The 72,089-nt window shown below is 43.1% G+C and overlaps 2 long non-coding RNA genes across 2 annotated transcripts; both read left to right on the top strand.

Annotated features, from left to right (window-relative positions):
• The first annotated feature begins 19,269 nt into the window (after positions 1-19,269).
• On the top strand, positions 19,270-21,601 carry LOC309339669. The gene is made up of 3 exons (XR_014155520.1): positions 19,270-19,987; positions 20,435-20,541; positions 21,555-21,601. It is a non-coding gene; the product is annotated as an uncharacterized lncRNA (long non-coding RNA).
• Positions 21,602-23,134: 1,533 nt separating this feature from the next.
• On the top strand, positions 23,135-65,816 carry LOC309339659. Its single transcript, XR_014155511.1, has 4 exons — positions 23,135-23,201; positions 35,932-36,030; positions 57,207-57,402; positions 65,647-65,816. It is a non-coding gene; the product is annotated as an uncharacterized lncRNA (long non-coding RNA).
• Positions 65,817-72,089: the final 6,273 nt, after the last annotated feature.

The following is a 72,089-nucleotide window of genomic DNA, read 5'->3' as shown; positions in this document are numbered from 1 at the left end:
TGATTTCTGTTTCTGCAGCTCAGTCGCAGCTCTTGTAGGCAGACTCTTGTTGGCTTGGGTCAACCATTTCCTGCAATCCCAGAGGTTAAGATGTAGGAGGGCAAATTGGCCCTATTCTTGGAAGTTCTCTGGGGCAGTTTTCTGCTATGGCCAGAGGCAATATCTTGGCAGCCTCATCATGGGAGGTTCATCATATGGGCCTCTATCACAGTAATTAAAGATACATTAACCTGTCTTTATTTCCTTCTTTGAGTCCTTGAAGAAACACATTGCAAGAGAAACTCAAAGTCAAATCAATTGTAAAGAATGAATAGTTGCAATGAATTTCAAAGACTCTGAGAAAGATCAGGTAACCTTTTATAATCAACAGATTATTTTATGAGTTTAATTCACAAAACAAATTACAACTTGTTTATTTAGTAGCAGTTGTAGCATCTAATTAAAAAAGTAAATCTAGGTGTTTCACAGTGAAACAGCTCCATCTAAACAACGTAAAATAAGAATCAACATTTTAAAATACAGTCTGAAGGGTTAGCCCTTAGGTAGGAGATGTTGCCAGAGAACCTGTCCACACAGTGCATCCACAGTTGGGTAACAAGGAATTTTATATTGTATTTAGTCCTCCAATATGGATTTTTCCAGAATTTAAAAAATCCAAGTTTACTGTTGAGAAACTGCAGGCTGCCTGCTGAATGGGGAGAGAATCATGTGAACAAAGTACAAATATTTAAGGCACTTATGGCTTCAAATTCATGTTAAACTCCCATGCGGATGAGCCCTAAACTATGATGGTATAACTCGAGTTTCTCTGATTATTATCAACAGGTTTAAATTATAACAGTAAAGTGTTGTATAGTCTAAACTGGCTGCCTTATAAGTAAATATCTCTTCCATACATTCTCACCTAGGACTCAGGTAAAGGTAAAGGTAAAGGTACCCCTGCCCGTACGGGCCAGTCGTGTCCGACTCTGGGGTTGCGTGCTCATCTCGCTTAAGAGGCCAGGAGCCAGCGCTGTCCGAAGACACTTCCGGGTCACGTGGCCAGCATGACGAAGCTGCTCTGGTGAGCCAGCACCAGCGCAGCACACAGAAACGCCGTTACCTTCCCTCTATAAAGTGGTACCTATTTATCTACTTGCACTTGGGGGTGCTTTCGAACTGCTAGGTGGGCAGGAGCTGGGACCGAACGACGGGAGCTCACCTGCCGCAGGGATTCGAACCGCTGACCATGCGATCAGCAAGTCCTAGGCACTGAGGTTTTACCCACAGTGCCACCCGCGTATACAGCTGCAAATAAAACGTTTTAAAGTGCGTTATACAAATGTGACACTAGATGGGGATGATGAGCTATGGCATATTCAATATATTTTTCAAAACATTTTTTTAAAAAGCATTTTCACGACTTTTTAAAAATATGTGTCTAGATTCCACCTCAATAATAACAATCACAGATGGGATAAAAACCATGAAAAAGTCAAAATGCACTTTTTGGTGTAATATGAATGTACTCTTAGTTACAGCGGTCCTTGCTAAACTGAGAAAGTAATGTGCATTCTTCTGCCATGCTATGGATACACTGATATCAAATAAAAGGGAAAGATCATAGAGTTAGGGGCTCACAGAAGGGCCCTATGTAAGCAAAATGTATTTCCGCCAAAATAGAAGCCCTATTTACCCATGGTATTAATGGAATTCGGAGCAGGAATTAATGGGAAATTGTGGGTTAGCACTTTGGTTTCTGACCCAGATAAGACACAAATTGGGAGAGGTTAAAGAGGTACACTTTGGATACCTGTGGCTGTTCTCTTTGGCCTCTGGTAGACACTGCTATCCTCACTAACATGCTTATTATCTCATACAGTACTTGAGATGACAGGGGGAAGGGTAGTCAGAATTTCCCTGGCAGGGAGCTACCAGCCAGATGAAAGGAGGAGCAGTAGAAGTGAGGAGGGTGTTGGTTTGACTAGCCTTGCCCTGGAATTCCCTCCCTGCATAAACAGGGTTTACAGTGGTACCTCGGTTTTCAAACAGCTTAGTTCATGAACAACTTGGAACCCAAACGCTGCAAAATCAGAAGTAGGTGTTCCGGTTTTTTAATTTTTTTTCCGGAAGCCAAACGTGCTCCATTTTGAGTCCCCCTGTGTTTCCTGTTGCACTGCTAATTTGCATCCCCCCCATTGTAATTCAAGCCTTCCGTTTCCGATTACAGTGTTCTGAGGTGATATTTGGAGCTTGTATTTGGTGCTTTTGTTTTTGCTATTTATTTTGCATTTTTTGTTTTGAGTTAATTCAGTTAATTTGATTGATTGATTGATTGATTGATTGTGTGACTGCGGAAAGGGATAAAAGCCTCCCATCCAAACAATGACTATCATCAGTGCAGGTAATAAATTTCTTTAATTTTTATCATCTACAATACGTTTTTACTTGTTTTATAGTACAGTACATTGATTATTGCTTTAGTTTTATGGATCAATGGTCTCATTAGATAGCAAAATTCATGTTAAATTGGTGTTTTAGGGGTTGTTTTTAAAAGTCTGGGATGCATTAATCCATTTTGCATTACTTTCTATGGTAAAGCGTGCCTTGGTTTTGGAACACTTTGGTTTTGGAACAGACTTCTGGAATGGATTAAGTTTCAGAACCAAGGTACCACTGTATTCAGGAAAAATAATCTTAAATCATGTGTAATTTGCCTGTTGATCAAAAGTTTCCTGAATTTAAGCCTGAGGGGAAGAAAATGGAAAAGAAATGGAGGTTCGGTTCACTACAGTTAGAAACATTGGACCGGATTCAACTAATGATTCTCACTAGCAGAAGCTCATGCAAGGACATTTCCCTTCCCCCATCTCCACCCACATGTGCCCCCATGCTCCCAAATTGGCTTGAGAGGGTCAGGAGAACCCCCAGAATGGGGGGGGAGGGGAGAAAAGGGGATCATTCCATCTTGCAAGCTGAAATGCTAACCTTTGGACATAGTGCCAAGCTGAATTCCTCCCATTGGGTTGGATCCAGATTTCCCTTCCACCAACTGGAGCATCCCATAACTGAGTTCCACTCAAAGGATGATGCATCCATCCATGGAGGAAGAGATGATGGTTCCTCCCTTTGTATCCATTCTCTCTCTCTGGCAATGGGATCCTTCTTTCTCATCCATGGAAGGTGAAGCCTGGGTCCTACCCATTTTTAGAAGTTTACCAATAAGTTTCAGCTCATGTCATATCGTTCTTTGTAACCATCAACAAAGACAAGATAAAGAAGGAAAGAAGGATTGCTTTAGTGCACTTCATACTTGGGTGTTTCCTGACTAGAGATCTGGTTATCCACTGCAGTTATTTGATTAACATTTTTAAGCAGTTTATCCACCGTAATATTTACCTGTTTCAGTGAGTTGTGGGGAAACGGAATTTCAATAAGAAACTGAAATTGGGTTTGCTAGTTTGCTCAAGGCTTCCTGCAGTTTTCTGTTTGTACAGAACTTTTTTCCCCCAATAGGATGGCTAGCATCTGCACACCTGTCACAAAGCAGTACAACTATTTCCAAATACGCTTGATAGAAAATAGCTAAAATGATCTCTTAAGCAAATCAATTTAGTGTAAGATTATGCAAGCCTTTGACTTACATAGAACTCCGCCTTTGACAAAATGGATAATAATTTTCAGCCAAGATTGAGAACCAGCAAATACAATGGATGTATGTGCTTGAGAAATGTACACATTGTCCCCAATAGCTAGGGGATATTTGAGTAATTTGTGACTGTAGCACATTCAGAGTTCATCAGTTTCCAAAACTGGGAACAGAGCTTCACCACTCCTATATAATACTGCCTGGAAGCACAACACACTTTAACAGCTATTGTTCTCATGATATGGCTTATAGTTTCATTCTTCAAATAAAGTAAAGCTGCAGTCCTATGCATGCTTACTTAGGAATAAGCTCCATTGAGCACAGTGGGAGACATTTTGCTGCCTGAGGCAAAGGACAAGGTGGCACCCACAACAGACCAAACTGACCAGACTAGTAGCTGAATCCGAATTCAACAGTGGCAACAGGATTGCATCCTCCAGCACCCCTAAAGGGCAGCAAGCTAGGTGAGCCATAGTTCATCATCTCCAACAGAGGGATCAGGAAGAATAGCCAGACGGCTGCTGCCGCCCCTGGAACCTGCTACCTGAAGTAATGGCCTCCCTCTGCCCTACAGTAGGGCTGGCCCTGGTTGGGATTGCTTTTAAGTAAACATGCTTAGTCCTATTGAATTTGAAGGTGTTTGTTGGCTCCTGATACACAGCTTACCTGCACAGGTGGTTGAGTGCAAATGGGGCTACCAAAGATAAAGTATTGATTTCTACACACTTGGTATGCAGCTAAAACTGAGAGAGGATCTTGTTCATTGAACCAGATAAGACCTACCTATCTGTCAAAGTGCCTTCTCCCATATAAACAGTCCCAGGTACTACAATTGGCAGTGTCTCTTTCTGTTGTGTCCCAAGTGGGTTTAGCCCACTGAGTGGCAGTATGGTAGGGGGTCTTCCTCTGTTGTGGCTCACCGGTCTTGGAATTCCCTTCCCCTAGAGGGACTATAAGGGGTTTCCTACTGCTATTTAAAACAAACAAAAAAACTGTTTCCCCATCTAACTCAATATTCTCTGTACTGTACTGATTAGCAGTTGCTCTTTAGTATTTCAGAGAGGAGCCTTTCCTGGCCCTTGCTGGAGAAGTTAGTATCCAATTTGCTGTACCTGCCAAAGGCTGCTTCATAACCAACACCTGAGTTTGCTGAAAACACAAACAAAGCTGGATGTTATCAGCATGGCAATGCCTTACTCCAAAACCACGAATACTCTCACCTATAGGTTTTATGTAGACTTCAGATTGTGCTGAAGTAATGAAACTATCCGCTATCCCATTGCATCAGTGTACGCAAAAATATAAGGATGGACAATGTAATGGAAGCACAATGGAAGGAGGCAGAGCTCCTCCCTCCTGTCTCACTGCCATTTACATTTTCTTTCAAAGTATAATGGGGGGTGTGGTTGGGTGAACCCTTGTGGTTAGGATGGCTAACAACAACAACAACAACAACAACAACAACAACAGATCAATGAAAGCCTGCGAAAGTAAAAGGGTCCTTGCAGGTTACCAGAAAGACAGGAGAGTGGGCACAAGGTGAATTTCTTTAGGTAGCTTGTTCCAAGGCTGGGGCATTTCTACAGAAAAAGTCCTGTGCCCTGTAACTTCCCAGTGCACCCCAGATAGCCAAGGGGTTTGGATAGGAATGAGTTAGCAATTTGATTTTGTTCATATTTAAAGGCAAACTTACCTCATTCACATTTTCCCAGAAAAGATCCAAGCTGAAGCACAGCCATCCTTCAAAATTCAAATTTCTCTGAATTTTGCAATGCAGTTCTCTAGCCAAGTAATGTGTGCAGAAATGCATATGCTAGTGTAAAGTGTCCCTATGAATGAAAACAACACACAAAAGGCATTATATTGGGAAAAGGTTGCTTTGCAAACATTTTATATTAATGTGTATATTAGGAGAAATTTGCACTAAAATTAAGGTGAATTTTCATGAAGACTTCTTTTAAAAAATACAAACTGTTGTGGAAATGTGGAGACCTGAATTTAAGATTAGAAAAATGAGAAACTGAGAGAAACCAGAATCGATGTCTGAAGTGCCTCTGATGACGGGATTTACAGTGTGGCATGGACAAGCAGAAGCAGGTCCTGAACCTTACCCTTCCCGCTTTGCTCTCCCCAAAACACTAGTTTTCTCCCACTAAGGGTTATTTCCAGGCACAAGAGTTTCATGGGCAAAAGAAACAGTAAAGGAGACATGTTTTGAAACGGTGGGGGCAGGAATGAAGAAAGGGAAAGGGTTCCACACATAATTTCTACCACCCACTCACTCATGCCTCACTTTTAAATCACCCTAGCTTTGCCTTGCTTTATATAGCAGTGATGGCAACCCAGTTCTAACACATGCTGTTGCCATGTTTAATTTGCCTGGTAGAGACCAAGGTACATCTGAGAACAGGTGAGGGGCCATGGTGAGCGGCCGAGTGCCTTGCTTTGCATGTGAATGCTCCCATCGTCAGTCCTTGGTCTCTTCGGATAAAAAGGGTGACATAGGGTGATGGGAAATGCTTCTGCCAGACACCGTGGAGAATCTTTCCCAGCCTTGGTAGGCTTATTGGGCTGGGGAGCACAAATGTAGTCTGATATTAGGCAGCTTCCTATGTTCGTAATAGGAAATGGAAGTGCAATGCAAATCAGTGAAAAAATAGGGAAAGGCAACTTATTTCCAGCTTCAACATTCATACAAAAATATCATGCCTTTCAGTCTTCCACACACTGACATTAGTTGCATGGCACCCTGCATCTGCAAAACTCTCAAGTATACAGAGAAGCTTCCTGTACATTCTTTCTGGGTAATTTGTTAGTGGATATGCAAAGCAAGATTTCTTTCTGCGTACATTGTACTTGATTTGTTGCTGGCAACATTTGACAGCTCACCTGATCAGCTTTTGGCCTCATAATTATTTCAAACTGTCTTTGTTCTTTCTGTGCCTTCTGCAATATATTTGATTTTTTTTTATCCTTATTAACTTTTTACAGCATTTTTTTCAGCTGTGGCTAAAATCACAGTGTTAATGAACCAACCACGGTAATCACTTTTAGTTATCTAGGAGCTTTAATGAAGCATAATTAAAACTAACATGACATGTATGGAAAGAGCTGTTCCAAACTCTTTTATTATTATTATTATTATTTATATCCTGTTTTTTTTCTTGAACAGAAATTATTCCTTATTCCAGTTTTCGGTGCAATAATTGCTGCATTCAGTGAGAGCTTTTTCTTATCAGAAAACCAGAACCTGAGGGGGAAAACACCATAGTTTCCTTGGGAGGGACATTTAGCTAATCCTTAAGTCAAACACACTCAAGAAACATACTCAAGAAAATGGAAGTACATGTCACAGTGAGGAATTGCTTCAACAACTGGCATATGATTCTTTCCCCTCTTGCATGAGAATATATTGAATGAAGAATTATGGCAGATTATATATTCCATTTAGGAGATAATTGTGAACATATATGTGAATGTTTGCATGTTGAAATTCTTTAACGCTCCAGATGAAACATGCTTTTTTATTATGCAAATCTCCTCTTTTCATACTTTTTGAGGAATAGATCTAGAGAGTATAGCACCTGCACTTTAAAGCAAAGTTTTTATGTCAGCATGCAAAAAAAGGTTAATAAAGCAAATTTGCTCTCCATCCTTAACTGATGTTGTTTTAATAAGCTGCTTCAATTCGATAGACTTAGCTTTTCTTCTATTCTGCTATATTTGAACTAGCTGTTTTAAGTCACAAGTGTTCTATTAAGACATATGTAATGACAAATCTTACCTCTCCTTAAAGTAAATCCAAACTCCAGCAGCAAAAATTGGTTAATGTCATTTTAATGTCACCAGTAGATTTTAAGTACAGGATAAATCAATTATTGTAATCGCAGCCCTTGTGTAAATCACTAAAGGCAAACCAACCTCAGGATTATAAAATGAATCTTTGACAAGTATTCAAGGTTTTAGCATATTCCCAATAATGAGGATTAAGCACTTGCTATCTTGTGAAAGAAAAGTTTTATTCAGTTACTAAGGAATATGTGCGTAATCATTAAGAGAGGTCAGATTAACAAAGGTATTTTGCAAAAAAAAGGGCATCCGGTACAACATCTGGTGGAAGATCAATGATAATTTTGTCAATTCTTTTTGTAAAAGGGGAAAGATTAAGAAAGTGATAAGATAATGGAGTAGCTTGATGCTATATTTTGAAAGAATGGACAGAAATTATAATGGTATCATAAAATATAATTATATAACTTTTTGACATTTTTATGTCAAGAAAAAGACTATTCTTCCTTGAACCAAGAGCAAACAATGATTTCTGAAATCCACGGGCAATTCAGTCAATCCCAAATAAGTCCTGATTCTACATGAAGGGATTATGTAAAAAAGGCTCCAGACTAGTCTATCTGGTTCATTACAATTCCTCACACTTCACTTTTTTTGTAGCTGTATATGTGGAAAAGAAATTTGAATGTAATGTTCTGACTCGTGATGAAATCCTGTGATTTTTTTTTTAAAAAAAGACCAATCATATGTTTAATTGGATAATTTGCTCCAAAATACAGTTCACTCTGAAGGAGACTTTATGCTGAGTATAAATGATGAATAATCTTACCATGTATTGCTTTTCGAAAAGCCAGCCTTTTACTTTTCTGTTTAGTGGAATGTTGAAAACAGAACAAGTCGTCAGCAGGAATGTGTCTTATAAGGGCAAAATGGCTTTATTGTATTATCATTAATAATTTAATTATTAATGAGAAACTGTGCATTAAGTGTCAGAATATTTATTTATTAATGTCTGATATCAGTGTTTACAGGTGCTCCCCCCCCTCTGCAACGTTGCAGTATATACATTTCAGCACATATATCTTTTTAATCCAAGTACACTTGGGTTTTATCTAGAAAGATTTGTTTTGTACAAGCATTTTAAATTAATGAATATGACTTGGCTCTGGGGATCCCTTTCTGTTAATTGGAAGAGGGTTTTAAAAATACCTTCTCCAGCTTCCCATTCTGTCCTTTTGGCACATGGAATTACAAGTTTATTTTTAAACAGCAGGATACAAAATTCCGTGTCTGTTGCAACGGGGAAAAGAATTTACATTGCTATTTGAGCTGCAATTTTTTTCTTTTCCAAAACAACACGTCTCTGTTCATAGATACGTCTTTCTGCATGCTTACAGTCTTGGTGTCATATGAATTGTGGCATAATAGCATTTAGTTATGGAAGTGTTGGGGAAATGTGCATATTATTCATAAATTGCACTCCACAATGTAAATGAATATCTGCCATTTGAAAACAAAACCAAAAACATTTTAACCACTTCAATTTCAAGAACCAAAATATTTTTTAAAAAGATATTTATTCTTCAAATAAAACATAAATGCCATGGCTACTAAATTGGAAAGAAAATTGTTATATGAAAGTCATATGTGGTTTAAACGTACTGCATTTTAGATCTTGGTGTAAGAATAAATATTCTTACAACAGGCTTCCTCTGTATAGGAGTAATGTTTATAGATTTGTCTGGCTGCTAAATTGTTGAATCTATTTAATTTAGTTTTTCATGTGAAAGATTTTAATTTTCTTTTATTGCTACACATTAGATGCCATTGTTCCTCATGCAACTGAGGACTGAATTTTATTATCTGGCGTGGGTTCTAGAGGGGTAAAGCGAAATGATCGAAGAGGAAAATCACAGTCCTTTAAAAAGAAGGATTCCTTGACAAAATTGTAATCACCTTTAGAAACAGTTTGCGGATAATCAAGGATTGTTACAGTAAATGAATAGCATCAAGAACACGCTGCTTAAAAGACAGGGAATTTCTGCTGAAGGGATATATTAATGCATAGAAAGATCATCTGAGTCTGTCCTGTATATGTGATAGAACAGAAATTTGCAGTAGACGTCTGGCATCTGGTGGCTTGGAAATGAAATGACAGCCTTTCCTGAAAGGCAGCAAGAATGTTTAAAGACTGCTTCGAATCTTGGCTTTATTGCAAATGGGAAATCACAGTTTCATTTCCTAACAAACTGTCAAAGCCTCTCAATTTTTTTCTGTGGAGAATTTGGAGTTCTTGCAACATCTCTGTGTGGTCATAATACTAATGATAATAGAATCATAGAGTTGGAATCTGAAACCTTGGCGTTATCAGCACCACGCTGTAACCAACTGAGCTATTGAGGGTGATTGTTATTGGTTTAATGTCTATGTGCCAAAACATATGGCCATTTCTCTGAATTTACCCCTCTGATCTCAAGGTACCTTTCTTTGTGGGAGAAAGCAAGACAAGTGAGGGGTTTTTATGCCACATCAAGCAGAGAGGAAGGAAGGAAGGAAGGAAGGGTCTCTAGAATGCCGAATTTAATCACTTTCCCACAAGTTCTGCAACTAGAATAAATTATGTAAATAAACTTGACATCAGCTGGGGTTGTCCCGCCCACCCTGTATCTCCAATGCTGTGGCTAGCTCTGTTTTGCCATGCAGATTTCTACAGCCTCTAGTTATAAGCAACTGCCTTCAACTTCTGTGGCAAAAACTATACAGCGCCGTGACTTTCCCTTTCTTCTTGGATGGTTATTTTGGGATATTGGTTAGAAATAAAAATCCTTGCATTCTTCCATTGCTGTGATAGGATAACTGATACTTTCATATACTTGATGCTATGCAAACAATACACCTAAAATAATCTACAAAGTGACCCATCCATGGGTTATAAAGTGGTTATTCTCAGTGTGTGCCATTCTACATCAACATGATAACCTTTGAAATAGTTCTCCAGGGAGGAACAGAATAGAAAGATTGAATAAAAGAGGATAAATAGATATTTTTTTAATTCTATGGTGTGTATTATTCATACTTTTCTGAGACATTCAGATATGGAGCTCTGGCATCCTTTCCTCTATTAGCAAACTTAGGTGGCCTCATGCCACACGACCATCAGTTTGGAAGAAAAAGGGGCCAGCAAGACATAACAGGTAGGTTTCTGTATAACCAAGGAGCAACCCAGGAATCCTAAAGTATTCTGTTCATACAGTAATAGGAAATAAAAGTTTTGAAAATCCAAAAGACAGGTCTTTCTATGCTCAGTGACTTCCAGGACCTATGAAATGTTGATGACTTCAGTTTGCAGATTAAAGGAATGTGGAGAGTGTTATGTACTGAGCTTGGATCCTAGAACAATAGGCAAGTAGGATCCTAGAAGGCAGCAACCTGATTGGTCTACAGGAGCCGCCCAATCCGGCTCCAGGAGGAAGTGAATCAGCATCCTGATTGGCCTGCAGGAACAGTCCACTCAGGCTCCAGGAGGGCAGTTGAATCAGCCAATCACATGGGACCCATTGTGTAAATAATGTACAGTGGTACCTCGGGTTAAGTACTTAATTCGTTCCGGAGGTCCGTACTTAACCTGAAACTGTTCTTAACCTGAAACACCACTTTAGCTAATGGGGCCTCCTGCTGCTGCTGTGCCACCGGAGCACGATTTCTGTTCTCATCCTGAAGCAAAGTTCTTAACCTGAAGCACTATTTCTGGGTTAGTGGAGTCTGTAACCTGAAGCGTATGTAACCTGAAGCGTATGTAACCCGAGGTACCACTGTATATATAACCAGAGGTTTTTTGGGGAAAGCACTCACTGTTTACCATGCGCTGAAATAAAGAGCATGAAATCAGCACTGAACTCCAAGTATATTTCAGAGAGGGATGGAAGGACTTGCTTTGTTTGATCCCTTAACTGCTTGTGGTATCCTAGAAGGGAGCTTAGGGTTAAGAGGATCTGTGAATCTTCTCCATGCTATATGCGAAAGCTTTGGGACAGGGAAGGGGGGGAAAGCACATTTCCACTTCTCCACTCTCCACATACCAAATGATACAGCAATAAAACACTGAGCCCTTGAGCACTTAATAGCACCGTGCAGGGTAGTTTCAGTAAGGTAGAAATGAAAAAGGGGTGTCCTTTTTCCTTTCCCGCCTCCACATCTGTGCACATCTGCACTTCTAGATTCCTGTTCCAGGCTGGTTGGAGCTCCTTACAGGGTTTGTTTCTAGGGGCTGAGGAAACACTGTAACATTTAGTTGTGAGTCTGCTTATTGTGGGCAAATAACAAAGAGATAAGAACATTTCCTTTGTGGGAATTTCACTTGGACAGATTTTGTTATTCATTTGTTCAATTTTTAAAGTTCTCTTCATCTGTTAAGCCTAGGCTCCTTTTGGAGCTATCCAGGGTTCCACCCACCTTCCATTTTTTGCCTTTTGATCTTGAACCTCTGCTTTGCCCTGCCCTTCTTTATCTGGACTTGTTCTCTGCTTTGTTTGAGCTTGCCTTGCTGAAATATGAGTTAGGCTGGGATTTGAAACTGGTGTTGGAGGTACATGATCTGGTGTCCCTGACCTCTGTGCTCAGCATAAGCCCCTACCGGGCTAGAACCACATTATCCCTGAGCTGGGACCACTGCCTTGGACAGAACAAGAGGCTCTAACAGTTCCTCAAGAATTATTGGGGATCAGGCATCCAAACACTTAAATAATAAGGTGCCTATGCTTATATAGAAACATCCAGGAAAAGGCCAATGATGGGAGATGGTGGAACATAAAAAGTTGTCTTTTTGAGGCAGGTGATGGATCTGTTTATCACAGTATTATGGGCACTGGCTGCCAGTGACCCTTCAAAAATACTTGGGACAGAACCTGGGATCGCAAATAGGAAGGGAAGCCAAGGTGAAAAGGATTGAAATAATTGAGGCTAGGAAACATCCATCGAAGACTTGGCCATAATTTTTAAAGCAGAGAACTCTTATAGGCTCAGTAACTTGAGTGTGCAAAGAGTGATGCTGAAGTCTGTTGATGTGAATACTGATGGCAGCAGTTTCTCAGGCATGGGGCTTCCATTGTCTGGCCTCTAAGTCAGTCAAATGAACCATGGGTGGCTTGGTTAGGTTACAGATTATAAAGAAAGAGAAGGCATTTGCATTTTCCCTCCAGGCTCATTGCTGTCTTAATGGGTTGACCTGGGGTTGTGGGTCCCTGGCGTGGGTCCCTAGCCATGATGGCTATGTTCTGTCACCACAGTGAGAGGCAGTATGCCTCTGAATACCAGTTGCTACATGAGCAGAATGCTGTTGCGCTTGTGTCTTCCTTGCAGGCTTTCCATAGGCATCTGGCTGGCCACTGTGAAAATAGGATGCTGGACCAGATTTAGGAGACTCTTATGTTCTTATGTGGTCAGTTCTTTGGGGACGGGACTGGATTTAGACTCCAGCATTTCTGATGCAGGAGTCCCTGAGTCAGAGGCTTCCAATCCAATGGGCTCAGGCCTCATAAAGTCAGGGCCCATGTAGTTTTCCAGCATTTCTGCCTGTGTTGCTGCTTGTCAGATGGACCTGACTGGCTCCTCTTCATCTGAGTTGCTCTCCAAGAACCAGACTATTGCTCAGAGTTGGGCCCTGACACTGTCTTAGCAAGCCTTCAGGACTGAAAGACAGCCTAGAAATCAAATCAGTCAGTCAGCCAATGAAAAATTTCCATGACTTCCTACTGCCACATTTACTTCTTGCCAGAAAAGTCCGTGCAATTGCCACAGAAACAATTTAGATTTTTTAAGTCTAAATTCAAATGTGATTTGGCATTTTCTCTTTCTCCCCTTTCATCTCTACCATTCATATCTGGCATCACATAACATGGCTGTGGAATTCAATCTGTGAAATGTGACTTCAAAATTTATATTAAATCCACTGAAAAGTGCTGATTCAACTTTCAACAGCCCAGTCAGCATCATGCTTGTCTGCATTGTATCAGCTGTTGTCAGAAATTTGGAGGGCATCACTGGTACATAAAAGTGAAATGTGAAAAAATGGCAGATTTTGGATTTCAGGGTGGTGGAGAATGGTTTCCTCCAAAAAAAGAGTTTCTGCTTTGAGTTTATATGTACTAATTAGCCGACACTTATCTTGGTATATAATGTGGCATGATTGCAGCCTTAATATTGCATCTTTATATGTGAATCCTATGATATATTTAAAAAGTGAATCTTTGTTAATGAACTCTCTCCTTCCACTTAGCATTTGAAGCATTCAGTCCAGCCACTCTACAATATTAACAGATGCAGAGTCAGACAGAAAACCTATTGATCAAAAGTGATATATCCAGAAGCAACATACTGTTTACAGTAAGTTATCATTCAACTGAATAATGATTTAGCCATCTACTAGGAAAATCTTCCAAATTGAAGTCTAATACACAGATACTAGGTCTTCCTGATGGCACCACATTGCCAAGATTAAGTCCCATAAAGTATCTCACACAAATTTTATTGAAACTACTGCACAGTTCTTTATGTGTGGGATACAGAAGCACATAAAGTATCTTGCAGTAAATTTTGTAATGAATGGCCACAAACTGCTTGTTAAAGGTCCCTGTGTGAATGTTCAGCCCCTCAGAAGCTATTGCCACTCTGATGTATTTTTCTAATAGTTTGCAGCCTACCAAAACATGTCAAGAAGATATAAGTATGGGCAAATGACTTAATGGTAAACATAAGTACTATAGCATGGAAGATGAGATTATCACAGCATCTATCTATCAAAAGGTGTGTCACGGAGTGTTTGACTGACCATGAATCCTTTGCAAGTTGGTAGCATGGACTCACTTGGATTTATTGGAAGGGAAAGTGGTATACTGTATTGAGCAGGAAATTTGTGGCAAATACTTCTCTTTTTTTGCTTCTTGAGAAGTCTTTAGTAAAATGGAGACGTCCAGCAAAATGCTAACCATGTTTGCTTTAACTCTGGTAAAGATCCAAATAGCACAATGAAATCATAGTGCATCTTGCTAAATTATCCCTAGAGAATATGTATAGGGACACACCAGTGAGATCTGCTGCTTACAGTCTTTTAAAATACAACATTAGAAAAACGGGGGTTGCGTTAACCATGGTTAAATATTATTGGGGTGTATGGGGTGTTAGAGGAAGGGTAATGTGCCTCCTTTTGGCAACTCCTGCAGCCAGGCTGGTGCCAAACATACTGCTCTGCTTTCCTTTGGACTGCATAAGCGAGGTTGAGAGGGGAGTCTTGTTGTCTGGGCAGCCCAGGACCTCCACGCATACTGCCCAAGCTTGTGCTCTAGGGAGGTCACTTAGGTGCCAACACAATGGTTTGACTTCACCCCCGGAGGTGCGTTCCACTGTCTCTCAAGACAGATGGATGCCAGCAGGTTAAGTATTATGTCAATATAGGCATAATAATTATATCCTTCAAGCTGTGGTTTTGCATCCTGAACTGTAAAGGTAAAGGGGCCCCTGACCATTAGGTCCAGTCATGGCTGACTCTGGGGTTGCGGTGCTCATCTTGCTTTATTGGCCGAGGGAGCCGGCGTACAGCTTCCGGGTCATGTGGCCAGCATGACTGAACAGCATGACAGCATCCTGAACTGTAGCCAGACTTAAACGGGTTTAAGGACTGTTGAGCCACTTTTTGTCAAGGCAGATAAACCATGCACAACCATGGTTTATGTGGCCGATCATTACAAAATTTCAAACTGAAAGCTGGGGATCTAGAGATTGCGGAAATTAACATCCACCCTTCCAACGTTCAAAATCTCCACTTTGACTTTGCAAATGCAAAATGTTATACACCCTGATTGATACAGAGTAAAGACCAAAATGTTTGCCACTTATGTCTGGCATGAAATGAAGAGGATATTTCGCCAAGCCGTGTAAGAGACTTGTCAAGCATTTCTGCTCACCCTGTTTGGCAGGAATTGCATCATAAGCCTTTTGACTGATGCCAGGTTGACAAAAAAAGAGGGGCTTTGTTGTGGCATTAATGTTTTGAAAGTGATGTTTTTGTCCCGTGCCTCAAGTGACATAACGGATCATCCCTCTTAAACCCTTTGCTGATACAGCCACTGTGATCAGGGTGATTGATGAAAAATCCAATTGGCTCTGAATGTTTTTATTGTTAAATTGTATGGAAGAACAAGACAATCACTCTACTGATATCTTCACTTCTATAGGCAATGGCTGGACATATGCATGCAGTTCAGTATATGAATGCTTGCACACATCTCAACATATGCACCAACAGAACGAGCACACCTACAAAACAAGTAATTAAAGTTGTTTTAAAAACTAAGGGGCTCCACACTAAATGCTCATTTTCTGACCTTGCAGTTCTCCTAATGAATGGGATACAGTAAGCACAACAGCAAAGATGTCAGATTTGAAAGTCAGAAATCTGAGTTCAAGACCTTTCTTTGCTATGAATCTTTCTGGGTAATCTCAGGCAAGTGAGCACTTAGAAAAGGATGCTGTAATTTCTAAGGCTCAGCATGGGTTTCTCAAAAACAATTCATGCCAGACAAATTTCATTTCTTTTTTAGAAAATAGAGTTACAAGCTTGGTGGATCAGGGGAATGCTTTGGACATAGTATATTTTGATTTCAGTAAGGTTTTTTAACAAACTCCCCCATGATATTCTTGTGGAAAAGCTGGTAAGATGTGGGCTGGAGAAGGTTGCTGTTAGATAGATTTGTAGCTGGTTGACTGACTGAACACAAAGAGTGCTCACTAATGGTTCCTCAGCATCCTGGAAAAAAGTGACAAGTGGGGTGCCACAGGGTTCCATCCTGGATGACTTGGATGAAGGAATTGAGGGGATGCTCATCCAATTTGCAGAATTGGGACTTTAACAGATTAGAGAACTGGGCCCAAACTAGCAAAATGAATTTCAATGGGAACAAATGTAAGGTTCTACACTTAGGCAGGAATAACAAGCTGCATAAATATAAGATCGAGGATACCTGGTTTACTAGTAGTACATGTGAAAAAGATCTAGGGGTCTTAGTAGAACACAACCCCAACATGAGTCAACAGCGTGATGCAGCAGCCAAAAAAGCTAATGCTATTCCAGGCTACATCAACAGAAGTATAGCGTCCTGATAAGGGAAGTAATAGTACTGCTGTATTCTGCCTTGGTCTGGAGTCCTGTGTCTAGTTCTGAACACCGCAATTTAAGAAGCATATGGACAAGCTGGAATGTATGCAGAGGCGTGCAACCAGTGGTCTGGAAATCAAGCCTTATGAGGAACAGTTGAGGAAGCCCGAGAAGAGATAGAATAGCTATCTTCAAATATCTAAAGAGCTGTCACATGGAAGATGGAGCAAGCTTGTTTTCTCCTGTTCTTGAGAGAGATTCCGACTAAACTTTAGAAATAACTTTCTGACAGTAAAAGCTGTTCAACAGTGGAACGGACTCCTTTGGAACGTGGTAGTTTTTAAGCAGAGGTTGGGTGACCATTTGTCATGGATGCTTTAGCTGTGATTCCTGCATCATAGGAGGTGGGTCTAGATGGCCCTCAGAGTCCCTTCCAATTCTTTAGTTCTTTGATTCTGAGTCTCTAGCTTTCTATTCAGTCTACTTCTCAGGGTTGTTGTGAGACTAAAAAACTCTACTTGCCTGTTTCTTGCTTGCATGCCTGAATCCTTTTGTTGTCTATTTTCAAACTTATTTCCCCCCCCCTCACCTTTTTTTTTTTTTAAATGGAATCTATCTCACACTTTTGTATAGGTGACAAGCTTTTTCAATACTGAGGCACCAAGATTCATGCAAAAGCCATATGTAATTCTTGATACTTTACATACTGGAGCACCATAATGCAGGACAGGTTTCCTCAACCTCGGCCCTCCAGATGTTTTTGCCTACAACTCCCACAATCCCTAGCTAGTAGGACCAGTGGTCAGGGATGATGGGAATTGTAGTCTCCAAACATCTGGAGGGCTGAGGTTGAGGAAGCCTGGTGCAGGATAACCTCGGCCTTTCAGGCTGATTGAAAACAACAGCATACAGAACAAAACTGTGTGCAAAGCTTTATCTTTTGTGACTCTTCCAACATGGAAAAATAAGAATGAACTCTAGTGGGGAAATATGGATCCTGGTAAATGTTTTACTTTTAAATTTACACCGTCGGAAAACATCAGAATTAAATCATGTCTTATAAATTATTATTTACTTCTTAAAATTTAGATACCACTTGAAAAACCTCAAAGTGGTTTACAAAAATCATGGGCACACACACATGTGAAAGTAAAATGGAGACAGATTCATACACGGCTATGTGGATTTAATCACCATCATCATCACAGCGACCTCATTTCCAAACTTTAAAATTTTGTTATACAGTATAACAACTGTGCCAATATTTTTGTGCCAAATTTACTAGCAGGCTGTAAGAAATGGGTTTGCCTTATTGGATGTTTTAGTTATGGGTGCTGATATATTAATGCTTCTATAGCTGGTTTTTATATTTGTAAACCACTTAGAATGCAATTTTTGGCATTAGTGGTATATCAAGTAAATTATATTATATCATTAATAAATCATGATAGTAATAATACCGAGAACCTTTTTGCAGGCACACCTCTGCAAGCGAGGGGGGGGGGGATAGCAGCTTGGGGGATTTTTAGCAAACAAATGGAGAGGAGGAAGGATTAATCCTATCTTGCAGCCCTTATTTGTGGGGTTTGGTGGCAGAATGCCTGCTTTGATTAGTGTGCACACTAATAAAACACACTAGTAACACAACATGTAGTTTGGCTCTAAATCTGCCATTTTATGCCCATTTGCTTGGGAGTGGGCCTTACTAAACTGAACGAGACCTCCTTTTAAGTAAACATGCATAGGATTGCGTTGCGATGAAGGAAATGAGAGGAGGAAGCCCCATGCCTCATTGATGTAATTGTCCTTGGAGACATTCACAGAATCTCTGAAGAGTCTGGCACCTTGGAGGTCATATCTCTAATTGAATGTAGAGGTGCCTTATTTTGGCTTTTATATCAGTGAATATGATTAAACTCCTGCTGTTGTGCTAAATTTCAAAGATTATAAAAAATCAGGGGAATTAAAAAGGTCACTGCAGTATTTCATTTCAATAGCAAATCTGTAGAGTAATATTGTACACGTGCGTGGGAAGTTACTTTGAAGAACTGCTCTGGAAAGAGAACTTGTTCCTCGTTTCGTTCCATTTGGCAAATGCCACTCAGTTCTATGAAAATAAGCAGAACTGATCTCTCATGCTTACCACCCCAATCCAGAGCAGAGGGAAGATCTGCCCATTCCACATGGAAACCGCCCCCCCCCCCTATTTCTATACCAGAAGGCAAAAAAAACTGCAGAAGCAGCACCTATTGTGAAATAAGAGACACATGTCCGCCATGTTCTTCTATGGATCAAAGCTATATAGATCATAGGCTTCAACTCACTGGTCCTCTTCCCACCCAAACCAGCTCTCTTGTTGTCCACCTATCTTGGTTCTTATACCAGACAGAGTAACCATCTTTTGAAGGGGTGAGAGGCGCAAATAGCATTTCCCTTTCTCCCCAAAAATATTTAGTTTGGACAGCGTGTTGTGATGGACATCCACAGTGAACCTTGCCTTCTGAATGATGTACTACTACTGCCCATTGAGACTGGTAATGGCAGAAGGTAGGAAGGTCAACAGCATGTGGAGCCAATGACAGACGAAGCCATCTAATTCTAGTTTCCCCTCTTCCTGCTCCTTGTTTTCTATAGGGATTAATAAGGAGGAAGCTGAAACCGGTATCATGGGCTGGTTGAATGCAGAGAAATTGTGGGAGGCACCAGCTAGGGAACCCCTAAGGGAAGAAGGCTCAAAGCCCAGGGAGTGGTGGTAGGGCAGTGATGAGTGGGAGAAGAGGGAGAAGACTGGGAAGAGGAGGTGTTGGAAGCTGAAGATATAACAGGGTATAGTGAACAGGAGAGTCTGTGGCAAAGACATGTCCAGAAGCAGTGGCAGAAGCAGAAGCCTTATTCCCCTACTCCCCACTACTCCCCTGTATCTAGCCAGTCCATGACATCAGGTAACCTGAACCTCCAGCGATGAATAGATGGATCCAGGAGCACACGCAAACTCCAAACCTGTTCTTTCAAAGGGAATACAACCCCATTCAGAAGAGAGACAACTAGCAATACTCCTAGACATGAGAACCTCTTCCATCTTCCCTGGGTTCAAGCTCTGCTTATTAGCATCCACTTCACCACTGTGCCCAAGCATAGCTGTCAAGCTTCCCGTATTTGGTGGGAAAATCCCTTATTCCAGCACCATTTCCTGCTGCTATCCCGGATTGTTGATATCCCGTAAATTTCCCAGATTTCAAAGGAAGCAGCTCCTCTCCCTCCCTGCTGGCCAGGGAGGCTCCTCAACTGCGTTGCTCGGCTGCGTTGCTCACCAATAAGGAGTCTGAGAAGGACTGGGGGGTGGAGCTTGCATGCCTTGTGCCGATCAAATCGGCCGCGTTGCCTGGGGACTCGCCTTTGCTTCAGCGCTTCCCAGTGGAGAGGTGACGGTGTGGTTTTCCTTGCTGCTGTATCCCTTTGCCGGGTTGCTACACTGTGGGAACCACCGCTTGAGGCTTCGTTTGGCTGAGGGCTGGGCTTTCTGCCTTTGGGCCTTTGGCTTGGAGGGGATCTACTCTGTGTGTGTGTGTGTGTGAGAGAGAGAGAGAGAGGGGGAGGGAGAGAGAGAGGGGGGGGAAGTGTGAATGTGTCACTTAAGCTGATAGTAGGAATGCTGTAGCTTCACACACTTACCTTCACACAATGTGTAGTTAACTTGGGGGATTTTTTTACTGCAGGATGTGGTGAGGTCAGTACTTTAGATTTACAAGGGGATCTGAGAGATGAATGGGAGATACGGTTTGTCAGTATTAATGGACAGCTAAAAATTAACTTAACTCCAAAAGTTAGGACCAAGATTCAAATCCTGACTGGGTAACTTTGCTCACTAGTAACATTGAACCATGAGGACGAGATGGTTTGACAGTGTTCTCGAAGCTACCAGCATGAGTTTGACCAAACTACAGGAGGCAGTGGAAGACAGCAGTGCCTGGGACAGGTGAGGCTGCTGATCCTTATTTTGGCTGCTGATCCCTTATTTTCAAATCTGAAAGTTGAAAGGTATATGCCCAAGCAACAGTCCAGACAATACACAGCCTCTTCTGACTCAATAGAATAGTGCTGTGTGTCATCAGTGTACCCCAACACTTCAAATGACTGTACCTCATGGCTTCCTAGAGACATTAAACAGACCATTGTAGCTGAAGACCATGATCATTGCTTTGCTTAATCTTCTCCTCTCCAGGCTAAACACATACAGCCCTTTCAACCATATGGTGCCCTTTAGATCCAAGACATGCCAGCTGGGGGTTATGGGAGCTGCACTACAAAACATCTAGAGGGCACCAGGTTGGCCAAGGCTGTCTCATGTGTACACTGCTTCCACGCTTTGCATTTCATTGTAGGCCAGTGCTGTATTTCACAATGGAATTTTAAGCTGAGCATATTCTATCATGATCAAAGGGACACACGCCTGGCATTAAATGGCACACGGGATGAAAAAGGATGTGAAGGCACAACAGCCACCATTATAAATGTTTATAGACATACCTGAAGTCTTATCTAAAGTTCATCCTGTTAAAGGACATGTTTTATGTTGTACGGTTCCTCTTAGAATATCAATCTAATAAGCACCAAATGAGTCTGAAGACAATGCTGTTATAAAAAAAAATGGAGAAAAATGATTAAAATGTGATAATTATACTGACAGTTTATATGCTCAATCTAATCAGCCGAACTTCCAATTTGTCATAATGTACACTCACTCATACATTATTGCTTAATTATAGCAACACTTCTATTTGGAGAGGCTGTCAATCACATGAATGCCCATCATTTTTCTTTATTTGCATTTAAAAGACATATTTTAACTCTGATTGAAAGCCCACTCTATTATATTGAGTTAACCCTAGCCATCTTTCTTGCTTACTGTAAACTTGGCTCTTCTGTTTGTAAGGTTTATGTCACTCGGAGGCATTGTGAAGTCATGCTTTCCCTTTCATCTTGCATCAGTTCTCTTAGCCACCTGCAATTAAGACTAACCAATCAATAAGAAGCACAATCCAGCCCCTGGATGCCCAAGCAGACCAGGAGCCAAGTAAGTGCACTAGTCCCAGTCCACCCCAGGCACAGAGCATGTGGGAGCTCTCATGGGAAAAGGCCATAGCCCAGTGTCAGAGCACATGCTTTAAATGAAGAAGACAGCAGGTTCATTCCCTGGCATCTCCAGTAAAAATTATCATGGAAGCAGGTGATGGGAAGTACTTCTGCCTGAGACACTGGAGAAGAGTAAATGGCCAAATAGTGTGAGTTGGTACAGAGCAGCTTCCTGTTAGTCATGATGCAACTGATCTGTGCAAAGTCCAAGGCAAGAGGAAAACTGAGAATGACAACCCCCCCCCCCAAGTGTCCATATATTCCAGGGACTGTTCTGGATCCTGGTTTCTGATTTGATCCCAGAATGTACCACTTTTCCTTAAAGGTAAAGGGACCCTTGACCGTTAGGACAACTCTGGGGTTGCGGTGCTCATCTCACTTTACTGGCCAAGGGAGCCAGCGTTTGCCCACAGACAACTTCCGGGTCATGCGGCCAGCACGACTAAGTCGCTTCTGGCGAACCAGAGCAGCACACGGAAATGCCGTTTACCTTCCCACTGGAGCTGTACTTATTTATCTACTTGCACTTTGTGCTTTCGAACTGCTAGGTGGGCAGGAGCAGGGACCAAACAATGGAAGCTCATGGGGATTCAAACTGCCGACCTTCCGATTGGCAAGCCATAGGCTCTGTGGTTTAAACCACAGTGCCACCCGCGTCCCTTCACTTTTCCTTAGGACATCCCTATTTTCATTGGATAAATGTTGGAGGGTATCAGATGATCTGTGGGTGATTTGCGGCATTGATAGTACAAAGCACAGGTTCCACTAGGCATTGCAGATTATGGACCAAAGAGTGCCTCATGACATTTTGTGATCTCGAAGCTACCAGCATGAGTTTGACCAAACTGCGGGAGGCAGTGGAAGTAGTGGCGTAGCGTGGGGGGTGCAGGGGGGGCCGGCCGCACTGGGCGCAACATCTGGGGGTTAGGGTTAGGGGGCGCAAATCCACGGGTTAGGGGGCGCAAATCCATGGGTTAGGGGGCGCAAATTACTTGCCTTGCCCCGGGTGCTGACAACCCATGCTACGCCACTGAGTGGAAGATAGGAGTGCCTGGTGTGCTCTGGTCCATAAGGTCACGAAGAGTCGGACACGACTAAACGGCTAAACAAAAACAACAACCACCCTGAATAAAGTGCACATGATAGTGTGTCTTGCCAGAGAAAAACTATGGATTGGAGCTTCCTACCAGAAGCAAAATTAATAAAGCATAAGGGAAACATGGGCAGGAGTTCGGAGGGAGAGGGGCAAGAGAACTCCTTTATGAGCAACACGTCTCATTTTCAAATAGAGGAAATTCCTTCCATGGCTCTCCAATCGCAATGGTTCAATAAACAGAAGCACATGGAGGAAAGTGAATCCTGTTTATTTCACCCCATTCAACCTTAAATGCATACAGCACAAAAGCTAATCCTGGGCTTACATTTCTGCAGTACGCCAGGTATGCTACTGAAGAGCACCTTTCTCATGCCTGCAATTGCAGAGGACTTGCCCACAAAACACAGGTAAGTGAGGCACACTTCAAACTGTCATAGGTGTCATTGCAGGGAAAGCAGCTATTCTTCTGCGATTTGGTAGGGTTTGTGCACTCCAAAGGGGCAACCATGGCTACAAATTCCATCCAGCTCTCCCAAAATAAAACAAGAAGGAGATTGTTACTCCTTCTAAAAATAAATAAATCAAAGAGTCCAGACCCCCAAACCCTGGTTGCAATTTGGTGGGCTTAATCCACTCTGGAGAGGCTGCTATGCTGTACATTTCATCCATTTCTTTCAAGAAGGGAAAAAGTTATAGCCATATTTTGATTCTCCATGATAGCGAAATATGGGAAATGGAGCTTTGTTTTTAATGAAGCTGCTTTGAACCTGGAGCATGAATTGAATTGGACAGACTATGGAGTGACTCAGAACAGATTGTACCACTTCCTGAAGTGAATCAAATCTTGTGGATGGTGCGCACTGCAACTTCCTATGTTACAATGTACATAGTCCAGTATTATAAAGCATGGATTTCCTTTCTCAGGCCAAGGCAGGCAGAAGTCCAGGTTCTGCAGGTGTTGGGTATTGGGTGTGGAGCTTCTGCACAGCTTTTTTATTGGGGGGGGGGGTTGGGGCATGGAGGCAACCTTCGAGACAGAGCTGTTGTTTCTGAAGAGTGCAGAGAGTTAGGAGGTTCCTATTCACCTCACAGAGCTACAATTCTCAAAGTTCCCTGTGAAGAGGGATTGATTGTAAAGCACTCTGAGAATTGTATTGTTATGGGAGGGAGTTCCCACAAGACCTGATGGCCTGATTCCTTGTTGACATAAATTGTGCTTCTGGCTCATGGAGGGAGCATGAATAGTGCAAATCATTGAATACACAAAATTGTAAATTGTGTAAATTGTGGTCATCAGGTGGGGAGAGGAAACACACTTTATTTACTCATGGGCAAGAAAGAAATAACAAATTTTGTGGGGAGGGATGCTGTCTGATTGTTAATATACTAAAATCAAAGTCCTTTTTAGTAATAAACTGAACTGTAGCCTGTACCAGCAGGAAGGCAAAAACCAGTGTTAGGAAGTGGTGAAATGCTGGAAAGAGATCCTTCAATTATACCTAAATTATCCAAGTAGTTAGACAAGATCCATATCATTTGCAACGACCTTGATCTTAGGACTCATTGATATTTTAGGTGATGTTCTTTTAATTTTTGCAAATTTGTAACATTAGTTATGGTTCAGTACCAGTATCAAGATCATTAGTATTAAGTCAAACACTTATATGGATTCACAAGGCAGCAATAGCAATGGAACTTCCAACTATTTATTTGAAAGTTTCAACTCTAGTTTGCCGTCATCTTCTGCTCTTGGTGGCACTGAGATGGCTCCCTACAGAGCAGAACCTGCTCTGCTTTAAAGATACATGCCTGCCATTCATAAATTTTGGAACCCATAATTAGAGGCACGGACTCTTAAGTCTCGAAGCAATGCGAAGGTAATCAAGTCCAATCTGCTGAACTGACACAAAATTCACTGTGCCGACCATTTTCATTTGCACCCCCCAGGATTTAAGAAGCACTGACTCAAATAGATTAACCTATTGCCTTGCGGTGCTGGGAAGCTGGTACACTAGGGTTAACATTGCCATAGCACGGCCAATTCAACCAACCTAAGCTTGATTAATTACTGAACATTTTTTTTACACTCAAAATAAAAATAAAAAAAAATTGTCCAGTAGCACCTTAGAGACCAACAGGGTTTGTTCTGCATATACCCGGTTGCCTGGGAGTAAAGATGGAAGTATCTGTCCTTTTCAGTTCTTTCAGTTTCTCATTTGTCTGGTCATAAATTCAATTCTCCACATTTCTGCATCAGTTTGCTTTTAAAAAAAAACTATCATGAAAATTTTGGTGCAAACTTATCCTAATACAGTGGTACCTCAGGTTACATACGCTTCAGGTTACATAAGCTTCAGGTTACAGAATCTGAAAACCCAGAAATAGTACTTCAGGTTAAGAACTTTGCTTCAGGATGAGAACAGAAATCGTGCTCCGGCGGCGCAGCAGCAGCAGGAGGCCCCATTGGTTAAAGTGGTGCTTCAGGTTAAGAACAGTTTCAGGTTAAGAATGGACTTCTGGAACGAATTAAGTACTTAACCCGAGGTACCACTGTAAACACATTTTCATATGCAGATTTTAATAATACACACATTCTTTCAATCAATTTCCCTTAATATATGTCATTTCCAACAAAATTTTCATATTTGTGCACACTTTCCCATATATATATATGCATATATATGGACTTTTTGGTTAGAGAACAGCATCAGAAAACTAGGAGAAGTGCAAATTTCAAAGGCTGGCTGTGTTTTGGTTCTAATATTGTTTTGAATTGAGTTTAAAATGTCAGTTTCTCTCTCCTCCCCCCCCCACTTCCTACCTGAGCATAAGCCTTCTGCACTTTAGTGGAACTTATTTCTGAGTAGTTAAGCATTGCACTGCTGCTTGAGTTGCAACCCTCCGTTATCAACTTCAGCTTCCTGCAATGTGATTATCTGTCTCCCATAAGAGAAACTAAAAAAAAGTAAAAGCAAAAACAATTTGAAAGCCAACCATTTTGTATATATGTGGAACAGATGAAAAAAGATGAACCAATGTGTTGTTACTGGGTTTTTTTTTTTTTAAGACAGCTTGAAACAGCTGGTTTGAGCCTGCAGGTAAGAGTGGTCAAGTTTTTCACCTTCACATTTACTCTCACATCTTCCCTCAGTAGATCATTCCCTGAGCTGAAAGAAATAGGAGTCAGAAGCGGTGCAGCGGTGCATGCCTGCTCAGCTTATTAAAACGGGGAAAAGGCAATATTTCACCCCCCAGAAATAAAAAAAAAAAGATAGACAAGTAAGAGAGGCTAATCCATCTGATGAAATTAGCAGGCAGAGTATGTAGCTGTTTGAAATGATGAACGAGGTTGAAATAGCTACACAGGCTTACATCCAGTGGGATAATTACTCCAAGCTCTCGGGCTAAAATCTGTCTTGGAGGAACCGGGAGGCTTTGATGACTCAATTTCAATGGGCATGCTTATGAAATACATAGTAAAAGCTATTAAAACTGAATTGTTCTTGGGTGGTATTCTGAGACTGGGCTACTGACCCCATCAGGCTGTTTTTTAATAAGCTGCACGCTAGCTATGCTCCCAGAAGTGGAGCCTGCGTTAGCTGCCCACCTGCTGTGCCTTAACCACCTCGTACCCCCTGCACCCCATTGTGAGCAATTATTATGGTTCCAGAATGCATCCTGCTTTCTACGTATGGAAATATGGGATAAAGCTCTCTGCCGAACCTCTGCTGCCGTCCTCCCGGTTTTAGATTCAGCCTGCATATATTAACCTGCGCATCATGTTAAAGAGATGGCACGCTTCACAATCCCTCTCCTGTAGTAGATTTCATTATCTATAAAGCCTGCTGCAGAAATGAAAGCATTTGGAAACAAAAATAATATTCAGAATATTGCAGGCGTAGAACTCTTTGCAAACTGTTAGTAATTGCTGGTATACCACTAATACCTTGTACATGCATATCAAATAGCCGTTTTCTACCTGATGTCAAAGTACATTAACTGTCTAGGGGTGTAGTTCATGTTCCTCCTTTTGCGGGAGATATGTATAAATGTACAAACCTTCCCCCCCCCCCCCGCAGCCCATAATTCCAGTCTGGTTCAATGAGCACTGGACCTCTTTCCAAGGTTTTTTTTTAAAAAAAATATTGAAAAGACTTCTGTTCAAAGAGCTTCCAGAGTGATTTACAAAAACAAGGTGGAAGGCAAAGAAACCAATATATATATTTTTAAAAGCCCCTAATACTTTTTACAAAGGAGAATAAACAAACTTTTTTTTAACTGAAGGACTTTATTTTTCCCTTCAGATTTCTTATCTCGTGTAGGACCCTTCTGACAAGTCTTCTGATACCTCTATGAGTGAATCAGTGATGGGTCTGTCAGAGCTGATCTCAAGTGTCTGTCTATATTTGGGGAGGGGGTGGCCTTTTGGGCCTAGTGCACCAGATCTTTAGCTTCCCTCACCTCATGGGCCAACTTTCACAGGTAGGCAGGGCCAATCACTTGTCAATCATCTGGCGTCAGGCAGTCCCACTCACCTGTCAAAGTTAACTTGCAGGGATGAGGGGAGGTTGACCTGCTTTGTCAGTACATTTCCTGCAAGAAACACACTGGCGAAGCAGCACCTGGCAGGCCTGAATGCTCCACTCTTCAGCTGAGTCTACCTCAGCATCTGAGCTCAGACGATGAGCAGAGACTCCAAGCCTGATCTCTGCAAGGGTCTAAGCAGGGAACTGGCATGCACAGCCAATGCAGAATTGAACCCCACTATCAGCTGACATGTATGGAAGTGAGAGCTGGACCATAAAGAAGGCTGATCACCGAAGAATTGATGCTTTTGAATTATGGTGCTGGAGGAGACTCTTGAGAGTCCCGTGGACTGCAAGATGATCAATTCCATTCTTAAGGAAATCAGCCCTGAGTGCTCACTGGAAGGACAGATCCTGAAGCTGAGGCTACGATACTTTGGCCACCTCGTGAGAAGAGAAGACTCCCTGGAAAAGACCCTGATGTTGGGAAAGATGGAGGGCACAAGGAGAAGGGGATGACAGAGGACAAGATGGCTGGACAGTGTTCTTGAAGCTACGAACATGAGTTTGACCAAGCTGCGGGAGGCAGTGGAAGACAGGAGTGCCTGGCGTGCTCTGGTCCATGGGGTCACGAAGAGTCAGACATGACTAAACAACTAAACAACAACAATCAGCTAACTTCACCCGTTGACATCAGCTGACTGACAAGTGACCATGGTTTAGAGGGAATGGCTTTGCCATCTATGCTTACTCATACATATACATTAGTCCTGGGGTGGAGAAGCTCGAGGGCCACATTCCATTCTGAGAAACCACTTGGATGCCACATGCCAGTGGTGGGAGGAGCCGGAGGCAAAAGTGGGCAGAGCAACAAGTGTAAAATTTGCCTTTGTACTACTGGCTAGTTTCCACAAACACACACCTCTGTACCCTCTATCCAGGCACTCAGGAAGCAATATCAGCACTCAAGGACCCATTGCAGCCAGCCAAAAACCCTTGGGAGGTGAAACAGGCCTGGGCAAGAGGGTGTGTGGCCTAGGGAATGTTATGAGGACTACACAGCAGCATTCATCCCCCAGACCTGAGGTTCTCCACCCCACCCCAGAATCCCCTTGCATCGCTTTGTAAGAGGTTACAAATGTGCTTACAACCGTTTCTCATAATTCTGGAAGGCGTCAATGTTTCTCAGCAAGCCCTGCTCTCTGATCCCAGGGTCCTGCTTTGGCAGCAGTTGGGCCAGATCCGTAGCACTTGCACTGCTGTAGTTTCAGGAAGCGCTGGCATCTTTGGGCGGCTGCCAACTCTCCATGGATGCTGCTGCCTGTGCTTCCTTGGGCCAGCCTGCATGCTTCCCTGGGCTTGGAATTTACCTCAGTTGGCAGGAGGCCGCAAGGTGCTTGTGCTTTTAGTTCCCCACAAAGCCCTGAAACGACACGCCATGGGGGCACTGATTCCAGGCAGGCAGGTGGCACTTTGCCAGGGAGGCAATTGGTGAGATGGGGGTGGGGGCTGGTGTAAAAATTATTCTGTCAGGACTCAGAAAGAGCATCACATCTGACTGCCCAACAGGAATAAAATCACTAATGCAGTTGAAGCTGTTGCCTATAAACTGGTGCTAGAACTTTTCCATTTCACCCAGCCATCAAGTCTGGCTTTATTGAAAAGCGCCCTTACAGAGCTTAAGGAAGGCATCCTCCACCTCAGCCCTTCAGATGTTTGTGGCCTACAACTCCCATGATCCCTAGCTAGCAGGACTACTGGTCAGAGACGCTGGGAATTGTAGTCTCAAAACATCTGGAGGGCCAAGGTTGAGGAAGCCTGGCTCAAGGCAGCATTGGGGGACCTGTGGTCCTCCAGATGTTGCAGGACTATCCCTGACAGTTGACTCGTGCTGATAGGATGCCCCTTTTCCCCACAGCTCTGTGTGGGGAAAAAGAGTGCCCTAACAACTCTCAGCACCCTTAACAAACTACAGCAGGCATAGGAAAACTTGGTTTTGTTCTGTATGCTGTTGTTTTCAATCAGCCTGAAAGGCTAAGGTTATCCTGCATTGGGCTTCCTCAACCTTGGCCCTCCAGATGTTTTGAGACTACAAATCGCACCACTGGTCCTGTTAGCTAGGGATGATCAGAGTTGTAGTCCCAAAACATCTGGCGGGCCAAGTTTGCCTATGCCTGAACTACCCCTCCCAGGATCCTTTGGGGGAAGGCAGGCCTCTTTAAAGTTGTGGTTGCTGCCGCTTTGCCGGTGAGTCTTGGGGAGGACCGCTCCCCCTGCAAGCCCATTCTCCACCTTGGGCCTGGGGGCGGGCCCCATGCTCCATCTCAGCATATAAGGCTCCAAGGAGGCCTCAGGACATTGCTGCTGCCGCTTAGCTGTGAGTTTGTGGGGAGGACTCTTCCCCCTGCAAGCCCACTCCACCAGGCCAGGGGGCGGGGCCCATACTCACCGCCGCTACAACGTTAAGGACACTGGTGCTGCTGCAGCAAATGTTTAAAATGTTTTTATATATTTTAAAGTGTTTTAAAAGTGTTTTTACTTTTTACTTTGTTGTACCACCATAAACGGTGGTTTTTATTCATGTATTTTTATTTTGTTTTGTTTTATTTTGGGTTGGGATGGGATGGTTGTTGAGTGGGGTGGGGATTGGTTTTGTTTTGGTATAATTGGTTTTGTTTGTTTGTTTGTTTGTTTGTTTTTATATTTTGTAAATGGAGGCGAGCATGAGGCTTGGGATTCCTACTGTGGAGGGGTGAGGGAGGTATGGCGGTGGGGGCAGAAGTCATAGGCAAAGGGGATCGAGATATGGATATGCTCGTACCCCTTCCAATCTGCGCCCCATCCCGAGAGATGAGGGTAGGGTGAGCAAGGATTACTCACCTCCGTCACTGGTGTTGTGCAATGCCAGGTCTATAGGCAACAAAACCGCCACCCTGCGAGATTTCTTCACCTCGCAGGGGGTCGACCTGGCTTGTGTGATGGAGACCTGGGTGCACGAAGGGGAAATTGTTACCTTACAAGAGATGGTGCCCCCGGGTTTCTCCGTCCTCCACCAGTCGCGGACTGTGGGCTGGGGGGGAGGGGTGGCATTATTAATCCGGGAAGATTGTTCTTTCAGGGCTCTACCATCGCCATTGATCCCCGGCATTGAATGTGTTGGCCTAGTGTGGGGCTCCAAGGTGAGCTTGGCTGTCTGGCTGGTGTACCGGCCACCTAGCGCACCAGCAGCCACCCTGTCAGGCCTGCTAGAGGCAGTGGCTGGCTGGGCCTTGGAGTTCCCTAACCTATTGGTATTGGGGGACTTCAACATCCATGCTGATGCCACTCCCTCCTCACAGGCTCTGGACCTGGTGTCTTCCATGGCGACACTAGGGCTCTCCCAGTTTGTTTCGGGCCCCACACATCAAGCAGGCCACACACTGGATTTGATCTTTGGCGTCGGTATAGATGTGATCATGTTTCCTTCAATGAAGGTGCCATGGTCTGATCACTACGCTCTGAAAGCCAGGATTGACGTTCCACCCCCACCCTGCTTAGGTGGCGAGCCAATTTGGGCTCGCCCACAGAGGCTGATGGACCCTGATAGATTCCGTCAAGCCTTGCGGGACCTTTCTCCCCCTGGCGACTCATTGACTGAGCTTGTTGAGGGCTGGAATACCCAGCTCCTGGCAGCCATCAATGAGATCGCACCTAAGCGCCCTCTGCGATCCCGCAGAAACCGGGCTCCCTGGTTTACCGACGAGCTCCGGAAAATGAAGCGGGACCTCAGACGGCTAGAGCAAGTATGGGGGGGTGCCCGTGATGGAGCTTCAAGAACATCTTATAGGGTTTTTATGAAAACCTACGAGATGGCAGTGAAGGCCGCTAAGAAGTCCTACTTCTCAGCCTCCATTGCATCCGCTAGCTCTCGCCCGGCACAATTCTTTAGTATAATTTGGTCTTTAACATCCCTCGAAGGACAGCCAAATTTAAATAACAATTTGACACACAGCTGTGAGGCATTTGCGAGCTTTTTTGCGGAGAAGGTCCTGTTGCTCCGCCATGACCTCCCTGCCAATTTGGATACAATAAAGGAACTGGAGGCCCCTCAACTGTCCTCGGGTCCAGTATTGGACCACTTTGACCGGATATCCCCAGCCGACGTGGACAGACTCCTCCGAGCTGGAAAGCCCACCACTTGTCCTCTCGACCCGTTCCCGTCTTGCCTGATTAGAGCGTGTCCAGACGAGGTGCAGGCCCCCCTGGGGGATATCATCAATTTGTCCCTTGGCACCAGACATTCCCAGGGGAACTGAAGGAGGCAGTGGTGCGACCGCTCTTAAAGAAAACATCATTAGATCCCTTAGATCTATCCAATTACCGCCCAGTTTCGAATCTTCCATTCCTGGGTAAGGTGATTGAGAGAGCGGTTGCTGAACAGCTTGGTAGGTTTCTGGATGAAACATCGGCTCTGGATTCATTCCAGTCCGGCTTCCGCGCTGGTCATGGGACCGAGACGGCTCTGGTCGCCCTAACACATGATCTCCACAGGCAGCTGGATCGAGGCAGGTCGGGGCTGCTGATTCTTCTAGACCTGTCAGCAGCCTTTGACATGGTCGATCACGAACTCCTGGACCACCGCCTTGCCGACGTGGGGATCCAGGGCACAGTCCTTCAATGGCTGCGCTCGTTTCTCTCTGGTCGGGGACAGAGGGTGGCGCTTGGGGGGGAATTGTCATCGCGCCACTCCTTGGTGTGTGGAGTGCCCCAGGCTGCGATACTCTCCCCGATGCTTTTTAACATCTTTATGCGCCCCCTCGCTCAGCTTGTCCGGAGTTTTGGGCTGGGCTGTCATCAGTATGCTGATGACACCCAACTCTATCTGTTGATGGATGGCCATCCTGACTCAGCCCCAAACACACTGATCAGATGCTTGGAAGCTGTGGCTGGATGGTTACGTGGGAGCCGGTTGAAGTTAAATCCTTCGAAGACAGAGGTCCTCTGGCTGGGATGGGACGATATGGGATTGAGGGGGCAACTCCCATCTCTTGCGGGGGTGCAATTAGTGCCAGCACCGTCCGTTAAGAGTTTGGGTGTAATCTTCGATACCTCCCTCTCCATGGAGGCGCAGATTGCAGCTATAACAAAGGCGGCATTTTTTCATCTCCGCCAAGCTAAGCAGTTGGCTCCTTACCTCTCTCGCCCTGACCTAGCCACTGTGATCCATGCGACGGTCACCTCCAGACTGGATTGTTGTAACTCGCTCTACGTGGGGCTGCCCTTGAGACTGACCCAGAAACTCCAGCGGGTGCAGAATGCCGCAGCGGAACTCCTTACGGGGTCTTCGCTGCGAGATCACATTCATCCAGTACTATACCAGTTGCATTGGCTCCTGGTGGAGTACAGGATCAGGTTTAAGGTGCTGGTTTTAACTTTCAAAGCCCTATACGGCCTAGGACCCTCATACCTACGGGACCGCCTCTCCTGGTATGCCCCACAGAGGAACTTAACAGTCTTCAAATAAAAACATCTTGAAGGTCCCAGGCCACAGAGAGGTTAGGCTGGCCTCAACTAGAGCCAGGGCTTTTTCGGCTGTGGCTCCAACCTGGTGGAACGCTCTGTCACAAGAGACAAGGGCCCCGCAGGACTTGACATCTTTCCGCAGGGCCTGCAAGACAGAGCTGTTCCACCAGGCCTTTGGTCAGGGCGCAGCCTGACTCCCTCCTTTGGCAATCTTTACAGAACTTTAGTTTATGATTGCCATCAATTTTGATTTTAATTAATTTTTATAATGTTTTTATAATGTTGCACTATTTTAGTGTTGTTAGCCGCCCTGAGCCTGGCTTCGGCTGGGGAGGGCGGGATATAAATAAAATTTATTATTATTATTATTATTATTATTATTATTATTATTATTATTACCATCGCTCTTTAAATGTGTGGTGTGAATGTGGCCTATATCAGCTTTTTAAGCTTGTACTAGCAGGGCTCCTCCTGCACTCTTGAGATAAGAATGTAAATGCATGCACAATATTAATAACAGTAATAATAAGAATACTCCTGTGTGACGGATAAACAGTAGCTGGTGTTAACACAAACATGCTGGGTGTACCTGGTGAAATGCAGTTGCCCTTTGTCCCAGAGTCTCATAATTTTCCCGCGGAGATGGCAGCAAGCCTATATATTTTGGATTAGATCACCTGTCATGTGTTATTCCTTACATAATTGTTTCTATAACCCACCATTATCCTTATGATTGTTCTTGCTCCATTATCCACTTAGCCTTGCCTAATGCATGTGCCACAGGGAGAATGCGGGAAGGGGGGGGGGAGGCTGAATCAATGGAGGGCTTTTAGTAATAAAGAGACGAGCACTATACCAAAATACAAACAAGAAAGCAATTTAGCATCCTCCCCTGCAGCAGGTGAACAGGAGGAGAACATGCTAGTAGCGTTATATGTATGAGGCCAAGAAGAGGCTTATAATTGCATCTCAACTTCAGGAGCCATTATTTTGCCTAGTTAGTTCTTCTTTCAGCCTGGATCTCTTTCATTTTTTTTTTCCAAGAAGAAATTGATTGCCTTATAACCTAAAATACAGGACTGGAGGGGATTCTCCAGACCAGAAATGCATTTTCATCTCACCATGTCGTCCTAGGTAATAACATGCATTTATTTGTGTATTTTGAGGATTTATATCTCAGCTTTCTAGTCAAACGATCTCCAAGATAGTTTATATTATTTTGCCACAATACAATGCAACATAACATGGTGACTTGCCATGTAATTCAATCAGCTCCAAGTGATGGGGCAGCCGGGGGGACATTCGCATCATGCATTTAAAGCACCGTGACACCACTTTAAACCATCATGGCTTCTCCCAAAGAATTATGGGAGCTGTAGTTTGCTAAAGGTGCTGGGAATTGTTAGGAGAACCCTGTTTTACTTATTTATTTAAATCTATATACAGTCAAACCTTGGTTGTCAAACGTAATCCATTCCGGAAGACAGTTCCACTTCCAAAACATTCAACAACCGAAAACTGATAGTGGAAGCCTCAATACAACAGGAAAACTCAAAATGGAAGCTGCGTAGCACGTTTGGCTTCCGAAAATCATTCGAAAACCGGAGCAGTTACTTCTGGGTTTTCAGTGTTTGGAAGCCGAGGTTTGACTGTACTGTCCTTCATCCAAAGATTGCCGGGCGGTTTACACCATAAAACTACAAAATGAAAACACATAGCATAACAAACACAAACAGGAAAAAGCCCTCCCACAAACACATTTAAAAGGCAATCGGTTGTTTATTCAGCCAAAGGCTTGGTGATAGAAGAAAGTTTTCACCTGACGCCTAAAAGTATATATTCCCCTCCCAGAGCTACTATTCCCAGAGTGGCCCAGCAATCAATCTCTCCTGCCCAGCCACATTTTGTTTTGCTGTTTTATTGCTGGTGGCAGCACAGGAGTTTTCTCTGTCACCTTCTCAAAATGCCACCCCCCCCCCACATCACACCAAGAAGGAACCAAGGAGATCCTTCTGGGCAAGGTGACTGGGTGACTCCCTGCACTGCTGCTGCTACAGAAGTCCCATTAAATGTCATTTTAATACTATTAAAACTGTGGCCACAAATCCCATTTAAGCTTCATTAAAAAGTTACTTCAAAGTTGGTAGGGGGTTGGACTTAGATGATCCTTGTGGTCCCTTCCAACTTTACACTTCTATGAACATTATTTACAACTTCTTTTTTTTAAAAAAAAAAAAAAAGCTTTAATTGTACTTTTAGCTGTGGCAATGAACCTCTGCAACAGCTGAGGCACAATCCTGGCCATCTTGCTCAGAATTACAAGCCCATTCGTACTTCCTCAGAGAGGGGAGTTGAGGGAGCAGCAGCCAGACTCATCTTGCCTCAGCAGATGGGCTGCTGGTTATGCTGGCCGCTGCAGGAGAGCAAGCAGGTTGGCTACCCATTGTAAAACAGGACAGCCAATTCTGAGACATGTGAGGGCCAATTTACTTCTCCTATCCATACACCTCTGGCCGGAGAGAATTGTCCCATTTTGCTTCACAGTTGGGCCAGCCTTGAGAAGGGGTGATCTCTAAAGAATGTAGAGGACCATTGCAGCTCTGGGCTGGGTGGAGAGGACCCTCTCCTCTCCATCTCTGGGCATTCCCCACTCAGCTTGGCTTAATTTCTCAGAAAAGTAAAGAAATTGGGGGTGGAGTGGGGAGAATCTGCAATTGATTTAACTTCATGGGAAAACTGAGGCAGCAGAGCTACTTGGAAGGTTGGGCACTCCCGGATCCAGCTTCACACCTCTTTTTAACAGTATGAAGCCACTCAATAACCTGAAAGACCACCCCAATTCATCCTGATTTGCTTCGCTATTTGGGGTACAGGCAGGGCGAATGCATACATATTGTACCTTGACTAAATAGGTTTGATATGTATGTGGCGATTGTTGGAATGGCTACTGATGTCACAGAAGGCATCAATGCCTCCTTAGTGAGGGAAATCAGTGATATTCCCATGTGAAGGAAACCTGATGAACCAGCTGGACCCTTTCTCCCCAAATAAAAGGTTTCAGATTCCTCAAACACTGTTCATTACTTCCCTTCCTATTTTTGTTTTTCAGCTTTCCCTCACCAGGAGGAGAAAATTCAAAGTGACGTGCAGGACATTATTCTGCAAGATTGTGATCTTTGAGGTGTGCCTCTGTCTGCAACATTTCAAGGTAACTCCACTCGTTTTGGTCAAGTAAAACGAGTCAAGGTGCCATAATGAGACAAATGATCTTCAGAGGTTTAATTAGGGGAGGGAGACCCTTTCAGTTAGTTTATTTTCATTCAATAGCCTAACATACAAAAACCGCTGAAACCAATAAAGTAATGGAGAACCTGAAAAAGGAGGTCTGAAAGGCACCTTTGCGAAAAACAATTGATTTGCTTCATTTCATTGAAATGGCTGGTGCTTTGATGGTTCATATTTACAATAGCTTGTCCTGTTCTTCAGTGGAGTTGATATGTTGAAGTCTTTAGAACCATAAACTTGATCAGAACTTCCTGGGTAATAAACAGCGGATTTAAGATGTTGGCCCCCTCCTCACGATGCTACTGCAAGCCCAGCTGCGTGCCAATTTGTAGCTAAAGACATCAAGAAATGTGTTCTTCATGCTCAAATGCCCTTGGAAGTTGAAAATAGTTCCTGGAAGCTCAATATGCAAACTGGATTCAGAGCCTTGAAGAATTTAGAGAGTGAAACACACACACACACAAACACACACGCACCAAAGAACACAACACCCTGACCTTCCCTAACAAAGGGCAAAGCTTGGATAAATCCATTATCACTATAGACAGGAGAGCTTTTTGGAGCTCAGAGGGTTGAGTTTCTTCTGTCTCTTTCACTGCTTTTGTAGAAAGATCAGAGAGTGAAACCAGGGGATGCTGATTGCATGTATATTATATATACACATGCACACACAGAGAGAGAGATAAACTTAAAGCAATTTCACAAACCCAAACAGGAAAGTTGCATGTTTTAGAAAAGATAGAAAAAACAGGAGGCCTCACAACTGCAGCAACACAATGACAGAGGAGAAGAAAAGGACCAAGTGACCTCCTGTATCTAAACAAGCATCCAATTTCTAAACATTGGGTCTAAGAAGGTTTTCTTCCCATTAGCAGTTCTTTCATACCATTCCCATCACCCCCCCCCCATTAAATGTAGTCTCGAAATGGCATGGACCTGTTTTCCAGTAGAACAAGCATCATCCTTCCCACTGTAAGCACCTTATTTTTATTTTCTTTGGTCCTTTGGCTCTTTAGGGATGCTTTCAGTGTGGAGATCTGTTGGAGGGTCCTGCTCCCCTTTATTTATTTTATTCAAAGCATTGGCTAAAATAAATAAAAAATTAGTAATAAATTCTGGAAAAGTAATCAAAAAGAAGGGTTGTTTTTTTTCCACATGTGGTGGACGTGCCCCAGAAGAAAAATATTCTGGGACATGATTTATGAAGAATTAGGTGGGAGGAAGAATGGAATATCTGAGAAAAGGGCATGGCTAACTAACTGGAACACACCGCACTGCAACATTTTGTTGAAGTCCCACTTGTCTATGTTACCAATTTGTTGCCCATGAACGACCTTTTCCAAAGTGATCCCATGGGTGCATACATGTGGAAGGATTTGCATCAGAACTGGTTATTCATATACTGTTTCCACAATCCACTGAGGATAATCCTAAATTCCTGCCAGAGCCTGCTCACAGACTAATCACAAGAATAACATATTCCAACACAACCTTTCTACATGTACAGTGGTACCTCGGGTTAAGTACTTAATTTGTTCCGGAGGTCCGTTCTTAACCTGAAACTGTTCTTAACCTGAAGCACCACTTTAGCTAATGGGGCCTCCTGCTGCTGCCACGCCGCCGGAGCACAATTTCTGTTCTCATCCTGAAGCAAAGTTCTTAACCCGAGGTACTATTTCTGGGTTAGCGGAGTCTGTAACCTGAAGCGTATTTAACCTGAAGCGTATGTAACCTGAGGTACCACTGTAATCTACTCTCATAGAATGGCTTCGTTGAGGGCAGGGGGTCAGGTGGGTGAAATCATATTATGAGCATAAGGTAGTGCTGTGCAGAAAATGTCTTCCACTTTTTTTTACCTTTCTCTATCAATTAATGAGGAAACAATGCTTAGAAAATTATCAAAGGAGAGAGTGGGAAAAAAAATCAGTGAAATTCTTATGTGTGGTATGCAGGGCTTTGGTTGTGCTTGCCTTACTTCTGAGGCAGCAAAGAAGTTTTCTTTCATTCCTCAAATCATTTTTCTGGTACTCTGCATGTTACCACCTTCCCTGGATGCCTGTGCTTCAGGGAAACTTCTTGATATCCTTCGCTGGGCTTTCCTCTAAGCATGGGAAGTTGGGGAGATAGCCTACTGTGCCCCAGCAGATGTTTATTATTTTTAAAAATCCATGTGAGTTTTTTTAAAAAGAAAGGTGAAATGAAGGCCTTCCCTTAAAAACAACATCAGAGAGTGCACTCAGGCGCCTCAGCCACCCTGGGGTTCTCTTTCAGGTAAAACTCACAGGGAGAAATCCTGTCCCATGGGTGCCCCCCCGCCCAGGTTCAAGTTGCTCAGGCAGCTGGGGAGGCTGCAGAGCACTGTGGAAATGTTTAATGGAAAGAAAAAACCACATCAGCACCACATATTTTAAGCATTATTATACCACTTTAACAAGCATGGCTTCCCCCAAAGAATAATGGGAACTGTAGTTTGTTAAGGGTGCTGAGAGTGGTTAGGAGACGCCTGTTCCCCTCACAGAGCTACAATTTCCAGAGTGGCTTAACAAACAAACCCTCTTCCCAGGAAACTGTAAGAATTGTAGCTCTGTGAGAGGAATAGGTAATAACTGTGCTTTTAAATGTGTGGTGTAAATGTGATCACACTCGCTATCCATTTACATCTTGAAACGATAAGGTAGTCTCAGTCCAGCACCAAGGAAAATTCTAAAGAAATTCTAAAGCACCCAGAGAATAATGCAGGAAAGTGGAAAGCTCTTTCACAAGGAAAGAAAAGTTTCAAGCAAAGTTTCTGGACACCACAATTTAAGAAGGATGTTGACAAACTGGAACCTGCACAACCAAGATGATCAAGGGTCTGGAACCCAAGCCTTACAAGAAAAGTTTGAAGGACCTGGGTATGTTTAGCCTGGAAAAGAGGAGACTGAGAGGAGTTGTGATAGCCATCTTCAAATATCTTAAGGGCTATCACATGGAAGAGGAAGCATGCTTGTTTTCTCCTGCTCTTGAGGGTAGGACTTGAGGCAATGGCTTCAAGTTACAAGAAAGGAGATTCTGACTAAACTTTCGGAAAAACTTTTGGACAGTCAGAGCTGTTTGGCAGTGGAACAGACTCCCACGAGAGGTGGTGGACTCTCCTTCCTTGGAGGTTTTTAAACAGAGGTTGAATGGTCATCTGTCATGGATGCTTTAGCTGAGATTCCTGCATTGCAGGCGGTTGGACTAGATGACCAGGGTCCCTTCCAACTCTAAGATTCTGTGATTCTATGAAGAGCTGGAAAAGGCTCTCTCCAAATTGAGTGAACCAGCAGAAAAACGGCAAATGCAATTCAGTGGAAACAAGTCTAAAATTATGCACATTAGGGAAAAAACAACAATAAACCTACACACAGAGAGATACACTCCTGGGGTTTGAACTGGTAGTTATTGACCTGGAATGAGACCTTGGGGTTGCAGTGGACAGCTCGGTGAATATGTTGACCAGTGTGAAAAATTTGAATTCCATGCTAAGGATCATAATGAAAGGAACTGAAAATAAAACTGCAAATATCATAATGCCATTATACAAATCTATGGTGCAATTTGGGCTTTTTTTCCGCTGGAACTCGCCAGAACTCAGTTCCAACACCTCTTAGGTGGGCAACATCACCACTCAAAGAGGACGAGGGAGAGGTTCATGCGGAGTTCTGGCACCTCTTTTTCTAGAAAAAATAGCACTGGGTGCAATGCAGTTGGAATACTGTGTGCAGTTCTGATCACTTCACCACACACAAAAAGGATATTTTAGAACTGGAAAAGGTTCAGAAAGGAGCAACCAAAATGATCAACAGGGTGGAACAACATTCCTATGAAGAAAGATTACAACATTCAGTGCTTTTTAGTTTGGAGAAAAGCCAACTAAGAGACATGATAAGAGCATAAAATTATGCACGGTGTCAAAAAATTGAATAGAGAAAAGCTCTCTCTCTCTCTCTCTCTCTCTCTCTCTCTCCCCCCCCCCCCTCTCATAACACACGAAGAATCTCTGGACATCCAAGGAAGCTGCGTGTTGGATGATTCAGGACAGAAAGTACCTCCTAACACAAAAAAGTGCTTCCTAATTTCATTAAACAATGAAATTTGCTTCCACAAGAAGTAATGACGGCCAGCAAATTGGGTGGCTTTAAAAGAGGGTTAGACAAATTCATGGTTATCAATGGCTACTAGCTACGGTTATGTTGTTCTGTCTCCACTGTCAGAGGAAATTTGCCTCTGATTGCCAGTTGCTGGAAATCACATGCGAGGAAGTGCTGTTTTTCGCTGGCGCTGCTTTGAGGCTTCCCATAGGCATCTGGTTGGCTACGGTGAGAATGGGATGCTGGCTTAGATGGGCCACTGGCCTGATCCAGCAGCTTCGTCTTATTTTCTTTTTTTATAATAATTTTTAATTATTTTTACACATATTTTTAAACTTAACATCCAACTTATATATAACATAACATACATTTGGCTATAACAGCCTAAGACTTCCATCCTCCTCGCCTGATGGTTTTCCAACTTACTTTCTGATATTGCCTTTTGTTGTTACAGTTATTACTGTTAAATCCTTTTCATAGATAAACAGATTATAAATTATACTTCGCAAAAATTGATAAAATTAACCTTACAAAACTTCTTGTAGCCCTACTAGTGATGTTAGTTGTTTACAATTGTCTTTTAGATACACCATAAATTTATTCCAGTCTTTCAGGAAAGGCTGGGTTTGCTGGTTCCGAATTTTCCCAGTTAATTTTGCCAACTCGGTGTAATCCATCAATTTCATCTACCGCTCTTCCTTCATTGCTATCTCTTCCTGCTTCCATTGTTGGGCTAATAATATTCTTGCTGCAGTTGTTGCCTATAAAAACTTTTTTTTTATCTTGCTTATGTATTTCATTACCTACAATACCAATTAAGAAGGCTTCTGGTGTTTTTTTACAAATGTATATTTCAACATTTTTTTTTAGTTCATTATAAACCATTTCCCAGAAAGCCTTCATTTCCTTACAAACCCACCACATATGATGAAAGGTACCCTCTTTCTGCATTTCCAGCATTGGTTATTTGCTCTGAACATTTTTGCTAATTTCACTGGTGCTATGTACCATCTATACATCATTTTCATTATATTTTCTTTAAGAGAACTGCAAGCCATAAAATTTATTCCATCTTTCCATAGTTTTACCCAATCTTCTAACTGTATATTATAACCAATATCCTTAGCCCAATGTATCATAACTGATTCTTCTTATTTTCTTACTAGCACAGAGTGCTTTTCTAGAAGGGGCCTTTTCTCTTAATGGTGTACTGATATATTAATAAGTAACATATTCAGTAGCATTTTCTACATCTCATTTGTCAGCCTATAACTATTGGCAAAACATTTCATTTTGGGATACTTCTACAGTAATGAAGATTTTCACTGGTATTTATTCTATAGATACTCAATTGCAAGATTTCACCAATAACACTTCCAAATTCATCATCAAAGTGGGAAAAATTACTGTTGGTGGTGGGAGTAGGAAAGGTTAAAAGTACTGAGAGAACTCAGGACACCAAGATGACTTTGGAAACACAGATCAAAAACAAAGAGACTGGAAGTATAATTAACTCCATTACTGCTCAGTCAAATGAAAACATCCGTGACACCCTTCCTTATTTATGACAGCAGCAAATAGCTCTATTCTCTGGCTGGTTATTGCTGTAGGACAGCATTGGTTCTATGGGAGATGAAATGGAAACAAGCCTGCTAATATTTATGTCGCCAAGATCAGGTTATAGATACAAGATTTATGCAAAAGTTGCATTTTAAAAAAACCACCCCTCAGTAGCTTTTTATGTCTTCATTCCACAATCCTTCTCCAACAGTAAACAAAATAGCTTTTAGATTTCAATTTTGCAAGTAATATTATGGAATTATAGCAGGCTTTCTTTAGCTGACTGCGGCTGTATTTCCATTATAGGGATATTTGGCCAACCTTTACAATCTGCCCCCACCCCCAATAGGAATTAAAAGCGGCTGCTGATATTTATGAATACAGTTATGATTTGCATTGGAGGAAGGCTTCTAAATTACTGGAATCCAAGATTGTATGAGCAGATCAGGGCATGCTTGTTATATGAAGACCTATTTCAGGCAACATTTCTAGGGCAGGCGCCACATATGACAGGGTTGAGGGCTGTGGGTCCCCTTAGCATGCCATCAAAGTAGGACTTGGGGGCAGATGTCTGGAGCCCCACTCAACAGAATACATGGGGGGGGGGGTTTTCCAGATTTGACATAGCACATTACAGTGATGTAAAGGGAGGTTTAAGTGAACACCCTCTAATATACGTGATGGAATCTCTCCAGATCACTATAGCACTAAATCTTATAATGAGAACTTCTCTTAGAATTATCCAAATTGTAATGGCGGGGACATATTGGTGCCTGGGACAAAGTGACATGCCACATTTGCTTTTCTCAATCTCTACATTGTCTTTGAGTTGGTTTCTAGACATTCATTATGTATTCACTTGGTTTCAGGGCAAAGCTATGAGCTTGTTCACTGGAACATGCTGGTCTGACACTCTAGCGGGCCACAGCCAGTCAGTGGGTATAGTTTTCAGGTAGATGGTACAATGGTCTGACCGCTTTCAGTGTTCCTATGTTCCTCCTTTGCATGCAGGTTCAGTCCCTGGGTCGTGCAGTTCTAGGTTGCCCAGATATCTGACTACTCATAGACTGAAACGGGACAACTGCTTTGGGAGGACTTTGGGTTTGAAAAGCAGCACAGTGTCTTAAGTAATACAATATTTGTTTGAATCGCCATTCCACATAAATATTTATTATTGGGGGAACAGAAGTCGATCCTTTTGTTGCACCTTTAACTGCTACACTTCTGGAAACAAATGGTGGCCAGGATAAATCTGACAGGAGCTTTTGATTTACAACAGCTTCCTTGAATGAATATTCAGGTTTCCATTTACTTCTGAGGCAGGTGGAATTTGGCAGATTTAACATCCGGTACAAATGCTCTCACTGCAGCTTTATGAAATACAGCTGGAAACATATTGGGGGACCAGGTCTGCCTTCTTCTGGCAATGTTGTCTTCTGCACAGCTTTGAGGCTTTAAAAGGTGCTCACCACACTCACTGTGACCACTTTGGGCCACACCTCATCTCACACCACTCACTTTGACATGCAGCCCAAAGCAAGCTGGGTCAACGCAGCCCAAAAATGGTTTAGCCACCCCAATTTAAAGGTACTGTTTTGCTTTGCATTCTTGTCTGAGATAATATAGGGCACTGTAGTGTTAGGATTGTATGCTGACATGCCAACATTAACCAGAGGAAAGCTGCTTTCATTAATAATCACTATGGATCGGTTATTTATGTTACCGCCTTGGACTACAATGTTCACTGCTGTGAATGCAACAGTAATTAAAATGATGTAATGTGCACATAATGAGTATGAGGTTTAGTGCACTTGAGGGGCTGTGTGTGTTTATGCATATGCAGAAAATATTTTTTAATCTCTCCTCCCAATGCGCGCGCGCGCTCTCTCTCTCTCTCAGACACACACACATGTGAAACTGTCCTTCCAAGATGAGTGCTTGTAGGCCAATTCCGGTGGAGTGTGCGTGTGTGCTTTAAAGTCCTGTCATAAAATCTCTAAAAGGGGTTTTTCATAGAGACATGATAATTTATAATACTTCTGCCGTTTTCAATTATTCAGATGTTCATAGCCCAACAAATTGAATAATGAATGGAATAATGAATTGAACCCTGACAAGATGATAACAGAAAATATTATGAGTAGTCACTACACAGTGAAGCCCCCATACTGGGGGGGAGTGGGGGAGGAATCCCTGAAAGAAATCAAGTTGTTTGAGGACTCGTTTTCTCTTCCAAGTTCAAATACTTACACTGTGAGGAGGAAATCTGTCTAGGGCTTAGCCATTAACAAATAAATATTAAAGATGAACACCTGTAAAACAATTTATTTGATGGGGACTAAACAGTGAATCAAAATCACAAATAGCCCGGTTATATTTTCTAAGGGTGTAGCTTATGCATTTCATTATTGCTTTTGCCACAGCGAGAGAGAGGAGAAGGACAGCCATATAAATTCTTAAACACTGTAGCTCCAGGCTCAGCCTTGGAGGACGGATGATATTGCACAGACGCTAAAACACACAGTTTTCCTAACAGTATTAGAGGCATTTGCATCAACACTGCAAGGCGGAAGGTTCAATAATAAAAATGATAAACATGCTTCTCAGGTAGGAGGGTAAGCCATGCATATTTGTATCTCCAAGCCAGGAGTGTAAAATATGAAGGTTATGCTCATGCAGTTAGAATAAGTCGCAGCAAGAATTGCGTTTTAGGATGACTGTATCCGGCCAAGTAAACAGAAAACTCAAATAGAAGTACATTATCTCTACATATAATGGTCAGTTCCCAACATTCAGTCTCTTTGTTACATTCTGAGATGTAATGCTCGGAGTGTGTGTCAAAGAAAATGACAATCTGCAACAGATGGTTAAGGAAGCAATGCATAGCAATGGTTCCACCCAGGATTGCTGTGGGACAGCAGAGGGGTGGAGTACAAGAGCTGTGAGCCAAATGATAGGTGGTCCTATATGTCCTTGATTGGCCACATTTTCTGTCAGAAGTAGCAAGCGCAAGGGGCTCCAACCCACACCAGGATTTTCCTCTATATAAGAAAAAGGAAGGGGTAAGAGATGGCCCAAAATGTGCCTGCTAACAGGGATGTTTTCCAGGTTTCAGTTGTTTTAATGATGCGGCAATTCCACACCCACCCACACCAAAATCCGTGGAACTTCCTTGAAGGAAAGAAAATGACCTTCTAGGAAACATTTTTAAAGTACAAAATTCCTTCATGCATTTGGAAAACAGTCTTCTCTTGATATCTGGTGAGGGGATGTGTGTGATATCTGAGATGGTTTTCAAAGATTCTTTGAGTCATTTTGTTCTTTTAATGGGAGCTCTATATAGGAAGAGAAAACATCCTATTTTATCCTCAGCTGCTTTGCAAAGCCTAGCCTTTTTTTCCTTCAAGTGGCTTCTTTAAAGCAATAGATTTCTGTTCTTAAGAGGCCACTGGTGGATAATGAAGAGCCTTTGGCAAGACTGTTGTGCAGCTCTATTTGATAAGCGTTTTGTATTGTTTTGGTCAGTGTTCATTGTCATATTGATTATGCCTATGAATGAGTTGTGCCTTTTTCACAAATGATCCCTCTTCTTTAAAATCCTGGCTTGTGGGGAGGGGGAACCAGCTCTTTTATAACAGGGTTGCACACTTATTTCCCTATTATTCTTTTTCTTATTTTAAGTTTACAGTTATTCAGCTGCTCTGAATGCTTCTGACCCCCTTTTGTAGCATGGGATAAGAAACTCTCCACATCTGCAAGGTTATGTCAAGGATGCTTGGAGTTGTAGTCTGGGAACACGTGGAGGGCCACAGGTTCCCCACCTGTAAGAAGAGCCCTCTTGGATCAGATCATAGGCCCATCTAGTCCACCATCTTGGAGTGAATACTTTGAATAATCCTTTTACATATAACTGGCAGACAGAGAATTGAAAGCCCTTTTTATTTTCTCTCTCTTTCCCTTTCATTCCTTTCCTTATTCTTTTGTTGCTTTTATCTCCCTGCTTTTTCTTCTTTTTTCCTTTCTTTTCTTTTCTTTTTTGGAGATTTTTGGTGTGAGTTCTCTACTCTGGGTCACTGAGGGGATTATGCACACATGAAAGTGAAGGGCCCTGTGTGAGAGGCAGGGAAGGGAAGATCTCTTGGGGTGAGAGCTGGGAGGATCCACCCCTTCTGTGTGAGACAAGGATTAAGATCAATTTTTATTTATTTATTAAATTTGTATGCCACCCTATACCCATAGATCTCAGGGTGGTTCACAACATAAAATCACAATATAAAATATCTATTTTGGAGAGAGGGCATTGTATTTTCTTCACTCTTTTTTATTATTATTACTTTGTTTTTTATTGTATTGTACGCTGAAAAAAGTTTCAATAAAAACTTATGGGCTGAGAGAAAATTCTACCTTCCTGTTTTCCACCGTGGTTATGCAGATGCCTATGGGAAGTCCACAAGCAAGACACAAGTGCAATAGTCCTCTCCACTTGTCATTGCTGTTAGAAAATCACATCTCCAGTGTTCACAATGCAATTCTGAGTGCAATTGCAGAATATTTAATTATTAGTATTAAATTTACCACGCACCCTTTTCTAGCAAGTCCCAGGGTTGGTTACAACAATGTAAAATTCAGAATATAAAACAGTTAAAACAAATCCTTACGTCAATAAAGGCTAGTAGTAGTTAAAACAAATTAGTCATAGAAATAGAGTGGGTCCTAAAAACACACACCTCAGGTATCTAAGAGCCTCCTAAAGAGGCATGTCTTCAGCATTCGCTGAAAGCCGTAGAAGCCAAGCACGCCTCTGTAGGGAGAGAATTTCACAGCTTAGGGGCTGCCACAGAGAATGACCTCTTCTGGGCCACCCACTGAACTTCAGAGGGAGGCAGAACTGCCAATAGGGCTCCCCCTGCTGACATTCCTACCTGAAAGGATCTGTAGGTAAGGGGTGTGTGTGTCATCTTTAAGATATTTGCTGCCCTCACATAGCTTCATTTCTAATCAGTGCATGTCCCGTCACCTCCTGCTGAACTCCTGTAACTTTTTATACCACCAATATTCCAGACCCTCCAAGTGTCCCTATTTTCCAGGAGCGTCCCTGATTTAGAGAAGCCATCCCAGTTTCTGCTTTGATCCTGGAATGTCCCACTTTTCCTTAGGATGCCCCAATTTTCATTGGAGAAATGCTGGATGGTATGAAATTATCTGACCCCCGAGGCATCTGAAGGCAATCCTGCATAGGGAAGCTTTTTCTAATGTTTTATTATGTTTTTATATATGTTGGGAGATGCCCAGAGTGGCTGGGGCAACCCAGTAAGATGTGTGGGGTATAAATAGTAAAATTACCATTATGGAATGGGGTGTCCCTATTTTCATCAGAGAAATGTTGGAGGGTATGATATTCAGGTTTATTTTTGCCCTGCTTTTGTTGTGCTGCAGCCCTTCTGGGCAGCAATAATGTTGTAGTCTAGCCCAGGGCAGGGATGGACTTTGGCCTTTCAAATTTCAGTGGCACCCTGTGCAAGGCCTTCCATTCTACCCAATTCAGCATGTCATCATTGTGATGCCCTGCAGTGCCCCCTAGGCTTGGCACCCAGGGTGGCAGAACTGCCCTAAATCCGCCTCTGCCTTGGGGAACCACCCCAGAACAAACAAAAGCAGAACTTATCCACCACTAATGCACTGTTATCAGAATATACTCACAATAAAACAGCAGACTGGGGAGGCGCTAATTTAGTCCTACAGCACCTTGCCTACTGCTCCCCTGCCTCCTAAGGCGCCTCGTTCACTTTGTCTCATGGTAGGGCTGGCCCCACCTCTGCCTGTAAAAGGAAAAAAACAATGTCCTCATTCTGACGTCTTTAATTATATGTTTCCCCTTCCCCCCAAAAGCATTTTGGAAATCACTGGCGGACATTTTCAGAGTGATGTTCTCGTACAGCTGGTGCAATTAACGCTGTCTGACAGTTTTCTCCCCAGCTGGCTAATAAGGCTTGTTTGTTCCTTCGTATAAGGGGTGTGTGTGTTATTGTTTTCTGGAGGCTTAGAATGACTATCCAGCCCCAAGCTGAGGGCTTTACTTCCAGCAGCCTAACCTCTGCTTGCAGGGATTAGAAAGGGGATAAGCTCCGCCTGATACCACCACGGTTGCGCCTGTGCAAATCTCCCCATAGAAAGCAGTCAGGATTTGTCATTTGCACATTTTATTTCCAAGCAAAACAAAACCACCACAAGCTAATGGTTTATGACCTAAAGGCTAGTGCCTCCTGCTTAATGGGAAGAAATATCCACACACAAAAAGGAGGACAGATTTGAGTTGGTGTGTCCTTATGCGCTGCCCGCTGTGGTAATTGCATGCCTTCACACTGTCGTTCTTCAGATGTTGTCACAGATTGTTCTGTGTCGCCTTGCTGTGCTCTGATAAATAGATGCTGCTGTTCTGGCGGGGCTGACGTGATTCCTCTGCCCAAAGCCGCGGAGTGCTTTGAGATCTGGAGAGATGAAAGACTTTCCCCTGCCTCCCCTCCCTCCGAATATCAGCTATTATGTGATTTCAAATATCCTTCAGTGCACCAATGCTTCTCTTTCTAGGAACGGCAGTACAGAGAACGGTTATTTCACAGGAGGGACATATTCCGGGAGTCCTGCACTCGTCCAATTCCCTATTTGACCCCAAACATAAGGATAATGTCTGAGTGTCAAAAGTAAAAGTGAGCGAGAGGCAGAGAGTTCTTGAAGGAAGTAAAAAGAGAGAGAAAAGCTTTCACTGAGTCTTAGGGCACTTCCCTCCCACCTCGAGATACTGTTAAATCATCATTGTCAGGGATGACTTTTATCCCAAGGGCTACTAAAAATTATTTGAGGAGGATTTATCTTTTATCTTTTCCCCTACCTGGGTAGTGCCCGAGTCCTCACGGCTTGCAGTCTTTTACTCCTTCCTCTCCCAAGGCCATGGTGTAAATCATTCTGCTACAGCCACAAGCACACTGTAACAAGGAGGTAGCTTTCTTCCAATGAGATGTATTGGTTTCTGTAGCTCCCTAATGCCTAACGTTTCCCTAAATTTAGCTATCCAGTGTAAGTTCCAAGGAATTCAAGGGGCCTCGTGGTGGCACAGCCCCTTCTCCTGGATGCTCCCAATGAACTACAGTGGTACCTCGGGTTAAGTACTTAATTCGTTCTGGAGGTCCGTATTTAACCTGAAACTGTTCTTAACCTGAAGCACCACTTTAGCTAATGGGGCCTCCTGCTGCTGCTGTGCCACCAGAGCACGATTTCTGTTCTCAACCTGAAGCAAAGTTCTTAACCTGAAACACTATTTCTGGGTTAGCGGAGTATGTAACCTGAAGCGTATGTAACCTGAAGCATATGTAACCTGAGGTACCACTGTACAGTGGGTGACTAGTAGATCTCACAGAGGCAGCACTGCATATTATGCGAGGCATTGGAGCTACCCCTCAAAAAACAGCATTACAGTGGTATTTTGGGTTAAGAACTTAATTCCTTCCGGAGGCCCGTTCTTAACCTGAAACTGTTCTTAACCTGAGGTACTATTTCAGGGTTAGTGGAGTCTGTAACCTAAAGCATCTGTAACCTGAAGCGTCTGTAACCTGAGGTACCACTGTGGTACCTCAGGTTAAGAACTTAATTCGTTCCGGAGGCCCGTTCTTAACCTGAAACTGTTCTTAACCTGAGGTACCACTTTAGCTAATGGGGCCTCCTGCTGCCGCCGTGCTGCCGCCACGTGATTTCTGTTCGCATCCTGAATCAGTTTTTTATCTGAGGTACTATTTTTGGGTTAGCAGAGTCTGTAACCTAAAGCGTCTGTAACCTGTAGCGTCTGTAACCCGAGGTACCACTGTACTGTGTGTTGCTGAGTTCTCCCATATAAAGGCTAGCTGTAGCATCTTCTGTACCCCAGTGCTAGTCTATTTTGCGCCATAGGTAAGGCACAGGTGCACATCCCCTAAAAAAATAATGCCTAACTTCGGTTTTCAAAAACTTGTAGAAATGATAGAATTATTCAAAATATAAAATATTATCAGGAATTTATGGGATATAACAAAAACTAATCATAGAATTGTAGAGCTGGAAAGGACCCTAAGGATCATCTTGTCCAACTGCCTGCAATGCAGCTGTTCCATTCAGGATTCGAACCTGCAACCTTGGCATTATCAGCACAACACTATCCAGGCATAATCTGTATGAAACCATGCCCCTCAAAGATGAGCACGGCTCCCCTCTGAGGTCCGTGCCCAAGGCATCTGCCTGGTTGGTCTAATGATAGCACTGGCCCTGACCCCATGAAGCATACATTGAGATGCAATTCTGCATCTGAGTTACTTCAAATTAGTGATCCCTGTGCAAAATTTGAGATCTAGCCAGTAGAGCTATACAAAGATTTCCTGAGAAGTGGCCAATTAATGCTCATATTTTACAGGTGAGGATCGCTGAGGTTCAGGCAGAAGTGATTAGCACAAGGCTTAGTGGTTTAAAAAACACACACACACACAAAATTGCTCTGGATTAAAACTATTTGCAATCAGAAACCTTTCCCAATCTGTTGAGGATGATAAATAAATAAATATTTATTATTTATACCCCACCCATCTGATGAATCAAGCTGTAGATTAGTCTACCTTTTGCCCATGCCTAACTTACACTACCACAAGGTGGGTCTCCCCCCCCCCCCACACACAATTAATGTGGTGTTTAGCACAATGCTTCTGTGTTTAGCTCCTGTGTTTAGCTCCTGGTCCCTATAGGCTGCTGCTTGAACAGGAGGTCCATAGAAATCTTGGTGTGAAACTTAACCCTTCCAGCGAACACAAGCTCTGTTGCAGTTTCACACCAGCAGCATAAAAATGAAAGCTGAGGAGACAGAAACATATCTGTGATCATTAGGACAAATCTAGTTGTCTGCACATTACAGAAAATGAGTCGCTTTTTAGAAAGGGCTTTTAATTGCTTAATCTCAGAAATGTGGACAATGGCATACGTGTTTTATTTTAGGGTCTATCTAGCCCACTCAGAAAATGTAATGGACCTAATTTTCATTTAGTGTAGGTCTGTGCAGTTCCTAAAACATCTAAATGGCTATTAATTTAATCAGGTAATTTAACTATACCTCCAGAAAAGGCCACTAGCTAGTTGTCACGCATTGATTATGAGGATGACATTTCTATCCCATGATGCCAGAGGCACACTTTGATACATCATTTTCTTTTTGAAGGTTAAACTCAGATAACCTGCCTTTGGCATTTAATTAGCTACATATTAAACACTCTTTTAATAATAAAATGATTAAAAATTTTATTGCTTCTCAAATGAGGCCCTTTTAGATAGATTTAATGACTTGGTTTGAGTACTGTAGTTTGTGAACCAAACCTTAGGCCAGGATGTGTTCTAATGATATGCTTTACAGCTTGCAAAATCTGTGTTTTATTCAAATGGCTGCCATAATCATTTTGGGCAAAACTTATAATGCTATCTTCTGTGTTTTTAAGTTGAACTGTTAAATGTCATTGAAAAAGTACACAGAACCTTTTTGATTTTCTTTTAAAAAAGCAAAAAAATGGTTCAGATCAGCACTAAAAGTAAGTGGGCAAAATTTGTGTCCTGGATGCTATGCACACACAAGTTTATTGTGGAAAGGTCTGTTTATTGGTGTGCCTGTAAAACCATCTCATTCTACCAGCAATGAAGAATCATGAGGTAGCTGACCATTTTTGGTCCTTAGTTAACAAAACAAACAAAATCTGCACAAGGAAAAAAATCCTTGAAGAATAACTGTGATATGAAATTTCCATATTGGTTGAACAGTAAACAAACTAGTTTACAACCTAAAGAGGTGGTGTGGTTTCAGTCTGTGACTGATATTTATATATATAATTTAAGGTGTTTATATACCACTTTATATTATTCATTTTTATTTATATATATATATATATATAATTATATACTGCAAAGTTCCAAAGCAGTATCCAAAAAAGTTATAATCATCCACTGCATAAATCAGTTAAAATTAGTAACAAAAACAGGAAACATCCTTTAAATTGGTCTGTCTTTATTAGGTTGTATTCAGCTAATATTTACTCAGAGTAGACTAACAGGTCCTTTAATTGCAATGGGTCTACTCTAAGTAAAGGTTAGTTGCAAACAACCTGATAAAGACATGTAAAAAAGAGAGCTTTCCTTTGTTACCTAGGACATGTAGTCCGTTGAGAAACCCTTGATAAGCTTGCTAGAAAAACCTCAGAATTTTTCCAAGCAGTGGTTTAAAAAACACAGCACACTAGTTCAGTTTTCCTGAATAAAAGCTTTGAAAGTTCATTCCCCCTGGAAAGTATGTGGTACTAGGCTCCAGCTGCCTTTTTAAAGTAGCATGTATTTCATTGCCTGAGAGTCACACAAAGACAGACCTTTGCTCTTTCACATCCAGTTAGGAGAAGCATCTTGGGCTTTCCTTGTGCAATCTTTATGGAAATGCAATGTTTCTGTTAACTTTGTAAATTTATGTTATGCAAAGCCAGCAGTTCTCCCTTCTGCAATTTAGAGGGCAGCCTGTGGAGCCTGGCAGGTACAACGTGAGGAGGTGGAAGGAGGTCTGAAAGGGCTTGGAAGACTGCTAACTTACAATGCCTTAAAAAAAACTAAACTGTAAAAATGCCAGCAGGGCTAACAGCAACTAAAGTTATGCAGAGATACTCTGTGCAGTTGAGGACTTAGGAGAAGGGCTGTAGCTTAATGGTAGACCTTTGGATGCAAACGGTCCCTCGTTCCATCACTGGCAGCTCACAGTAGGGCTGGAAATGTCTCTTACCTGAGACCAGGGACAGCCATCACCAGTCATTGCAGATAATACTGAGCTCCCTGGACTGATAGTATAAGGCAGCTTCCTATGTCCCTATTTAAATCAGCCCTTTGTGGGGAAGGCCACACCTCAGTGGTGAAGAATCGGTGTTGCGTTCAGAAGACCACATCTTTACCAGTTGCACTGGCTCCTGGTGGAGTATCGGGTCAGGTTTAAGGTGCTGGTTTTGACCTTTAAAGCCCTTTGTGGCTTAGGGCCCTCGTACTTACGGGACTGCCTCTCCTGGTATGCCCCGCAGAGGACCTTAAGGTCCATGAATAATCGTAGTTTAGAGGTCCCGGGCCCTAAGGAAGTTAGACTATCCTCCACCAGGGCCAGGGCCTTCTCAGTGATGGCTCCGACCTGGTGGAATGCTCTGTCCCATGAGACCAGGGCCCTGCAGGATTTAACTTCCTTCCGCAGGGCCTGTAAGACAGAACTATTCTGCCTGGCTTTCAATTTGAACCTGGCCTGATCTTTTGTTCCCCTTCCTTCCCTCCCCCTCCCCTTTTTGTGAAAATTGCCCACTCTGGGATCCTACAGCTGGTTCTCCCCTGGTCTCCTTGCTGGCCCAAGTGGGACTGATTTAGGTAGCTAGCCCTGGTGATCATCTAATGTTTATTGGATGGATTTCCCCCCTAAATTGATTTTTGATTTTTGATTTTATTGTTATTTACAGTTTATATTGTATTTTATGCTGGGGGTTTTTTGTAGCATCAATTAAGTGTTTTAAATTTGTTGTTAGCCGCCCTGAGCCTGGTTTCCTGAACTGGGAAGGGCAGGGTATAAATAAAAATTTATTATTATTATTATTATTATTATTATTATTATTATTCTGTCCACAGCATCTGCAGGTAGGGGTGGGAATCTCCCCTTTCTGAAACCTTGAAGAGCCACTGCCAGGCAGCATGGACAATGCTGAGATAGATGGACTAAAGCTCTGACTTAATATAAGGCATCTTCCCGTGTTGTACCTGTCGCAGTACCACCTTCCCCTATGCAGTGAGTACTATGAGGTGTGATAGAATGAGCTCCAACAATGCTTAGCCAGCCAGCCAGCCAGCCAGCAAGGTACTGCCCATCTGGGGCTTCCGATTGGCCCATTTAAAGCCCACATTTTGGCAATGAATCCCCACTCCTTGATTCTGCCGGCCAGGGAATTTCTTGAAGTCCAGCAAGACATGTGAGTCCTAGCTGCTGGGGAGGATGGACAGAGTCAGGGTCCACAACCACCACCCTCCTGAGAAGGGATGAGCGGCCATTTCCACAAAAGAGGCCAAATGCCTCTCAGCTGAAATATGGCATAAAGTAGAGGGAATCATTTATTATTTGCTCTTCCTGATATGCAAAGCAGCAGACAATCCACAACAATGAAAATTTCCACAGAGGTGATGGAGAAAGCAGGAAGAGCATTGTTTACCAGGCTCTTCTCGATTCTTCACCCTGCACCTGGTTTTCCATGTCGGCCATATTTACTGTGGTGCGAATACATTCAAGAACCTGCAGGAGAGACCCAAGGGAGCCACACACAGACTGCAGATTACCTACATGTGTGTTACTGTTTTGAGTGTTATGTCTCTCTCTCTCTCTCTCTCTCTCTCTCTCTCTCTCTCTCTCTCTCTCTCTCTCTCAAGTTTCTGAGAAGTCTTCAGAGGCAGCCCATAGCTACATACCCTTCAGGGCATTGCACATGGGGCTACCACCTTGCTGAAGCTAAGTGGGCCTATATCCAGTCAGTGCCTGCATAGAGAACCATCTGGGAAGTCTCATGTACACCCCTCTGTGAGAAAATAATTAAATAAATGTAGGATGCGCAGCAATGCTTGGTGAACTGTGTTTAGTTTGTTAGGTGACAAGCTGTGCCAAGTGGGCATCAGTGGTTCATATATTTCACACATAGCCTTGGTGCTATTTGGCTCACTTCACACATGTGATGTTCTTATGCAGGCATAAGTGGATAGAGGATATGCTGTCGTCAAGCACTGTCCTCTTCAGTACAACCCCAGACAGGGGCAGGGAACCTGTGGCGGCCCCAGATGTTGCTGAACTACAACTCCCATCATCCTTGACCATTGGCCATGCTGGCTGGGGTTGATGGGAGTTGGAGTCCAGTGACATTTGGAGGGCCACAAGTTCCTCATCCCTAGTCAAAGACAAACCCTGCTGCAGGCCTGTATTTAGAGGCCTGCCTGAGTGCTCTGTAAAGCCCCTACTTAATCAGCCAGTTATTAGTGCCTGTTTGGAGACAAAGTACAACAGACAACACGTAGGGGAAAATATGTGTGTGGCCATACAGATGGTCATGTGTAAAGACTGTGCATATTTTGAGAAGCCACTATTTCCCAAAGCACGTACATGAGGCAAAATAAACATGTGTGAGATCTTTACACATTGTTCCCCGCTACCACCAGAACTAAGCAGAAAATCTGTTGTATGTGAACCAGCCATGTATTAATTATTATTATTATTTATGAGACACCTCATAAAGTAAATGCTCCAGGCATCATACAAAATAAGAAATAAGAATAAAACACCACAATAAATGAACAACAATAAAACCACACTGCAATAAAAATTCACAAGTAGCTTGAGAGACAAGCCCACATTAAAATCGAATACAAAACCAGTGTGATAAAATAGCACAGAGAGCACAGAACCAAAACATCCATCAGGTTGCATATCTATGTGCACACTTACCTGAGAGTAAACCCCATCGATTACAGTGGGGAATATTTCTGAATAAAAACACATAAATCTGCACCGATAAACTGTGAAATATGGAGCTGGTGTGTGTTGTATTGTAAACTAAACTGCAAGAACCTTTTCAAAGGGGGGGGGGAATGGGGATGGGGAGGAATACATGTGAAACTTCATCCACGGGGAAAATGTGGCAACATTCCCCGAAACCTCGCCTCCTTGGTCTGGATATTCTAGTGTTTTTGAGTGATAATTTGGTAGGATTAAATTATGTTCATGTGACAGCTCAACCTCACTAATGAGGTACATTTCAGTAAATTGTTGACAGAACTGTCTGGAAGGCTTCTTTAATTTACCAACACGTAACAACATGGGAAAAGCATTATTCAAGCCGATGAAGATGAATAAGCAGTGGGGATTGAAGGGGGGGGGGCAACCTTTCAGCTTTAAGACATGACAACCTGAAAGCATTTTTGTCACTTGCTGTACTTAGCCTGAGGCCGTTGTACCTGTTAGTGTGATTGACTTACCAAAGCAACAGAAGAGATTATGCATTTTAAACACTACATGGTAAAGCGGGGTGGGGGGTGGGGACAGGCTGGGTGTGAGGGAGATTCTTTCTTCTTTTGGGAGGGGGAGCCTGTATTGTGCGAGGGTGTTTTACAGAGAAGAAAATTAGAGAGATTTTTTAAATAAAAAAATACACATTACCTTCCATCAATCTGCTACATGGGTGCTTTTATCTAAAATAATTCTTGAGGAGCGTCATTGGAAAATACTTCAATATACCACAGCGGAGAGAGAGATTCAGAAGGAAAACATAACCTTTTGCTCAAATGAATAATTTCTTCGAAATGAAGGGAAAGGGGGAGGAAGTGGGAGACAAACTTAATGTCCTCTAATAAAACTGGCATGCTGATTCTAAACAAGTTAATGTGGAGCTAAATATTCTTTTGAATTTTCCTGGGTCCCTGAAAAGTATTGCAGTCATGTTCCTTTCACTAGGAAATGTCAGATTTCCACCACCACCTCTTTCTAAGTGACAAATGCGGTTCTGCACAACACACCTCATTTGGTCCTGCATGAGTCACAGTTCTGCATGTGCCTTCTGATTGGAAAAAGGCAAATTCAGTGCAGTAACTCAGGCAGAGAGAAGATGGGCAACCTCTGCTGAGGGCAAACCCTTTTACTGTGTCTCTGCACTGGGAGTGACTGAGTGAGTCAGAATTACCAATTCAGAAGTGTGTTGCAGAATGACCTGCCCACAGCAAAAGCTGATTGGAAGGGGACAAGGCCAGAGCAGTAAATCATGCAGAGATGCAACTGGCAAACTCCTCTGAGGACATGCAATTTTGCTTCATCTCTGTACACTGGGCAGGCTTGGCTAAGCCATTCAATCTCCCTTAGAGCTGCTCTTCTCCAGCTGATGCCAATTAGAAAGGGGCAATGCCAGAGCAATGACTCACAGAGAGTTGTGATTCCTGCATGGGCTGGTGGTAAGGAACTGGAAAACCAGTACCTGGAGAGCAATCGTGGGAGAGAGCTACTGCCTCACTGCCCTGCTTTGGCTGGTCATTGTGTGTAATGCAGCACACTGAGGCACCCTCCAAGCAAGAGCATCTGCTTTTAAATACTCTGCCAGGGTGCTGGGCCAGACGGGGGCCTTTGATGGGCCGTCAATGCTCTTAATTTTTCAACATAATTTCCCACAACACACTAATATCCTCTCATAGCTCATCATACTGGGATAACTGCTGAACACATTCTGTCCATGCATTGCTTTGGGGATTTCTTCACCTCTGTGGAAAAGTGCAAAGTTTTGGTGTATCGAATTGTGGTGTTTGTTTGTTTGTTTGTTTGTTCATTGAGAACGTTTTCCAGACGTACGAAGAAGTGTCTCAAGTGAAGAATAACCTGGAAGGCGGAGCAAGGGAAAGGAAAGGAGAACGTCTGACATGGAACAGCTCTTTTCAAATTGTTTCTGAGGACCCCTGCTCCTTGTGCTCCTGGTGACAGCTGATTGAAAGCACTGATGCACTGCAGTGACATCAGCAACAAAGGAGAAAAATAGAGCCAGGTAACACAGGCAATGTATCTTAAAACTCTCTCTCTCACACACACACACCACTTTCTTGAGCTAAAGAAGGCTGATGTATGACTTGGGGGTTCCGTCCAGTCCAGTTTCGTTTCAAACGTCAATGCAAAACCATACATTTTGCAAACAGTGCCATGAATATGTGCAACAAACAGATGAGTGCAAAGGAGAGTATGATTGATAAAAACATCATTTACACAGCAGTTTTAAACATATATAAGAACATCAATCTAAACACTAATAGCATGGGCACAGGGAGGGGAGGTTTAAGCCTTCTGTCTCTAGCTATGATCTTGCAGGAAATTGCTCCCACCCCACACATACTGCAGTTAGCATTGGAAGCAAGCTCCCAGTTGGTGTCAATAAATTTATATACAGCTTATAATTAGAAATAGTATCCAGGACAATTTGTCCCATATAGCCAATGGTACAGGAGCAAACAATCACAACCCTTTCCCTTAGTGGTTATGACTAGGCCACACATATAGCTTATCTCAATTCTGCTTGACGATGAAATGGGACTAATGAGAAGATGGTAATAAATCCTCAGATCTATACCTTTTATACTCTGTGAAACGGTGACTGATTACTGGAAGTATTGATAGTGTGTTTTCATTGGACGACACGTGTGCTTTCAGATGTGCTTCCTATATTTGACATTTTAAAGTGTATGCATGTTTTTCGTTTTTCTTAAAAAAAATACAGTAACAGAATTTCTGGTTTTGTACTGTTCTGAGAATTTGGTCTTTCCGAGCAAATAATTTGGACGATGTTGCTGCAGTATTCTGGATTTCTTTTAGCACAAAATATACTTGGCCCTGATTCCTTTGAGGTGTCATTATAAGAAAAAATGTGCTCCCTTCACTGAGTTGCTTTCAAACTCAAACATGTCAGACCAGCTGACCACCTAGATCATGGATAGGCAAACTAAGGCCCAGGGGTCAGATCCAGCCCAATTGCCTTCTAAATCTGGCCCGCGGACGGTCCGGGAATCAGTGTGTTTTTACATGAGTAGAATGTGCCCTTTTATTTAAAATGTATCTCTGGGTTATTTGTGGGGCCTGCCTGGTGTTTTTACATGAGTAGAATGCGTGCTTTTATTTAAAATGCATATCTAGGTTATTTGTGGGGCATAGGAATTTGTTCATTACCCCCCCCAAAAAAATATATATATTCCAGCCCCCCACAAGGTCTGAGGGACAGTGGACCAGCCCATGGCTGAAAAAGTTTGCTGACCTAGATGTATTCTCTCTACTTGCAACCGCCAGTGGACATCTCTTTGGTCGGGGGGTGGTGGGCATTTTTCAGCTGGGAGGTGCACATTCCCTTCTGCGCAACCTCCATGGGGCAGGGCCAGAGGTGAAAATGGCTTTTCTGTGGCTCCAGAGAGTGAGACTTTGAATTACAAGAAAATGAATGAGGGAGCGCTTCCTGGTGGTGCAAGCTACCGACACTTCAGAAGATGGTGGGTTTTTCCTTGCTTTTGTTTTTTAAGTAGAAGAATATCTAGGTGCGCTTTTTTGATAACAAGAATACAAAGCTCAAAATGAATGAACTGCAGCTAAAATATTATCTTCATTTTTCACATAGTCTAGTCCTTCCTCTGCCCCCCCCCCTAATATTCTTTGGGTAGTTTCTTCTCCAGTCTTCAGAGAGTAGCTGGAAGTGGGGAGGCAGAAAAAGGTCCTCCTCTCCTTACACTATGCAGTTTTAATCAGAAATCTTAGGCGCGGAGCTCAGAAGCTGCTCACGGCTAATGAAATTCCCTGTCGCAAAATGTACCTACAACAATGGGAGATTCAAACACTGCTTTTAAGCCAATGCTGGGTCGCTGAATTCCAGTTAAAATCAATTGGTAGTTAAAATATGTCAGCCTGACCCTCATCAGCTTCAGTCTCAAAACAGAAGGGGAACAATCTAGTAGCAAAAATGTTGCACACCTCCTGTTTTGGAGGCCCAGTTACATGGTATCCTCAGTAGCTCCTCCAACCCCAGTTTGACTGGGCCACCTTCTCCTTGCCCCTGATAGTACTCCCCATTCGCTTGCCTTCTCCCTTTGGGTTGAAAAAAGCACCACCAATTTGCACAACTATAGCATAACTGTAACTGTTGAGTGGATTTCTGTTTAACTTTTATATGTTGATATTATTATTTTATACTACTCTAATGATTGTTGAACGTTACTTTTTTGATGGAGGGCTGCCTTCAGATGTCTTCTAAAAGCCAGGTAGTTGTTTATTTCCTTGACATCTGATGGGAGAGTGCTACTACCGAGAAGGCCCTCTGCCTGGTTCTCTGTAACTTCATTTCTCACAGTGAGGGAACCGCCAGAAGGCCCTCAGCACTGGACCTCAGTGTCCGGGAAGAACGATGGGGGTGGAGACGGTCCTTCGGGTATACTGGGCCGAGGCCGTTTAGGACTTTAAAGGGCAGCACCAACACTTTGAATTGTGCTTGGAAACATACTGGGAGCCAAGTTGCAGGAAGAAGTATAAGACGACTTCCTTTTCCAGCTGTCTTGCTTGAGCAACATGATCTACCTGGGTCTCATCAGCGGCATGGCAAGCCCCACTGGCGCCTAGAGCATGGCACACCATGGGGGCAGGGTGTGTGCTGGAGTGACTGCAGAGCCTAGCAGGGATGTGGCTGGCATGTGCTGGCTCCTTGCTGCTTTTTCAGGCAGCGCTGGTCCTGCCGGGTGCCCAAGCTGCCCCGTCCCTCCCAAGCACCCTCCTGCCAGAGAGCGCCTAGGAGGGATGGGGCAGCTCAGGCCTGTTTTCCAGCCCTGTCTCTTGGTTTCAGGCTCCCAGTTTCTAAGACTCACTCCGGATTGCTACTCAGGACTGAGCCCTGAAAAATATTTAGAATGTGGTCCAAGGTTGTTGTTGTTCTTAAACAGGCATTAGCACCTAGAATGGCTAGTTGAAGACGTGGCTGCACTTCACCTGGGGAGCTGTCACAGTAAAAGTAAAAGTAAAAGGGCATTACCCTTTATACTAATGCAGAACCCACTGCTCAAACAGATACAGGATCCATTCACCCAAAGCATGTTTGCAATATGGAAGTCATGACACTCCTGTCTTTCCCTTGTTTGTTCTTTGTTATCTCCATTGCAACACTGCACAGGTTTAGTTGATGTTACTGAAAGATACTCGGAGTTGAGTGTGAATTTTATGCTCTTTCTAGTAGCAATGATCGAAACTTTCCCCAAAACGTCTAGCTATATGTACATTATTTACACAACGGGCCCCGCGTGATTTGCTAATTCCGGGCTGTTCCTATAGGCCAATCAGGTTGCGGATTCACCTCCTCCAGAAGCCTGATTGGCTGCTCCTGCAGGCCAGTCAGGTTGCTGATTCACTTCATCCAGGAGCCTGAGGAAACAAATAATTAACAAATGGTTCAGGTGGATATAAATAGTATAGGCACGCTCTTTCATTGCCTCCTGAGACAGATGCCAACAGCTGGTGAAATGAAAAGGTTTTAAAAAACCCATACCAGGTGAACTGGGCTGATTTGGGGGTGATTTTCACATTTCTGAGTTGAATCACACTGTTAACTAAGTGTCTTGATGCAGATCATGGACTCCCTAAGCTTCTGGGAGGCTGTATGGCTTGGTTGTCCAAAAAGTGCATGGACACCCCACCTCCTGAGATATGAGACCAAGCAGACTGAAAAAACATCCTGCCCTCAAAAAGGGAGGGGTGGAAAAGTGGGAGATCTTTCGTTTTGAGGAACAGTTCGGGCTTTTCATCACAGTGACCTCTTTTCCCAAGGCACTCCAACTGGGGGAGGAATTAAACACTGCATTTTTACATGGGTCTATGCCTTCCCCTGTGCAAATGAGTGGCATCACTGGGTCCTCGCTGAGGATTTATGCTATTTCTTCACCATCCTTTCCCTATCCAAGTCAATTAAGAAATCACTGTATCCCGAAGAATCCATGGGTGGCTTATTGGGGAGTCTGCCTCCCAATTGCTCTCACAGAGTTACCTATAATTCCAAAGCGGCTTGACAATCAATTCCTCTTCCCAGGGAACTCTGGGATTTGTAGTTCTGTGAGGGGAGTCTCCTGATAAATGCTCAGGACTCTTAACAGAATACAGTCCCCAGAACTCTTTGGGGGAGGCCATGACTGCTTGAAGTGGTATCACAGTACTTTAAATGTAACCGATGTTTGGATACAGCATGAATACAGCACTAATGCACTATTATTGAAACAACCATAGAATACAGCACTAATGCACTATTATTGAAACAACCATAGAATCATAGAGTTTGAGGGGACCCAGCCTTCCGCCCCCTCCCCCCTGGTAATGCACAGCTCAATGACACACAGCAGAATATGCCTGCAAAATCTCCACCCGTCTGGGAGTGGTCATTGTGGGGTTTTTTTCCATGCCGCCTAAGAAGGTGCCCACTGAACATTCTTTTTCCTTTGCTGTCGTCCTGTCGTGTTGTTAACTTTGACTGCAAATTGTTTTAGCTGTGCTGGTTTTTATTGGGTTGTTTTGCTATATGTTTTTAAAATGTGCACACAGTTCTGAGTACCGTTTGTAGCAGAGAATTGTGACATAAAGATGCTAAAAATCAATGTTGGCCTCCTTCCCAAATGGTCGGAATCCGAGAACCCACCAAAGAACATTCTAGAAGACAGAGCAGGATAGGCGAGAGGAGAAGTCGTGACGTTGAAAATGTGTGTGTGTGTACTTATATAAACACACAGGTGCACATTGTGGCATTTGTCTCGGGAAAATTAATGAAAACAATGTATAGCGTTTGGATTGGCGATGGGAGAGACCAAAGAAAATGCTTCAGCCTAAAGCCCTTGCCCCTTTAATCCAGCCTTGATTGAGTGTGTTTGTTTTTTCTTATAAAAATGTATACTCTGATATTTACGCATGCATTACTTAAGGAGGTTTGCAGTAGTTAAAATCACAATATGAAATCAGAAGCGCAAAATCAACCAAGCAAAGGCCAGGACATAAAACATCTATTCCAGTGTGTCAAGTTAAAAGCCCGCAGAAATGATAATTGCAAAGCGTTCAGAAGCCAGAGGAAGGCAGTCAGAGAGGGAGCTATTTGAACATCACAGACAAGCTGTTCCTCCAGTATTGATATGGCCGCTGAGACAATGCATTTATAAACAATGCATGTAGTATTCTGATTCTGAAATAGGATCGTTTTGCATAACTTCAAACCCCACTATAAATGAGCGGCGTTTTTTTGAGAGAAGCATTATTAACATCATGCATCCATCCTGGAGCAATTTGTGGAGCTTTTGCAAAACTGCATCAGATTCAGACTATAAATGTCAACACTGCCATTTTTTATGTTGACATCTCCTTCCTCCCCACCCCCGCTCCTTGTCAAGTGCCATTGTTGGTGTCTGGTTGGTTCTCGCCCACCCTGGCTGCTGGGCTAATGCAGTTGGGCTCGGCATCTGCATGATCCATCACATCCAGGCTGAAGCGTATAAATCATCTCGTGAGGTTTCTGCTCTCGTGCTTCGACAGTGACAGATTCGGTTTCATCGGGGTCCTGCAACCCCATTGGCTTCCCCCTTCCCCTATGACTAAGGAACAGCAGCAGGCACTGGGAAGAGCATTTAGGCTATGGAGCCTCGGCGCTCCTTTCCCATCTCTGCCATGTCCGCCGTAAATGGAGACTCTAGGGAGCAAGTCATGGCCTTCCCATCGCCTCTCCTTTCATCAGAGCCACAAAGGCTTAACCTGAACACAGGGCCTAATAACTGCCCTGCTCTGCCTATGTAAGGAACAGCAGCAACAGCCGGGAAGTCTGCATGGTTTCTTGAACTGCCATCCATCATGCCTTGCTCAGTTCTTCCGCTTGGACTCCTGAGTCACCTTAATGGCTGAGGGCCAAACTATACATAGCATGCAATTGCAAGTAAATTTACCTGAGTCTTCTCTCTCTCTCCCCCCCCCCCCCTTTTGAAAGAAAGGTGGTTTTGAGCTGAACACTGTATAGAGAAGGGCTGCTCAGCCCTTTCCCCTTTGGGCTCTTTCCCCACTCAAAATCCTTCTGGGCTGCTTTTCTTCATGTGGGGAGGGGTAATACATAGGGGTTTTCCTCTCTAGATGGTGAAAAGCAGCTGGGGTTGATGTTGAATAGGAAAGTAAAAAAAAACAACGTATTGCATATTGAAACAATCTAAGAAAACAACTATAAAGATAAAAGATAAAAAACAACAGCAGTACATATATAAGATTAATTTAGATCCAGGAGAGAAACCAAGTGTGATATTTTAGCAGGCAATGGAAAGTCAATAAAGAAGGTGCCTGTCTGACAGGCAGTGTGGGGCAGGTGCTGTCACACTAAAGCCCCAATGTGGATTGGACCTCTTGATATGATGGTATCTGTAGGATGTCCTCTCCCACACAGCACAGTGATTAGTTGGGTGTGCAAAGGAGTCATGTCTGCAGCATTAGGAATATCTTTCCAATGCTAAGAGCCAAGGCCGTCATAGTAGTAGTAGTAAGGTAAAGGTAAAGGTAAAGGTACCCCTGCCCGTACGGGCCAGTCTTGACAGACTCTAGGGTTGTGCGCTCATCTCATTCTAGAGGCCGGGAGCCAGCGCTGTCCGCAGACACTTCCGGGTCACGTGGCCAGCGTGACGAAGCTGCTCTGGTGAACTGGCACCAGACCAGCACACGGAAACGCCGTTTACCTTCCCGCTATATAAAGCGGTACCTATTTATCTACTTGCACTTAAGGGTGCTTTCGAACTGCTAGGTGGGCAGGAGCTGGGACCGAATGACGGGAGCTCACCCCGCCACGGGGATTCGAACCGCCGACCATGCAATCGGCAAGTCCTAGGCGCTGAGGTTTTACCCACAGTGCCACCCGCGTCCCATAGTAGTAGTAGTAGTAGTAGTAGTAATAATAATAATTTATTATTTGTACCCCGCCCATCTGGCTAGGTTTCCCCAGCCACTCTGGGCGGCTTCCAACAAAGATTAAAAATACATTAAAATGTCACACATAAAAAACTTCCCTGAACAGGGCTGCCTTCAGATGTCTTCTAAATGTCAGGTAGTTGTTTATCCCTTTGAAATCTGATGGGAGGGTGTTCCACAGGGCGGGCACCACTACCGAGAAGGCCCTCCACCTGGTTCCCTGTAGCTTTGCTTCTCGCAATGAGAAAGCCCTCGGAGCTGGACCTCAGCGTCTGGGCAGAACTTTAGGGTGCAAAGATCTGCCCAGCGCCCCCAAATTTAGTTTAGCCCCCAAATTAACTTTTATTATGCTTATGTCACTATTATCATTTGATAAATAGTGCTCACGCCTGTGCGGCTCCAAAAGGAGGGGTTTTTTTTTGTTTTGTGTTTTAAACCAGCTTTTCTAAAGAAGACAAAGAACACATTGGGAGTCAGTGTAAAAACTCCACGCCTGCGCTTACGGTCGTAGGGAGGTGTCTGAAAGATGAGACGGGCGGGCATTGTGCGCATGCATGGGAGAGCCATCTCGGGTAGCCTTTCATTGTGGGAGCAACCTTATTTCTAGAGGAGCTGGGAGGGCCCTTGCGAGTGCACAACCTTCTTGGGAAGGTTCCAGAGCCTGTGCACAAGAGCAGTCATGTCAAAAGCACCACTGACCCTGCTGCCACATAGCAGCCCAATACAATATGCTTAGGCGGCTTCAGCGGCGGGTGCCTGGCGCCCCCCAGAATTTGGCGCCTGGGTGCCCTGCACCCCTTGCACCCCCAGGTAAAGACGGCCCTAGTAAGAGATGTATGACTGTGGAATGGACTCCCTTGGAATGACCTCCCTCATTGGAGGTTTTCCCACAGAGCTTGGATGGCCATCTTCCAGGGATTCTTTACGTGAGATTCCTGCAATGCAGGGGTTGGACTGGATGGCTCTTGGGGTCCCTTCCACCTCTATGATTCAAGCCGTGTGTAGCCAGGGGGAGCAAGATGCAGCCAGCTGTGAAAAATGACAAATTAGATTACTCATCAAACCTGGCACCTACAATGAGCTTTCTCTTTGAGGAGCAGCTGAATAGGTAAGTGTGAGGCAGGGAGAGGGAGCAGGTTATCAGGCTGGCTTTATCTTTTAGATCCGATTGGGACATTTTCCCTGGAGACATGACTTTTGTATAGGGAAAGCTTAGAGTCCAGAGGATTTCCAAGGCTGGCACTTCATTTATTTAATTATTATCAGGTGGCTAACATGTTAAATTTGTATCCCGCTTTCCCCGCAGGTGAAGCTGAAGGTGGCTCTTACGAGAGATTCAGCCAGGAAGGGGAAGTAGCTGCCGCGAGCTGTGAAAAATGGCTTAATGACAAGCTTGATTATGCGTAATATTTTGCATTTGCTGTTATTAACAAAGAAGAAGAAAACGAAAAATGCATCCGTTGCCGGAATGGGAAGGTGTGTATGTGTGTGTGTGTGTGTGAGGGGAGGGGGCAGTTGGGAGCGCTATCATAAATTCTGAGTTACCATAAATTTCTGATAAAGAAATTAAGTAGGCTCAAGTTTAATCACACCACCAGTAAATCAAATATCAAATTTAAACCAATGAATTACAGAGAGTCTCCTCACAGTCACTTAGCATTGATAAATTAGTAATGTAATATTAAATTATTCATATCCTTTCTCCCCCCTCCCCCTCCTCCTTAGGACTATAATGATATACTGTACACAGCAATGATAATTTACTTAGGCTGAGTCCATTCATTTAATTATGCTGCTAAACTTGGTAGGCCAATTGGTCATCATGAGAGTTTCCAGGCAAGCTAATCACAAATATATAGAACATGTCCCTTATTGTCCCCAGCGGCTAAGTGCTAAAATGCTATTTAGTACTCAGAAGGTTAATGTCCTGCTTATGTAAATTGTCCAATTTAACATTCAGCAGCAGTATCATAAATTCTGGCTCCAGGATTTCATTAAACGTATGTTCAAACTAGTTGACCTTAAAGGTTAACAAGCACAAGTTAAACAGGACAATTATTTAACTCGCTTCTTATCAAGAGACTGGAGCACTAGCCATTTAACAGTTCTGCATACTTCACAATTAGAATTCTTAAAAGGTCCCCGATAAAGCTGCAGGTCATGAATTTTCATAAGGATGTCAGATAATAACTATTTATCTGTGCTTGTTTTTCACTCTTATAAACTTAAACTTTGATCTTAACATTCAATTAGAAACAATTCCGGTGAGAAGGACTAGGTGACTCAAGGATCTTGCCTTTGCGTTCGTTTTCGTCTAAATTATGCGTCCAGAAGTGTGGCATCAATGAAACGAGTTTGGAAGTTATAGGGGAAGTTATCCCCGTGCAGAGAAAAATGCTCTGCACTTCCGCCTCGGAGCTGGACACATCACAAAAATGCTGGCTGTGCCATTTATGTCACCCAAATACAATTTTTATTGTGGCTGGCAGCGTTATCTGATTAATTGGTGTAATTAATCAATTGATTTAACTGGAGATTTAAAATGTGGGTTTTTAAGTAGGTATTAATCAGACGTGCTCCCAGGTCCAATGGGCAGCTGATCTCCTTGTGTATGAAGGGTCTTCAGATTGTTTTCCAGCAGTGCCTGAGGAGTTTGGGAAGCTTATTAAGGATTCCTCAATGAGAACACTAGCATCCCTGAAACGCTGTCTGTCTGTCTTTATTACTATTCATTTAGGCTATATCTCTCTGTGTTTTGACTCAAACAGACCCCCACAGTGGCTCACAACAACAATACCGTGTTTTAACATGATAGGTTAACTGAATATCATAGGTCAGAAACAAATTGAAGTGACTGATTTTTTTAATAAAAATAAATAAACCAACAGAAACAACGGCAGTTAAATACACCCTGAAACCAGACTTAATAGAACCCAGATGCAACATACATCACCTAAAAAGAAAAAAAGATAAATCAAGATTTATTTGTGTGTTTTATTTAACAGAATTTGTTTCCTGTTTAATTGTAAAAACTTCTAAGTGGGTTATGTAAAAGATACATTAACATTATCGATAAAAGTCAGAAGTTGAAAACAAGTAAGCGTAAAAGATTTTTCAAAACAGAAATACAAACAGCAGTTTAAAAAATAAAATAAAAATGCATAGTAAAGTACATATTAGCATTACATATCTGGGTAGACTTGCCTTTAAATATGGTGTTTAGCAGCCGCCGTAAACAGTACAGTGAAGTCATCTGCATGATGTCAATGAGCAGGGAGTTTCAGAGCATGGGTGTGAAAATATTGGTTCTTTATAAGTGTGGAATAAACATTACATGTTAAAATGGCAGCTCCACAGATCGAAGTCACTTGAGTGGGCATATATGAAGTAAGGTGATCCTTTCAGCAAACTGGTCTCAAGCAATTAAACACTTTTAATACAAATAGTAACCTTTAATTTGGCCTGGTGTAACATGAAGGTTTCCTTCCTGTCAGCAATCGTGCTGCAGCATTCTGAGTTACAATGAGTCCCACTTGGGAATGCATTCCACCATCTTGGTGGTGCTTCTGCTAACTCCCATCCCAAAACATGTCAGCAGACGTTCTTACTTGTACTGTGGCACCTCAGGTTAAGAACTTAATTCGTTCCAGGGGTCCGTTCTTAACCTGAAACTGTTCTTAACCTGAAGCACCACTTTAGCTAATGGGGCCTTCTGCTGCTGCCGTGCCTCCAGAGCACAATTTCTGTTCTCATCCTGAAGCAAAGTTCTTAACCCAAGGTACTGTTTCTGGGTTAGCGGAGTCTGTAACCTGAAGCGTCTGTGACCTGAAGCGTATGTAACCCGAGGTACTACTGTAAACTGTTTTAAGGTTCCCAACCCCCTACAATCAAGTGGTATATAACTGATATGAAATACTGTAAGAACAAGGAAGTGAGCTTTATTAAGCAGAATAATGTTACAGACTCAGCAGCAGGAAAGGAGCTAATCCAGACCCAGAGCTCTCACGAGGCAAAGGGTTGGCGGAGAAGACCCCGATTGAAAATCCAAGGGCCAAGACTCCTGAGTCCAAGACCAGGGAAGAGAAGTTCAAGACAGGAGCTGAGAGAGGCTCCGTCCAACAAGTTTTCCACTCCCATCCACCAAACTTTAAAGCTGACGCTTGGTATGACCCTTACTTGCAAGAGGTTACTGTGCCTTTCAACATGGCCCAGTGGAATACAGTGGTACCTTGGGTTACATACGCTTCAGGTTACAGACTCCGCTAACCCAGAAATAGTACCTCAGGTTAAGAACTTTGCTTCAGGATGAGAACAGAAATTGCGTGGTGGCGGCATGGCAGCAGCGGGAGGCCCCATTAGCTAAAGTGGTGCTTCAGGTTAAGAACAGTTTCAGGTTAAGAACGGACCTCCGGAACGAATTAAGTATGTAACCAGAGGTACCACTGTAAATGGCAAATTGTGTTATTGTATAGTATTTAACTAAAGCATTAAAAAACAAAAAACAAACCAACCCTGAAAGTGCCCTCAGGCCAACAACAGCAAAAAAAGAAAACCATCCTTGATTTGGGGAATAAAGGTAACATTTCAAAGAAAATCTGATTCACAGCAACATTTCTTCGTTAATTGCTGTCAGCCTCTCGTTTACTACCCTTCGTAAAACATAACAACAGCCTGGGAAAATGTGGAGTTGGGAGAAATCAACCCAACCTGTCTTCTGTTGCATGGTCCTGGTTTAGGGTGTTGGAATTTTGTCCCCCCTTCTAACTGCATACACACCATACATTGAAAGCGCACACAAACATACACATACTCATACATACAGAGGAATGTAGTTTATCCGTCAGAGCTACTGAGTTCCTGCCTTGTGGAACTTCTTGCTAACAGAAGTTCAGTTTTCTCTCAGATGATGATTAAAAACTGTAATTCACATTTAGAATGTGATTTATTTCTTTTGTGTGTTTTTTAACCAACCGGTTTTTGTTGATATGCTGTTGGTGTTTTTACTGTTGCTATTGTAGCATTGTGTTTTTATGTTGTATACTGCTTCGTTGTATTTGCAGTGCATTTTACAAATAATTAAGTAACTAAATAAATAAATACTTAATTATTTGTAAAACGCACTGCAAATATGGCGAAGCAGTATACAACATAAAAACACAATGCTACAATAGCAACAGTAAAAACACCAACAGCATAATTAAGTAACTAACTAAATAAATAAGGGACGTGGGTGGCACTGTGAGCCTAGGACTTACCGATCAGAAGGTTGGCAGTTTGAATCCCCGTGACGGGGTGAGCTCCTGTTGCTCGGTCCCTGCTCCTGCCAACCTAGCAGTTCGAAAGCATGTCAAAGTGCAAGTAGATAAATAGGTACCGCTCCGGCGGGAAGGTAAACAGCGTTTCCGTGTGCTGCTCTGGTTTGCCAGAAGCGGCTTAGTTATGCTGGCCACATGACCCGGAAGCTGTACGCTGGCTCCCTCGGCCAATAAAGCGAAATGAGCACCGCAACCCCAGAGTCGGCCACGACTGGACCTAATGGTCAGGGGTCCCTTTACCTTAAACTAAATAAATACAAATAAGGATACAGTATTGCTATGTCATTGTAATGTATTTTCTGCTAGCACCAGAGAGGGGCAGTAAGGAGCAATTCTGTCCTGGCCACCAGGTCTAATGGAGAGAGGCTTCCTTGGTTAATATTGCTTCTTTGCTTTAATTTTGCACAGGAAATTACTTTAGTTTGGATTTAATTCTTCCAGTTGATCCTTGAGAGGTATTATGCTTTAACAGTGCCAGGAAAAACAAAGATTAGATGAAGGTTAATATCCCGTGGTCTTTCCAAAGTAGGTGTCTGCAGAGTTTAGTTAAAAGAAAATAAAAAGGATCTTCTAGCATAAAGGATATGTCAGTGTTTTATATCCTTGTGCACTGTGTGCCTCTTCCAAATTTCATCTCTTGAATTACTGGCTCCAAACTCTGCCGGAAAGGGGACATAAATAAACCGGAATGGCTAATGGACTAAAAACACTTATGATCAGGTTTTCATAACTAACATTATTGATAGCTTCCTTTGAACACACACTCCTATACAGTGCAATTTTCTTTTCGAAAGTAAGATTTAGAACCCTATTTGCAATAAAAAAGGCTAACACATGCAAATAAAAAGAGAGAGATAGGCGAGAATCCATTACGTAGCTACATGCCATGGACTTGTACAGAGAATATAAAGGGACACCCTGTTCTGAAGACAAAAAGGAGGCAGCCTTTTGCAAGGTTCCATCAGGGCTTCTCACTCACACCTCTCATAATTCGTTTTAAAAGGGTCTGGATAATATTTTCTTATCTTTGTCACAGCCCTGGAAGCACAGAGCCTAATTTTCAGGCTTGATCTGGGAATGATGTCACACAGTCCTTTCCTGTAATATCTACTGGCCTGGTCCCGCAGTGAAATTTTATGCACTCAAGTTGCCCTGCATATAAGATAGGAGCAGTTATTTTGCTGAAAATCTAAGATGATGGAGTGATGGAGAATAGAGAAGGGATGTAGCTAAGTGGTAGAGGATTCACTTTGCAGAAGGTCCCACATTCAGTTCCCAGCATCTCCAGGTAGGGCTGGGAGAGATCCGTTTCAGAAACCCTGGAGACAATACTGAACTAGATGGACCAATGGCCTGAATTGCTAAAGGCAGCTTCCTTTGTTCCTCAGAGCAGCTCTCCCAGCTCACACTAAGTGGTCCATCTACCCAGCTTCCTTTTGCCCCAAAGTAGTCAGGCATCTGCCTTTGGAAAGCCCACAAGCAGGACACAAAGGCAATTGCTCCCTTCTGCTGTAGCTGTTAGTCAGAAGCCTGCTCCCTCTCAATGTTCAGAAACCTTTTTCCAATCTGGTGCCCAGCCGTACAGTTGTCTGGGGCCATGACTCCCACCATCTCCAACTCCCACCACAGCCAAAACAACGGGAGAACACAAGGTCGGGACTATACAGTGTTACCTCGGGTTAAGTACTTAATTCGTTTCGGAGGTCCGTTCTTAACCTTAAACTGTTCTTAACCTGAAGCACCACTTTAGCTAATGGGGCCTCCTGCTGCCACCGCACCGCCGGAGCACTATTTCTGTTCTTATCCTGAAGCAAAGTTCTTAACCTGAAGCACTATTTCTGGGTTAGCGGAGTCTGTAACCTAAAGTGTATGTAACCTGAGGTACCACTGTATCATGTTTTGTATCTGTTTACACTGACTAGCAGCACCTCTCCAGAGTTCAGGCAGCCGGGCATGCCAAGCCCTGCCGGGAGAGGCCAGGGATTCAGCCTGGTGCCTTTTGCTTACAAAGCAATGCTCTCCCACTGAGTTGCAATATTCCTCCTTAAAGTTGTACCCATGCGGGCCCTCTTCAATCTTCAAATGGATGCGCATAGGTCAAGGGTGGAAATTTATGGAGATTCTGTGAGTGGGTGGGTACAGGCATAGGTGGGGCAGCCTTTTATATACAGGGCTGCCTTCCCCTTGAAGGTACAGACATGTGGCTCTTTGAGTCATTTTTGTCACTTTTTATTTATTGCATTTGTATCCCACCTTTCCTCCAAGGAATTCTCCTCCTCCCCATTTTATCTTCACAACAACCCTGTGAGGTAAGTTAGGCTGAGAGATGGTGACTGGCTCAAAGTCACCCAGTGAGCTGAGTAGGAAACTTTGGTCTCCCATCCTAGTCCAACACTTCAACCACTACACTACACTGGCTCACCATTTGGCTCCA

Source organism: Podarcis erhardii, assembly GCF_964252035.2.
Source record: "Podarcis erhardii genome assembly, chromosome: 3".
NCBI classification, from domain to species: domain Eukaryota; kingdom Metazoa; phylum Chordata; class Lepidosauria; order Squamata; family Lacertidae; genus Podarcis; species Podarcis erhardii.
Note: the sequence above shows the minus strand (reverse complement) of the source record. Positions and strands in the feature narration are given on the sequence as shown.